This window comes from Thunnus albacares, chromosome 15, assembly GCF_914725855.1.
Source record: "Thunnus albacares chromosome 15, fThuAlb1.1, whole genome shotgun sequence".
Taxonomy (NCBI): domain Eukaryota; kingdom Metazoa; phylum Chordata; class Actinopteri; order Scombriformes; family Scombridae; genus Thunnus; species Thunnus albacares.
In genome coordinates this window covers 2927509-2999597 of record NC_058120.1, presented here as the reverse complement: position 1 = coordinate 2999597, position 72089 = coordinate 2927509, and the positions used below count along the sequence as shown (strand labels likewise).

Sequence of the window (72089 nt, the reverse complement as noted above, 5' to 3'; positions counted from 1 at the left end):
CGAAAACAATGCTGCTCCTTCATTTCCATGTCCTCTATACTGTATCATCAGCTGATGAGGATACTGACTTTTACCTGGGACTTAGCGTTAGCATTCAGTCAAAACCTTTTTTGCAGGTTTCTCATTTTCATACGAGTCAGCCAGAAAAAGTCAGCTGGAGACAGGATTTATGGCCAACTGACAGAGTTAATATTAACCTGCCAATGACTGATTCACTGACAAATAATGAAAAGCTGCTTTTGTCTTTTTCTGTCTGATACTGAATATGAGGACATTTAAAAAAAAAAACCTGCATGGTCGAACCTATATATAACTTCAAAGTCTTGTAATTTTAACATCATAGTATTGTCTTTTTCTTGTGTATACTGTGTTTTTAATAATTCTCTCAATTGATTACTTGTCAGACAGCCAATTGTCTCTTCTTTTTTTCTTATCCGGCTTTATCAATCTCATCCAGTGTACATTAACTAGTAACCACATCCCTTATTGCACTGTGCTACATAACAGAGAAACAGCACATGTCCTAATATCTTCATTGAGTATTGATTGAATCTAAATGACTTTGCTTCTGATTCTGCCCTGGAAAGGTTTCTCATTAAGTGTCCCAGCAGTGATGAATGATATGCAGGCAACAGAGGCTGGATTGAAGAGGTGGCAAGAGGGAAAGGGGAGGACGAGGGGGGGGGGTGGGGGGGGGGGGAGAGGAGAGGTGATTAGTGAGCAGCAGATTTGAGAGGACATCAGGTCTTGGCTAATGTTCGAGGAAGAATCTCATTCTATCAGAGAGTGGGGATGAGAGAGATGGGAAAATAGAGTGCAGCCCGGGTTAGAGGATGAGAGATGTGCAGAGATTTTCTATTGCTGAGGCCAGTCACTCTTTTATACTGCAACTCTTGTTCTCTCAGCAGTGAATGAGATGTGTTCTCCCCTCCCCTCCTAAACTTCACTGTCCTTCCTCCATGCTGAGCAGCTGCATGCCTTATCTTTGATTAATGCAAAAGCCCTCTTTCCATATATTTACAAAATCATGTAAAAATTGTAAAATAGTTATTTTCATAGTTGTCAAACATTTCAGGGAAAAGAAATGTCCTTTTTGTTGAGCTGAAGGTTAGATTATTTAGTAATGCTGAAAATGTAATCACCGTTGTAATGCACTGGACAACTCCGATGTGAATTCATTAGTTTTAGTTCATTTTAGGATTCAAAATTATGAGTGGAATTATAATTTAGCTGTGGATAACAATGATTTGTGTAGCAACACTGTGCTAGTTTCTCACTATATGTTAAAAGGAATAGTTGAACATTCTGGGAGTGAGCTAAAGATATAAATGTCATGTCTGTGCATCAAAAGAATAGTTCGACATTTTGGGAAATACACGTATTTGCTTCCCTGTCGAGAGTTAGATGACAAGACTGATACCACTCCCATGTCTTTATGATAAACATGAAGCTACAGCTAGCTGCCTGTTAGCTTAACTGCCTGCCAACATCATAGTGATAACAGGACTCCAGGAAGTCATTGTCAAGAAAAAGTTTGGCACATAACCCCATAAAATTGCACCTTGTCATTTTGACTCTTCAGTTTTTATACGGACTAAACAAACAATATAATGTGTTAATTAGTGAGCTTTAGAGATTATGCCAGGTGTATTTTGTTAATTTTGGACAGAGAATAGCTAGTTGGTTCCCTCTGTTTCCACTCTTTGCGCTATGCTATGCTAAGCTAAGCTAAGCTAAGCTAAGCTAAGCTAAGCTAAAATAAGCTGACTGTAGCTTCATAGTTATCATGCAGACATGAGAGTGGTATCAATCTCCTGAAACTCACGGCAAGAAAAGCAAATAAAAAATAGTCCTTTGAGCTGGAGTCAGGAATCAGTTAACCTAGCTTAGCCTAAAGAAGACACTTAGCTTTCATTCACTCAGAGTTAATAAGCAGATTTCCCAAAATATTGAACTGTAAACCACAATTTAAAAAAAAAAAAAAGTAAAAGGTGAAACCCCCCAGAAGTTGTAATGTCCTATACTCCTTATAATACAAAATTGTTGAATGGAACACATTTTATCCAGAGTGTGGCACCAGTGGAAAGGCTGTGGGGTCAGTAGATCAAAGGAGTTGATCCTCTTCAGAGCATGACTGTACTCAGTACATGTTGTGGCTTTTATCTTAGTATTTACCATATGTTAGCTGGTAGATTAGATGTAGTTTTAGTTCAGTTGAGTTCAGTAGTCATGAAGTCATAAGGGACTGTAAAATACAAATGGTTAATCTTGGGAGCAAGACTGTGCTCAATAGATTTAATAGAAATCTGTCATTGGTTTTTGACATTTCTTATGAAGTCAAACATATAAATTTTGGCCTAATGATGGTGCTAGATGAAAGGTCAGGGGGTCACTAAATCAGTATAGGAATCACAGACTGTTCTCACCAGAAAAATGACAATGTTGACTGATATGATAGTGATTTGTTCAAAAGCTTAAAACAACTAACATTTAAATTTGCCTGTCGACCAATCGACCTCTTGTGGTCAAATAATGACTGTCCTCTCAGAGGCAAAGGCAGGAATAGAGTAACATTTTCACAGAACTGCAAAACCTCTTGAGGAGGAGGTCAGATGGATGGTTGGCCATTCAACCATCACATGTGGAACTGTGGGGAACATTACATCGATTAAACCGCAAGGACACTGGACAAGAGACTGAATGAACACCAGAAATAGACATCATCAGCTATCTGTGAACACCAGACCAAGACTGCTCACAGCATCCACTGAGAAGAGGCCAAAGGTCACTGGACAGCAAAAGAAAGTTCAAGGAGGACATTTCTGTCTGACATGTCTAACATCTTTAACCCCCCATTTGATCCCTTAGATTACCTGTTATTGTGTGAACAGATGAAAGGAGACAATGAAATGTGGTTGAAAGCTCCAGAAAAACTAAACCTTGAGTTAAGGTTTTTCTAACAGTAATCAGTGTTTGAAGTAGACTGACCAAATCTTAACTGTAGAGGTTTCAGTTCAGGCCACACTAATTTAATTTCCTTTAGTAATAGTAATATTGGGTTTTTTGGAAACACTGAAATGATCTTGATGTGATTACTTCCCATCACTGAGACTGTGCTGTGCTGACATTTAATATGTATAGTTATTGCCTATGCCAATTGTGTAAGTTAATCGCGTAAACTCTGTCTCCAGTGCCATGTCAGCATTCTCTTTCATTCCACGCTACCTCCATTAATTGAATGAATGAAAATGACAAATCTCTGTGCAGAAGTCAGAGACGATGTTAGTTTTCTCCTCTGAATTTAAAATGTATCTGTGATTATTAAAACTTCTCTTTAGTTGTTTTGCTATTTAACATCGATAACTAGATACATATCAATGTTTAGTGCATTTATATGCTGTCATTCACACTAAGGCTATCCTTGTTGAAACTGTGGAGTTAATTGGTGATGCACTACTCAAACTAGTGTTACTAACATCAGGATGTGTAATTGCAGGCTAGCTATTATCATGCTTGTATACGTGTAGTTAACACTGATATATATCGTTACATATACTGTGCACAACAAGTCTTTTAAATTAAACAACCAAATAGGTTGTTTGACCATGCACTCCAGAATGACCCATAGGAGCGTTTTCAGCATGGGCATAATTTATGGTAGGGATGGTGGGGATATGGCCCTACCACTTTTCTGACTACCTCCAATTGTCCCCACCACTAATATGATATTAATTGCATATGCATTTAAATTAGATATAATTTTCATCAGCTCTACAAGGGGTTAACTCCCTCATGTTCCCACTTGATGAGAAACTGAGTTTCTATTGGTGTTTGTTCACTTTGTTCCCGCCTCCTTTACATGCAATGGACACACTGCCTACCTCTACCTGAGTAGCACATGTGCGTCGCTGAACTGCTGCGACTCTCATGCGTGCGTCCCTCCAGACGACATCAAGTTCCCTGAACAAGCCAAACACACTCTGACAAACAAACCTCCAAAACTAACTGTCAGGAGGGAAACTGACAACAAATAAGGAAAATAACAACACCAAATCTCTGTCTGGAAGCAGGTGAAACAACAGGCAGGAGCCCCGGTTTGAACCAGTATCTCAGAAAACGAATGGGAGTCGAGAAGAGAAGCTCTGTTTGTCGATGACTTTCCATGCTGGAGTCCCCCACCAGAGAAGTGTTGTGACACTTTATATTTGTGACATCTGTGACATATTCTAGAAATATAGACATTGAAACTGTAGTGAAAGATGTAATGTTGCTGGTATGATGTTAATATGACTATCAACAGATCATTTGATCATTTCACTCCTGCAATATTTCCTCCCAATTCAGCATCATGGACATCAAAAAAAAAAGAGAGACATAAGGTCTTATTTCTTGGTAAATGTAAGTAGCTATGTATGCAGTAAAAGGCTGAGTTAATTCACTTGCTTTACATCTAACAACAGACAAATCTGGTTGTCAGTGACAGTTTATTACATAGTGTTTGTCCATACAGGCATCAGAGAGAGATAGAGGCAGTATATATGTGTTGATTTAAGCTGCTGTATAGAGTAAAACTTCATTCATTGTGCTTTTACTTTTCCATCTGGTAGAAAAAAATAATAAAATGGTCATGACACAAAATTTATCAAAGCTGACTGATGTGCATATTTGTATCAACATTAATTATTTTATGAATTTAACTGATAAAACTGTTAAGTTATAGTTCTGTGACTGTATTGATAATTTCTCACCTTTTATCGTGTTCAAGAAAATATTACAGTGGAGACCGCTTATAGTGATCACGTCTGTCCAGGTCAAATTGATCACTATAAGCGGATGATTATTATAACCAATTTTGTTTTTCTTAATTTCTCATGCAGATTACCATCTAATTGACATTTGTATATTTATTACATGAATATAAAGTAATGGAATGGGCCTCATTCACTAATATGTGTGTAGAAATGTTCGTACTTTGCACACGAAACAAGTGCGTATGCAAAATTACCGTTGGATTCATTACACGTGTGCACTGTTCTTACCACCGCGTGTACGGTAGTGAATCAGAATCATTCTAAATTGACAGGTCTGTGCCCGCTATTGGTAATTAGCATACTATCACACCCCCATTTCTCTATATAAGGAAAGCTCTGTTGGGAGCGGTGCACATCATGCTTAAAACGTTACATATGCACAGTTTAAGCAGAGATTTGTGCATATGCACTGTTTGTGAATGAGGCCCAGTGTTCTTATTGATGACTGCAGGGAGGCAATAGGTATCTCTCTCCACAGTGTCAATAGGCTAAATTGTAAGAATCTCTCCCAGGCGTGCGTGTGTCGTCATTAGGCAATAAAGGAGTGTCAGCTGGCTATTAAGCCTAAAATAGGGGGACGAACAGATTAACATCAAAGCAGCTCCAGTCCAATCCCCACACACTGGGTAGTGTTAACACCAGATACTGTCTAATGAATCAGAAAATATGCAATTCTGCTACTTATCTATCAAGCCTGTCTGTCTATACGTATATGAGAGTGTGTACGCTGGGGAAAGCACATTGGATTGGGAATCGATGGGTGCTCACACAGCACTTCATCCCTGATGTGTGTGGATGCACTAGCAAGCAGACGCCTTCACTGAGCATTACAGGCAATATCCATCATGAATGCATATCTGTATCACATGTCACCCTTTCACCGTGCTTGGAGAGGGTTAGCGCCAGGACAGGAATAAAATAAATAGAATGGAAATAATACGGCCAGTCTAAGTAGATTTCATTCTCTTAAATGCAATTTGAGTTGAGAGTTTTAATGTCCAGTGTGCAACACTCCACACCAGTCATTGGCTACCTATCACTACTCTCCTGGATTTCACTCCACTCTGCATGTCCACCTCTAAAATTACTACACTGATGTAAATGAACACAAATTAAAGTGTCAACACTTCAATGTTAAGTCTATCCTGATTTGTTATCAAATGTATCTTTTTTTCACAAAATAATGTCACAATATCAACTGTGCTCGGATAAAAGCAGCTCTTCAGGAGTGCAAGCACATATTGCATCTGTAATGATACGATTCACATCATGATTCACAGTGCAGTACAGATGGAAGGCTTATATTGGTTTTGTCTTTTGGTTGCCATAGAAAGATTAGTATTTTCTATAATCTTGTGCATGTGGGGTTCCTCAGGGTTCAATTCTCGAGCCCCTGATGTTTTGTCTGTAGGTAATGCCACTTAACTACACATGGAGGCAAAACACATGCCAAACCCACTGATGCATTCGTGTTTAGTCGATGACATAGTTGCACTGTGGGTAATTTCAGCTACTTTAAAATACTGAATGATCAAATTTATGTCCACATATAACTGAGATCACACAGGAACATTTGCCAACATCATACAGGAGGTAGATGCATCAAACCAAGCCAGTCTAGTTGATCACACTTTAAGTCACCCTCTTCCTACAATTTCGCTCAAAGGAATTACTTTGCATTAATTATAATAAATAAGATACATGAATTTCACAGTGATCTGGTGATTTTTCACAGATTCCAAGTCACTGTAGAAATAAACAATATAAATATCATTGCAATTGTGACGGGGCGCCAGTGAACGCTCCGTCATGCCCTAACCGGCGTGCGTTTCTCTCTCTCTTGGCCGGAGAGAAAGCGCCGGTGCCGGAGCTAGCGCGCAGCGCTCCCACTGTTCCTGCGGAGCCATGCTCCAGTTAAAACTATTCCTTGCAGGCCCGCATTTGTGTCCCGCGGTCCTGAACTCCCACAAACTTTTCCCCACTGTCCGAACTCTTTTTTTCATGCTAGGCGTTCGAGGGTGCACACTCGGCGCTGACGCGACACACACACATAGGCACTTACCTGCTGCTGCTATTTCCGGTTGCCCCCGGGCATAGGCCAAACTGAGGCACTTCCTGAACACACCATATATAGCGCGTGGTGGCGCGCTTAAGAGGGTCAGGTGACCATGGACTATACCATCGACATTGTATGAACTGATATTTTATGATTTATTTTGGTTTGGGGGTGTTGGGCCATCGCTGTATGGAGGGCGATTAGTGCCATTTTTCCTGTATACAAAGTATATCATTGATTTTTGAATTTATGTTTGTTGTGTTGTCAAATTTGACTGTAGGAGTCTATAATTTGGTAATTGGTTTGCCGGGGGAGGGGCTAAGAATATATAAAGGGGAGCTCTGCTCATTTAGCTTGGTTTGGTTTTTGGTCGTGGCTAAGTAACAATGTGGGTGACGAGCTGCCAGCAGGAAACCTGTCGTGTAAATTTTTTTTTTTGTTATTAGGGTTTTTTTTTCCACTCCTGCACTGTAAATATTTTTGCCACTCTTGTTTGGGAGAACTTGGTGTGAATAAAAAAATCACCACGCTGAAGTTTCTCGTCGTCTGAGCCATCATTGAAAGCAAACCCGCGACAGCAATATACAGTGAATATCACTGTTAACAAAAAGGAGCATGCCAGGTATACTCTGATCTTCTCATAGATTTACTTGGCTTCTACTTTCTCTGTTTTTTTTTTTTTCTTCACAACAATCAAAGCTTGCAAAATCTAAGAATAAACAGACAAAACATTTTCTTCTCCAATGAAAAAGTCAACATTACAGTAAGTGTACATAGCAACTATCAGATGGATGGCCTTGCCCTTTTGTACAGACATCCATGGTTCCTAGAGAATGAATCCTATTGACTTTGATGATCCCCTGACTTTTCTTCTAGCCCCCATACAGCAGGTTCATTTTTTGCTCCATAGTGAAATTTCTCTACCATTACTGCATGGATTGCCATTAAATTTGGTTCTGATATTCATGTTCCCCTCAGGATGAATTTGAACTTTGGTGATCCTTTGTCTTTTTTTTATCTAGTGTCATCATCAGGTCAATATTTCAATTTGTCCAATTTGTCCAGCCTCAGCTTTACTTTGTTATTTTTAGCATGCTAATACGCTAAACTAAGATGTCGGCCATCGGAATTCAAGCTTGTAAATGGGTTAGATTTTTCCTCGTGGACATATCTAACACTCCTGACTTACATCTCTAGCATGAACGTTTTCATTTCCGCTGCATCATGTAGGTCATCTCTTGGTTGAGCTTCCCAAGCTGTGATAGGACTGTCCATATTATAGATGCTCTTGCCTTTTTCGGTGTGAGAGCTTGATGTGTCTGGTACAGTGTAATCAATTTGTGAAAGTCATCTGGCTTCAGATATCAAAACCTACAACAGAAAAAAACTATATGTAATTCAAGGCTGAACAGTTTTTCCCACTTGGAAGCTCATATTTACAGCCAGTATGACATGATGTGTATCAAATGAAAGCTGGATATGAAGAGAGAACTAAATGGTGAGCTGACCTTGCCTTGAATCATGGCTCTGTTGTGCAATTTAAAGCTCATATGTGGATGGACGGTTCGAAGCTGACAGGGTTGACTGATTTTGTTAGCTTTTTCTTAATACTCTCAGTCTGTCATCATGCAAAAACCGCAATATTGCCGATGATGATGAAAGTTGAGGTTGTTGGTGCGCTGCCAACAGTGTGATTAATGTAGCCTACCGGTCCAATATGTTGGTGATAATAGGACACACTGTGTGAGCCAGAGAGGCTGCATCCTATAACTAACCTTTTGTCCGCACCAGGATTCACATCACTGCACGCGTACACACCCACCCACCCACACACATACACACACCTCTACACTCACATACACTTGCAAACGTACACAATAGGCTGAGGCTCAGAGTGCAGGCTGATTAGATGAGCAAGCTGGACTCTACAGAGCTGTGTCAAGGTCAAGGGAAGTGGAAACAAAGAGAGCCAGACCACCAACTTTTTAACAGCTGTTGGGAAAGCCGGATTTGCTCAGAACAGTATTCCTCCTCATGACCAGCACATAGGATACTGTCAAACTCTAATGAACTGGTTTACTTTCTGAACAAAAATCAAGCAAAAGTGAGTCACATGTTACAGGAGACTAGACTGAGGGCACATGGGATTTGGGAAACATTCCTATTTCCTGATGGGTGAAGCTTGTACATACATAATGATATAATATGATGATAATCAAGCAGGGCACTGGACATGATTTGGGATACTTCTTATCAACTGAATGTGCGGAAAGCAGGTTGTCCATTGTATTGCCTTTTACCTTTTCTCCAACAACCTTTTTAAACAACCCATTCAGGGAAATGTGTTCAGTTTAACAAGTGTATCTTTAAACCTGCACGTATGAATACTTATATATTGACAGCAGCTGTGGTGTGAAAAACTCAGAGCACATATTTATTATTGGAAAGGAAAATACTTCTGGGTGGGTCCCCCAATCAGCTAATCGCAAAGCTTCAAATTCTGGATTTCAAATTTAATTCATCTCTGGGGCAACACTCTATAATCTCTGTTTTTATTGAAAGCACATCATCAAACAGTTACATAAAATAACACAAATAACATAACAGCTCAGATGACAAATCGTCGCTCAAAGACAGTGATTCGAACAACATATGGTTTCAGCGATAGCAGCGTCCATAGCAACCACCATAGCAACAACAGAAAACCTGAAAAATCTCTGTAGTAATTTACAAACTAAACATCATGTACATTCACAGAAGGAATATTATGAAAATAAAATGCAGATTTCTCGCTAGAAATGTTATCAAAATGCATGCTAACGCCGAAACCATCTTAAAATATTGCATTTTCCATTGACAATAAAAGGAAAGAAAGCCTTTTTTTTTGTACTTGCAGACAGAAACTTGACAGTCACATGATTTGGACACAGGCCAATAGAAAAGAATAGGCCAAAAAACATAGGTATCTCACAATTTTAGAGCTGTTATTGTGAAACTAATATGTTTTGCATTGTGGACCAATGTAGTTATTACACATTTTGATGTAAGACTGGGCTGTTCTGACTGGACACAAGCCGAAGACATCATGCTAGGGTGACACATTATTAAGTTAAAAAGATTTTTTACATACTTTCCAAATAATGTACTTGAATTATTAATTGATGTTGACTGATATACTTAAATGGACGATGTAAGTGTGTGTAAATACAGCTGTCGAGGTCATGCACACCACACTAGTAAAGATACATTTCTTGGGTTTTTTGGCACCCAACAGCACCCAAAATGTGTTACTTCTGTCAAAGTTTTGAAACTCAACTAAACCTCCGCTGATAGCACCCCCAGTAGAGAGCCCTCATTTTGACGATTGGGGGTTCTGTCAGGTGATATTACCAAACTATTAAATATATCTTTGATACATACAAACATGTGACACTGTTAGTTTTGCCCAAAATGTGTATTATTATTATTTTCTGGATTTGTCAATTAGAGAGAAAAAGTAAATGTTATCAAAATTATTATTCCCAGCAGAGGATTTTTAATATGTCACCCTGCATCTGGTCACTGGACCCAGTATACTTGCTTGAAAGTCTAATTTTATGTTATTAGACATGATATGATATGTGTATATGATGTGCAAATATAATTATTTTTTCCTCCTGATCTGTACATATTTATTAGACCTGACTTATCTGAATATGCCTGACTGTCACTGTGACACTGTGATGTAATACAATACAATATTGTTGCTATGCAGATTAAAGTCCATCAAGAATACTAGTGGAGTGCAAACATTTTCCTCCAACAACTTTGATGAAATGACTGTACTGTGTGCCACGATGTGGGGCTGTAACACCATCAAATGACCCTCCACTATGCAATCCATTCATCATTTCAAGCATAAATTATTCCTTTATCTTTCTGTTTTAACAGTTAATCAATGCAAGAAGATACAGGGACAGGCTGGGACAACATTTTACCACTGATTTCCCTGTGCACGCATTTTCACCTCTCCAGCAAAGCAGTGGAGAGAGGCAGTCTATCTCAGGTGAAGTGTCATTAAGGTTGGTAGCCATTTTTCATAATCCAGTGGAGCTCCAGAGATCAATACTTGTGTGTGTGTGTGGAGTAGATGTGTGTGTGTGTGTGTGTGTGTGTGTGTATGTGAAGAGGGAATGGAGGCTGCTAGTGGCCCTCTAATGCAATTTAATGCAAGCTGACCACAGTAATGACCAGGAGAAGTGGAAGCCAAATGTTCCTGGGAATCAGAGGGCTATTTTATCCGTCCACTATGAATTAAAAAAGAAAAGACACTTGATTTAGTCCACCGCCACTGCTGTTGCTTTAAAACCATTTACAACATTATACAAACTGAATCCCTCCCTTTGGGAAAGTGCATCTGTTTGGTTAAGGTACTACATGTGGTATCTCTGATCAGCAGTATGCAATTTTACAAAAAGATAATGGTAATAATTACCATTATTTTAAAGGGGTCATTACCATTAAAGTATTTTTGTTACAGTGGTGAAACATTTGTCAAACGTAGACAAGACCAGAATATGTCTTAAATTACAATGGTTTATGTGGTTTACCCATTTTCCTAATTTACTAATGCAACACTGCCTACAAACAGAAACCAGCACATGATCAATATTTTGAATTCAACACTGGCACTGAAATAGTGGGGACAACAAGACTTTTTGGTCCCCCCCTCCACTTTCAGGTGTTATGGTAATAAAGTGGTAACATCTGAAAATGCTCCAGAGCCTTTTGACGTCCCGCAACTCTGTGCTAAACGCATCATAAAAGTCACCAAATTGCCAACCTGGTTGATGTTCTGGCAGCAGTGGGAGATGGCTGCAGGTGTTTTCAGTGAGGTGGACAAGATACCGCGTCTCTACCTCACTCGGCCGATATCCAATGCCATTGAGCGGCATTTGAAGGCTTGCATCTGATGTACAATGGCAGAGAAACGGCTTAACAAACTACTTTTCTTTGCACATCCACAAAGACCTGTCTGATGACTTGGACTTAAACAAAGTGTTAAATAGCTTTTGCTTTGGGATTAATAGGTGCACTCGGTACTTTGGAAAATAAGCCTAAGGGACTGAACCTGGCTCTGCTGCATCGCTGTCTATTTGTATGTTAGTAGGCATACTGGATGGAAAGACTCCATTTTAATAGGGCATGACTTTTGATTCTCTTTCGAACCTTTTTTAAAAAATACTGACTGGTTAGTCTGTTGATTGGTTACAGTGTAACAGTTCTCACAATGAAACCTTGAAGAGAAGAGGGCATACATTTCTTATCATATTTTAGTCTTACAGAAACGGTAGGCTAGGCTGAGATTGAAAGGAAGTTCATGTGAAAAAGTTTACTAAGCCTATTATGTCATCCAAAGCTGGATGTCTGCCTACTTCAAAAATCATTCCGGTGCCACTGGAATTCAATATTGTTTGACAAAATAATCTTCAATCAGTGCCCACTTATTTATTATTTCAAGGGTCTTGAGCTGTATCCTGTAATTTTCCTCAGCAGATGGAGTTTGATCAGGTTGAAAACCCAGGAAAAAACTATAGTAGTGAGTTGGCACTGAGTTACAATTATGCATGTGTTTTTGGTCTTTTTCTACCATCTGCAATTGTCTCAGTCTGAAATATGTTGTTCCACTTCAGTTATTGCAGCAGAGCTCTCTTTCTTTTTGGTGTAATAGAGAAATACAGTTGATTATCTGTTAAATCTGATTGGTCAGAGATGACAGAGATTCAAGTACAGGTTATCCAGGTGGCATGAATTTAAAAACAAGCTAACATGTTTACTATGATACTAAGACTAAGATACAATGGTGCCTGACCATTAAGAGCTTTGTAGTTGTGGAGAAGGATTTTAAATTGTATTCTGGATTTTATAGGAAGCCAGTTCAGAGAAGCTAATATGGAAGAACTCTTTTTGTAGTTTTTGTCAGTACATATGCAGCTGCATTCTGGACCAGCGGGAGAGTCTTTAGAGACTTGTTAGGACAGCCTGATAATAAGGAATTGCAATGATCCAGCCTAGAAGTAACAAATGTGCATAATAGTTTATCTGCATCCTTTTGAGACAGAATGTGCCTGATTTTTGCGATGTTACGTAGGTAAAAACAAAGGCAGTCCTTGAAATTTGTTTTATGTGGGAGTTAAAGGACATATTCTGATCAAAGATAACTCCTACATTCCTTACGGTGCTGCTGGAAGCCAGGATAATGCCATCCAGAGTAGTTTTATCATTAGATAATGTGTATCTAAGGTGTTTAGGGCCAAGCACGACAACTGTTGAGGGCAGGAGGTGACAATTTTTCCCTCTAATAGTTAGAATTTTATCATTAAAGAAGCTCATAAAGTCGTTACAACTGAGAGCTATAGGAATACATGAATCAATAGAGTTATGACTCTTTGTCAGCCTGGCCAAAGTGCTGAAAAGAAACCTAGGGCTGTTTTTATTCTCCTCTATTAATGTTGAGTAATAGGCAGCTCTGGCATTACAGAGGTTCTTCCTATATGTTTTAAGACTATCTTGCCAGACTAAGTGAGATTCTTCTCCTTTGGTGGAACGCCAAATCCTTTCAAATTTGCACGATGTTTGCTTTAATTTGCAGGTTTGGGAGTTAAACCATGGAGCTAACCTCTTTTGTTTTATTATCTTCTTTTTTAAAAAGGGGCAATGGAGTCAACTCTCATTTGCAGTGAGCCTGCAGCACTATCAACAAGATGATCAATTTGGGACTAAAATTAGCATAAGAGTCCTCTGTTGCGTTGAGACAGGGCACTGAATTCAGTGCTGATGGAATTTCTTCCTTAAATTTATTTAGTGAATACATTTTCGTCTAATTTTTGTCTAAGAGGATTTCGTGGAAAAACTATTAAATGTTCAATTTCGATGTCAAAAATCAGAACAAGGTTGAGGGTGTGATTTAAACAGTGAGTGGGTTTATTTACACTCTGAGAGAAACCAATTGCGTCTAATAATGAGATAAACGCAGTGCTAAAACTATCATTATTGGCATCCACATGAATATTGAAATCACCTACTGTAATTACTTTATCTGTACTAAGGACTAAGTTTGATAAAAAGACAGAATTCAGGTAAGAAGTCAGAGCACGGGCCAGGAGGACGGTACACTATAACAAAAAGAACTGGCTGTAAAGTTTTCCAAGTTGGGTGAGAGATATTAGGAACAAGGCTTTTGAATGAGTTATAATCAAATTCAGATCGAGGGTTGATTATTAGGCTTGAGTTGAAAATAGCTGCAACTCCACCTCCTCAGCCAGTATCTCTAGGAATCTGAGTATTAATATGACTGGGGGGAGTGGATTCATTTATGCTAACATATTCCTCATGACACAGCCAGGTTTCAGTAAGACAAAATAAACAATATGATAATCTGAAATTAGATCATTTACTAATACAGCTTTGGATGATAGTAATCCAATATTAAAGAGTCCACATTTAATTATCCTATTTTGTTGTGCAATTGCAGAGGTGGTGTTAATTTTTATTAGATTTTTATGAATGAATCTTCTTTTATTTATTTTCGATTTAATTGATTTAACAGACACAAACAGTTTCTATGTGGTTTTGGGTGAGTAACTGCTCTAATGGAAGCTGCAGCTCTGCCTCCTGGTCTCTACTGTGGGTTGTCATGGTTTTGGTCTACTAATAAACTCAGCCATGTTTCTAGATATGAGAGCAGCTCCATCCAAAGTGGGATGTATGCCGTCTCTTCTAATCAGACCAGGTCTTCCCCAGAAGGTCTGCCAATTATCTATGAAGCCCATGTCATTTGCTGGACACCACCTTGACAGCCAGCAGTTGAATGATGACATGACATACATGTCATCACTGGTCAGATCAGGCAGCCCAGACAATTGAGAAGTCATTACAGCTGATGTGAATCACAATTTTTCCATATTTACACTTATCCTTAGCCAGCAGTTTTAAATTTGATACTATGTCGCCTGCTCTGGCCCCAGGAATATATTTGACCATGGCCACCGGTGTTGCAAACTTCATGTTTCTCACTATGGAGCTGCCAGTAATCAGAGTTGGTTTCTCAGTGGGTGTCTCACTGAGTGGGGAGAACCTGTTCGAAACGTGAGCTTGTTGGTGGTGAACCGAAGGCTTCTGCTTAGGGCTATGCTTCCTTCGGACATTCACCCAGCCACCCTTAGCTACACTAAGTCGACCCACGCTGGCTACTGGGGGACGGCTAACTTCAGTAGCTAATGATTGGTTTTCCAGCCATGCTTCCAATTCACTGTGCCTCACCTCCAACTGCTATGCTAAGTTAACTAACTTAGCACAGCAGTTATCTAAAGTAACAAACAACTGCTAGATTAGCGAGAAAAGCTAAGAGTGCTTGAGTAGAACTAGCATAAGTTTAGATGTACAGCGGGTAATTATCTACAGTAATGAGGAATATAGCAAAATAAACTAAGTTGAGAGCAGCAAAAACACCAACAGTAACACAGCTAGCAACCGGAAATGAGACAATACGCTTATTGCAGCACATCAGCAGCGAGTCAACTGTCAGCACAGAAGGGGCCTCTTATGTGTTTCTGACATAATTGCCAGATAATTTGGAATTAAATTAAACTTGATTAAGCTTACATTTAATTTGAATTTGTGTTACTGCATATGATACAGTGTGATTTTATTGACTTTTTTTCTTTTTGGGGAAATTTTACCTCACTCAGAAATGGTCACTATGTTACAACATGCATCACGTTCCTTCCTCAGTAGCCTTTAATTAGTGTGTTTCCATTGCAGCTCCTGGTTATGGAGAACCAGATTGGAACACATCTCGTTCTTTACCACCGACCAAAAGCCACACCTCGCTGCTCGGACCGTTTCACTGCAATTGTGATTTGCACAGATGGAGAGTAAATCTTCTCAGCTGAGTGACTTCTTCTGATTGCATCAACTTTTTCAGTCTTTACTGCATAAGCGGAAAAAAATCCATCATATGATGGATCTGCCTGACTGTGCTGAAATATCTGACATAACTCTTCTCAGCGGTGTTGGGCTAAAGGTGTAAGAATGCAGAAAATGAAATACATCATATCATGACTGCTGTGTTAGCAAACTATAGTATAACTATACATTTACCTCTATGGTCTATTTATAACAGGTAAACCTTACTATTGACCAGTGACAGCTGGTTTAAATATAGCCCTGGTCCCAGATAGCTGACAGTAGACTGGCAATGCCACACCAACCAACAGTCAGATGCTTTTAAACTCCATCTAGGGTTTCAAATTGATGTAATGCACCCCACCCTTTGACCACTGTTCCTGCTCTTGTTCTGTCTATCTAAATCTTGCATTAATAAAACAATAAAAGTGACAGGTGAACTTTAAAGCCATAATTCAAATGTGACCCAAGAAAAAAAAAAGGAAAAAAATTCTCCCAGTTCAACTCCCAACAGCTTTAGAAGAGCTATCACTTGTAGGATACATGCCTCTGTGTGAATATGGACATCGAAAGAGTTATTGGTTTGCTGTAATCATTCCGCCTCCACATAAAGGCAAGTCCACAAACTTGTTTGAGTTAAACAAATAAGATCTCAAATGGAACACATTCATAGGCAGACTCCACAAATAATATTTAATGATGAACGGTCAAACTGTTTGTGCATTGCAGTTACTTCATCTCACATACCAAAGAGCAGACAACGTTTTCAACAATGATCACAGAGACTGTTCTTCAACAGAATCAGTTGTATCAGCAATCATAGGTTCGCATTACATGCTGAAGTGCCCAAATCTGATTTTTTTGCCTCCAAGTGACTCAGATCAATTTTTTTCACGAAAGTGTGAAGAAACAAAATGTGATTTTCTCATATCAGATCTGGAACACTTGCATATGTGGTCCTAGATCTGATTTATATCTGATCTCTGGCTTTGCGATGGCTGCTAGAACAGTCAGGTCAGAATTCATGTGTTTTTTTAACACATCATTTCTCAGCACATATCGCCTTTCATCATCGAGTGTCCCCACCTCACAGCCTGGTAAATAATAAACATGTCACCTTCTCATTTTTATTCTCATCCTCATCATCTGTATTGTCTGCCGACTTCCACAACAAATAATCGTGGACATATATGCTAGCACAGCCATGTCATTCATGTTTATGATTTAACTGTCACACAAATTATCTTATTGTTGTTATTCTTGTACACATGCAGCTCAAAGTGTGTAAGCAGGAGGTCTGACTCTAACACAAATCACTGTTCACTTCCTGTTTCCGACTGCGAGCCAATAGTGTTTTGTTTTTTTAAGTCATTACCATGATCATCTCATAACCTTAACCTTGTGGTTATTATCGTACGATGACGAAGGTCCCCTAACTTACTGTTCTGTACTGTACAGCATGGATCAATGACACAACCAAAAACACAATGTAAGGGGAGGTTTGTGTATATTAACTGATGCAAGTTATCATAGTATTATGGGTAGTATTCTGAATAGCAGCTTGAGTCTACATCATTCTTAACTTGCTCTCTCAGGACCCTGAAGGTGGATCTCACATGAGTCCACCAGAATTTTCAACTGGAACATCACTTAACATGGCGATTCCCTCAAGACAGAGCTATGTTCCTTTAAAAACCAGTGTAGAAGCCAACTTACAACAGCTGATATCTTGTCTTTCCGAAGTCCATCCCCATTGCAGAAGAGTCTTTGCCCCCTGTCAACAAATATAAAACCTGCAGCCAGACACCTGAGCATAGTCTTCCATAGTGACCTTTCATTTGACAAGTCACAAGAGTCTTCCAAACGTGCTTCTTCCAACTGAGGAGGATCTCAAAAATCAGGTCTTTGCTTTTTTGTGCTAACCTCTGGAAGGTCATAAATGCCTTTATATCATCATGTCTGGCAAATGCAATTCTCTGTATTCAAGGTTAAGCCAAAAAAAAAAAAAACAATCTCATGCCTGCAGCTAGAACAAAACGCAGCCACTCAACTTGTAACCCATTCAAAGAGACCAGCCATGTAACTCCTGACATCTTCTTAAAATGTCTCTTTTGTTCATCTTAGCTCAAGTTTTTATGTTTCCAGTTCCACAATGTTTAATGTGTTATGTTTTTACTGTTTTATCTTCTTTTATTGTATTTTGGATATTTTATTCTATTTTATTCTCTATACCTTTAATCATTGGATTTCATTTAATCGTGGCGTTGAATTGTTTCAACTGGGTGTATGTTTGCATAGAATGAGGACCTTGGATGTTGTCTGTTGACTGGTTTTTTTTACAGTGTGTGTATATATATATATATATATTTCCAGCTTGTGACCCCTTAAAATAATATTGATTGATTTAAGGTCAGAAAAAATAAACAAATGTTTTCTCTTTTAATTGTGACCCTTCAAACTGAAAAGCTCTAATTGGTTCTGGTGCAAAACTGACATGACAATCAGCTGTTTATTTTGTCATTTTTAGCCATTATTTATGCCAGTTGTGATAATATTGTACTCACCAAAGTAATTGCTGAGATGTGGCAAAATGATGACATTAACAGAAATAAGTTCCAGAGTGCAAGGCACACCAGCAGTCAGACAGGTTGTGAACAAGCCAGCAGTTTAGTCAGATTATCTAAACTGATTTCTTTGGAGGTAAAACTGAAGCTGAATACACCTGAAATTTTTCTAATAAACAGTATGAACACATCTACAACAAAACAAGTCAAAGATGAACTAAGGTCTTGGTCTGTAAAGTGTGATGGATGTTTGCAAAGGACAGTTTGGATCATAATTTCACTGTTAAACTTTGTTTATTCTGTATAAGTTTGACTAACCTGGACCTTGACTCACCAGACGTCTTTTTAGTGATGTCACTGTGTTCTTAAATTTCAACAATTGATTTGGTGAGTAAAATGTTATTATTACTGATAGGAAGGTTGGCCATAACCACAAAAATGACACCAGATAAACTGGAACTATCTTTTAGCGCACTAACAATCCAAAAATAAAGATTTGATGGGAAGTTACAGTATTTTGCTGCTCTCTCTGCTGTCTTTTGTTCCTGCTTTGCCCTCCCCTCTGTATCTACTACAACATTTTATAGAAAGATCTAATGTCTGCTTCGCTGGCAAGAAATATGGATCTGTGGCCATGAGTAAGATTAAATACTGTTCAACGCAATTTATACAGAATAAAAAAGTCTGAGTAATTGGATCCTTTTGTCCCTGAGCCACTTTAACCAAGGAAGTGCAGTATCCTGTCACGGAACTGATCCATCATTTATACTCTTACTGTAATGTTAAAAATACATGTTTAACTCCATTTAGATGGGATGAAAAGAACAAGGGTTATCTTTATGTATTAGAAAATGTGGACTAAAGGGCTGAAATTACAACAGGGACTGCAAATACAATGCAGAACAATTCCAGTCAAATCAAACTTCATACAAATCTAGTTGATATTTCAAAAAGACTGTGAGAGCTGCATTGTAGGATGAAGCTCTATGGTCATTTAAACCTCCTGATGTCTTAACATTCTGTATAGTCCCCTTGCCCTAAGGATAAAGAATTATCCGCCCTTGCCACACCACAGCTTTATTATATTTTACACTGAGACCCAGAAACCAACCAGTGCTCCTGTACTGGAATCCTACCTGCCCTGGGTTATCACATTATGACCTTACTCTGACCTCCATGCAGGGAAACAATGCTCCTCAGCAAGAAATTATTTTATTTTGCTTCAAATGTGTGAAACTGAGTGAGGTGTAGGGGTGATGCTGGGCGTGCACACAGAAAATTTGGTTTTCTTGAGTGTAAGAACACATATTTTCTCTTTCTGTATGTGTATGTGTGTTCTTTTTTATATTTTATATGGAATTATTATTATAACAAAGGTTCAGGAACAACATCAGCAACACGTCCCTCTTTCTCACTAAATTCAATCATCTGTGCCTCACTAATTCAATCATCCATGCATACCTAAATAAGCGTGTCTAACCCCTTTCTCTCCCGTTCATCTCAGTTCTCACGCGACCTACGACATGCTTGCATCGCAAACACTTACCTCCCGCCCGTGCTCCATGATCCACGTTCCTTGGCAACATACCACCCACGACTAGATCCAGCAGTACCAACGTGATATCTCCTTCACCACTACATCCACATGGAACCCTTCTCTTCCAGACGCCGCGCTTCTGATCAGCTGGGATCCAGACGCTCCACACGCATCCGAGCAATGGCCCACTTGGACGCAGCTCTTTTCCAAGCGATTAACATCTTCAACTGGATGTTTGCTCACCTCCAGCAAGCTCTCAAGGAGACGGTCATCCCACTCCTACGAAACGATGATAAAGACAAACTTTCAAACTCTATGCAGACTGTACTTCCATCAACCCTCTTGCCGGCAGCTCAAATCCTCCCGCTCTTCCGGGTTCATTATCCGCCGCCGGGCCCCCGCACACTGATGACGTACAACGCCGCCTACTACAACAGAGCCTAGACTTTTTCAGCCCCGGCTGAAGGCCAGGCTGAACTCCAGATACAAATCCTGTTTCGCTGAACTGACAACAAAACCTGGTTCTTCCTACTCCTCTCTGCCTTCACCTCCACCACCGCTCCGGACAGCCGCTCACTTCTGGGTTCCCCGCCCAGCACCACCCGTATGCCGCACGTCGATAACGTCACAATGCAGCCAACTGCTTCAGCCCCTCTCACAGGGCCAGGTCGTATGCTCCCTCTCTGTCTGATCTGTCTCGTGTTTTTCGTCTTTTCTCTCAACCCCGTGTCCGCAGGCTGCACAATCAACCCCCGCACATACATCCCCTCATCCTTTCCTCTTCCCTTCCTTCAGCTGCAGCTACCTCTATGCTTTCAGCTCCACCCGCTCCAGCAGCTCCTTCTTTTATGTTTCTTCCCTCAGCCACCTCCGGTCCAGCCGTTACTACAGCAACAGTTGCACCAAGCCACAGTGCTCCCTGATGGACCCACTCAGTTTCCTACTGTTCTATCCCTGTTCCCCTCCCTTCTCCAACACCCAAATGTTTTTTCTGTGTCTTCAGCACCCCCCAATCCCCTCGCTCCAGCCATCGTTAACACTGTGCCCACGAGCACTTTCACTCTGGCCTCCGCCACACCACCCCTCCACGGCCTACAAAGCCAAGCTTTCCTGTTCTGCACAGCCTCCAGAGCAGGCATGAGTGGTCTTCCAGTCATCCTCGTTCATACAGCCTTCTACATTGTCGTGGACCATAATAAACTAGAAATTTAAATCCTTGGCACCAGACTCAGATTCCCACTTGAAAGCCGGTCCCTCCATTTTCAGCATTCATGCCTCCCACGGTCTTTCGTTCCCTTCATTCAACATCCTGACCCTCTCAAGCTTCACCACCTTCGCCCGTTCCATTCTCAAGATTAAATCTTCCACAATACACGTCTACGCCAGCCGAATTAACGTCTCCATAAAACTGTCCTCAGGGGCACCACACCTAGCCTTGTTTCACGCACACTCTGGCATGTTATCTTTAAGTCCAAACTACATCTTATGCCAAATGTTTGCCCCTCACTTTAGACTTCCTGGCCCACTACCAAACTCTCCGTACAGGCAACCTGTCTCCCCACATCGACAAAGTCAGTCCACATTCCCAACCGTACTCCAATGGCCAATTCTTCCGCAGTGGAGCCACTTCAGCCGCTTCCAAATAAGAAATCCCAGATCACCTGTTAAAATTAAATAAATAAAATCTCGACCGCTAGTCTTCCCAAGATTCCATACCTACCTCAGCAACATTCAAAGAGTCGGTTCTCACTTAGTCAAATGAAGTTAACTTTGGGGGACGATGAAGCAGAAAGCTCATCGAGACATGTCTCCCATCCGAGTCTCGACCCCCGGGTTCCTAGATGCTCCAGCCTCTTTGTGATTCCATTTGGTCGCCGGTCATCCCCATGCCATCGACCCCCTTCATCCCTCTCCTCGACCCCCATCCAGTCCACCATACACTATCCTCATCCAATCCTGAACCCTCTTGACAATACAAATAAATCTACTTTTTATATTGTTCAAATGGTGTGGTGTTGTTAGTGAAAGTTGCTATAAACTCTTTATTAACACTTCAATTAATCTGTAAATGATTCTTATAAAAGACAACCTTTTTACCCTAATAGTGTAAAGCATTTGTTAAAATATAAGAATAGCAGTGAAACCATTACTCTGGATAAGCCACAGACCTCATTGTCAACAGTTCTTTGGAGCTTTCTACAGATGAAAGAGTCCCAATGTGAACTGTTGACAGTGGATCATCCAGACTAACAGCTTTTGGAAATTCTGAAACACAGATGCCTAAAACCTGGACAAATACAACCAAAGTTTGAGCTTGAAAGTTAATTTTTGATCTTGGGAACAGTAGTTTGATATGGTAGATTTTTAAACATAACTCTTATTCTTAAAATTTTGAGTGGCCATTCTGACTAATGGGTCATCCTGACCTCTGTTGTAGCGATTCAGGAAACACAGACTCTGACAAAATAACATGTACTGGGACAAGCAGCATGAGCCTCCAAGAGCTCTCCAGATAAACTTCCATTTTACAGAAATCACTTCAAATGCTCCTCTCTCAGTCCATCCTAAAGTAAACACACACAGGTGGCTCTTTAGATGACCTATTTCAACTAATAGCACAAGGATCTCTTTTGTCAAAAAATAAATAAATTAGAATAAATTCAAAGGTAAAAATGGCTTGAAAAATCTTGTTTTTTTTTTTCCAAATTAAGCCAACCGATAAAAGAGGCATTTGAAAAATATAAACAATAATCAGACCATGTGTTGTTCTTGCCAACAACAGCACTGAATTACAGTTAACACTGGCACCACTGAAAGCTGCACAAAAGAACATACTAGCCTGATGACAAAGGAAAATTTTTGAATGTTTGCAAGTTAACACTTGTTGTGAATTTTGACATTTTATTCTACAAATGGGTAATTTCTCCCAAATTACAAAAAAATATATTTACTCATTAACCTCTAATGTTATCTGGCCATACAGATACGGTAGTTTGGGTTTTATTTGTCTACCTGTTATTAAGATTTCTTCTTCTACCCCAATGCAATGGAGGTGAATTGAATTTAGTTGGTGGTGCTCACAGTGTCCTGGTTATTCTGGATAATCCACACTGTAATAAATTTTCATTGCACTACTTTCCACTGAGAAATATTATGAGAACTACTAACAATATGTTCTGTGTTGTGTTTCTGCACAGAGATGTTTCAGCTAAGGTTTTTTAATGACATTTTAAATGCTGTGAGCACCACCAACTATATTCCAGTGGAGGAAGAAATCTCAGAGACAAGTATCTCAAAACCTGGACAAATAAAACCACAACTATCTGTATGGAGAGATACCACTTTCTGATTTGTTGGGGAACAACAGTTAAACAAGACATTGTCTATCAAGATTCCACAAGATTACTTCAGACAAGACAACTTGTAAAGTGCAAGATGGGAATACTTTTAACAAGAAACAAATGACAAACTTTATGATGGGCCTATCCTGCTCTCAAATTCACTGTCAGAGAGCCTCGTGTCTTTTGTGTTTAACTAGTATTTTACCAGTACAACCAAAACTAATGAGAAACATATATGAAAACCAAAAGTCAGATTATGATCTAGACAATGTTACTATATTGCTAGAGCCTGACCAATTAATCAGCTGGGACAATATATCAGCCAACATTGACTTAAATGACTTATTAAAGGTATCTGATTTAATGTTGTACAATAAGTGACAAGAAATGTCAAAGAAATATGTAAGATAGTTTGAGAGTACTGACAAGTTTATTTTTTCAACTGTAGTGCTCTGCTCACTGTGTCTCAGTCACAGTGTTTTATTTATGAGATTCTTATCAAAACAGCTTGTTTATATCATGTGTTTCTGAAAAAAACAAATATATTGGCTGGTATAACGTTATCTGATTTTAAATACTGATATTAGTATTGGCCTTAAAAATTCAGTATTGGTCTGTCAATCCGTATAGTTATTTCAAAGAAATTCAGTTTGGCTTGTTCTGTTACTGGTTCCCCCACTACTTTAAATGATTGATAGAAATCTAATCAGTTTACTTTGAGGGTGCATGAATCTTACATTGAAAGGAAGAGTTTGAGAATCACTGCACTGGTGAGAAAATATATTTTTTTGTGAATTGGGTGAAATGACCCTTAATGTGAAATAAACATGCAGTATGTTTGCTTCATGCATCTGTCCTCATGTGCTTCATATAACTGGCTCCACTCCTATGAGGCGGTGGCCCCCACATGAAATCCCTCATTAAAAATGTTGCAGATACAGCCCTGCAACCTGCGTTGACAGCTTCAGACCATATAATATAATGTATTTTATGCAATAACAGTTTTGAATCTGTGACTTGAAACACTTTACAGGTCATTTAGCACTATTTTAATTCCTCATCTAGGTATGACATTACCTAATGTGCCACAAATTTAGGTTATTGTTTGACATCACTGGCTGGAAGTTCTCATATGTATGCCCTTAGTCCCATACAATTCAGCAGTGAGGCTGCTTTCATATAGCTTGGTGTTAAGCAGGTTTTGAGTGCAATCCATTTGTGGCTTTTGAGCTTTTACCAGTCATCCCCAAAGGACTCTTCCCTCTCCAAACAGACCTCTGTTACTATCACACTGAACTCTTCTACATACTTTTAGACAGTGACAATTCTGGGACAGATCATGAGGAGTAAGTTCAATTTTAAGATATGTTTTAATTAAATGTGTAATGAGGTAAATAAATAATCAAGAGCAAGAGGTTTCATCAACAATAATTCCAATTGAATGTATATACAGTACACCTTTTGTGCAAAAACATGGATTCAAAAGACATTTTAAGCTGATAACTTCAAGGCACATATATATATACTGTTTTACCATAATATTATTTTTGCTGAAAAAAAAGGGAAATTGTTGGTTTTTAATGGGTTCAACATACAGTAGATGGTAGATGTGCTTTTTTGCTGCTTACTTTGTGACACCCACCATCAAACACAGCCAGCACAAAGAACATGACCCCTTTACAGTGGTAATGTATTAATCTCGAAAAGCAGGTGAAAACACTGCAGCCTGCCACTTTCTGTGAATGTGTAATGAGTGTGACCTTTAAATTTCCTTTTTGAAGTAGAGAGAAATTCCGTTTGCATAAAAATATGTCCTCTTCCTAGAGCAGGAATCTAATAATTTGCCTCTCTATTGAGTGTAGCTGCAATTAAAGAAATGTGCCATATTACTGTGATGACTTGATTAAAAACAGTCACACTGTTTTCACATTGAAAACTGTTGTGGACTGTATGATTTCAAGAAAAATATGCCCTCTAGTGGTGAAAGTAGCTGATTTGTGCCTGTCTCTTTTCTTCTCTCTCTCATACATGAGTTCACTAGCTGGTTTCAGTCCTCTCATGATGTACTACAGCTACAGTGTGGATCCTGTACCTGTTATGGTCACAGTATACAATGACTTCAAAATCATTCACTATTACTGAAAATCAAAGTGAGACCCAGCCTTAATACTTAGAAATAAATGAATCCTGATTGTACATGTCAACTCAAACAGCACAACTCCAGAAACCAATAACTTATAAATCCAAAGTTGTTATATAAAAGATATCGTCCAGCCAGTTGTATAAATTACATTTCTTGAAGACACAGGGGTTTCAAATAATATTAACACTGTACAGTGTCCAGTAAAGTGTGGGTAGTTGTCAGTAAAAATGCTCCTGATGCTCTCTAAAACCATCATGTGCGACAAAAGTCTGCATCTTGAACATTGTTCTTGCAGTAGACTGTGCTGTTGTTCCCCAGGGGGCAGTCCCGGAAGCCGATGCCACCATTAGGGGTGTAAATAGGCTGAATACGGAAATCTCCCTTGAGGAGCTGCTCGTTGTTGAGTGAGACTATCTGAAAGCTGGTCTCAGTCATTTCCAGGATGGAATTATCCTTTTTTGTGCCTGCTTCACAATAGTCATCTTTTCTCCGACCACGATTGTATTTCCACTTGGTGGAGGACTTGGAGCGGCTCTTCTTGTGCATATGCCAGCAGAAGATGCTGAGGAGTATGACCAGGACGACAATCACAGCCCCACCGATCAGCCCAGCCAGCAAGAAAGGTGAGCTGGGTTCTTGTTGCGTGGCCTGCTCCGGCCCTGATGGTCTTTTGTTGTTATCAGGGCTGAAAGAGGCCGGTGTGGTCATGGCCTCTGTGCACACTGTATCATCTTTGGGCCGGTAATTATTGAATGCATCTAAGGGAATGACACAGATCCGATAGGTGGACTTTGGCTCAAGGTTAGCCAGTCGGATACCCCGGTGATCCCCACCCACTATCCTCTCCCTCACTGTGTCCCCTGTCAGACTGGGCCCCATCCTGGCCCAGGTCACCTTGTAGGCAGTGACTGGAAAGGCAGCCACCCAGCTGACATGGATAGCTGAGCCATTCAAGATGGCAAATGTGACCTGAAGAGTCTCCCTTCGGGGATCCAGAGGTCGCTTAGTCCTCAACCCCCCCTCTCTGGTTGTATAGACAGGGTAGAGGGTGGGTAATGTGGGGAAAGGTTGCCTTGAGGAGGGGGAAACATACTGGGAGTCTGTAGAAGATGAAAAGGATGGGACCAGTGCAGTGTCAGCTGTTGAAGTGGACAACGGTGCTGTCGCTGTGCTCTGCGGGCACTGGACCAGCTCAGCACTCAGCTCCCTGATCACCATACCTCGGAACTTTTCAGGTTTATGGCACATGAAGCCACGCACATTGAGCGAGGCTGGCAGAGATTTAAGCCATGACACCACCCATTTGATGCTGCAGTCACACAGCCAAAGGTTGTTCCGAACAGTGAGCTGTCTGAGACTGACGAGGCCATCAAAGACCCCCTGTGTCAGCGACTGCAGCTGGTTGCTAGAAATATCCAGTCTCTCCAGCTTGTGCAATCCTGAGAATGCCCTGATAGGGATCCGGTTTATCTGATTTTCCTGAAAGTTTAACTTGACAAGCACCTCCCCTGGGAGGAATGGGGGCGGGTATGTGAGTGAGTTGCGGGCCAGGGAGAGCTCTCTCAGGATGGCCAGGTCCTGGAAGGTCCCTGGTGCAATCCCTTCATCTGTCAACAGGTTTCCATCCAACAGGAGACGCTCCAGCCGAGTGACATTCCTAAATGCTTCCTCTGCGATGACTGCGATCCGGTTCTCATCCAATCGCAACTCTTTTAGATCATCTGGAAGACCAATAGGCACACTGCTCAGGTGGTTTTTGGTGAGGAAGAGCATCTTCAGGCTCACGGCCTCACGGAAGGCCCCTTCCTCGACCCCTACAGTAGAAATGGAGTTATCATCCAAATGCAGCTCCTCCAGCCAAAGAAGCTGGGCTAGAGCTGCTCTGGAGATGGTCTGAATGTTGTTCTCTTGCAGATGGAGAACCCTTACATTTTTGGGCAGGTTGATGGGGAATTCATCCAGCTGGTTGCCATAGAGATATACAGTTTCCACAGATGCCACATGATGGAGCTCCAAAGGGAAACCAGCATTATTGATTTGGTTGTTATGGAGGTAAAGGGTCTTATAACCCTCACCAATTCCCAGAGGCACTGAGGTCAGGCTCCGCTCGTTGCAGTAAACAAAGGTGCGATCACAACGGCACTCCTCGGGACAGTTGGAAGCCCGGGAGAACTGCAGGTGAAGGCCTAACAGTATGGGTATCCACGGCCTTATGAAGGAGGCCAAGTCCTTATTCCATAGACGCCACTGTATCTCCATTTCAAAAGTATCAGGAAAAATACAGAAATCACATCAAAGAAAAAACAATAAGAAATTGGGATTCGAAAAATCCAACAGAACAGTCATTAGATTTTGGCCACATGTACAGCCTGGTGCTGAAGAAGGTCTTGAGTAATCCCTTGGTAATTAGTTGTCCTAAGCTTCCCAACATAAGAGCAATGGTCTCATTAAGCAATATGATTCCTTCACCAGCCACTGTCCATAATTAAGCTGGGAGACATTAATAAAGTTCATCACATTTTCACCCTCTCTACTCTTTTACCAGTGGGAAGAGCTTTCCTAAGCAATCGATGCTGACAGAGCCATGTACAATACACTGGAGGGTTATCATTGGATGTCCTCTTCTTGCTTCCTTTCTCTTTCACGTTAAAAACCGCTGGTCCCAGAACAATGAAGCTTCTCTCAGACTTGACCTTTGGATCCTGAAACCTGTTGCAAAAGAAGAATAATAAGAAAATCAGTCTTTGCCCCCCCTAAAACTGCATGCTTTCCACCAAAAACCAAAGGAGTTTTCTTTCCTTTCTATCCCACAAATGCAAAGTGAGGCATTGTAAATTGGGAGAGCAGAGCAGTGTGCATACAAATGACTTACAGATCTGTTACATATTCCTTAGACACACAGCTGGAAGAAAATGATATTTGAAAAGATACAGAGAGCAGAGGTGTGGTAAAATGTCAGGAAAAACAAGATTAAAAATTCCAAGTCAGTGTGCAGATTACAAACATGAGCTCTAATCTTAAATGAAAACATATACTAAGCGGATTCAAACTTTTTTTTCCCCCCCTTCCCGAGTTGATAACCACAAACGTGAACAAACTCACAAAAAGAACATTTAAAAAGATGGACAAATTCAAAGGATTAAAACATGTCAGCCAAAAGCATTTTGCAAGCAATGAGGTGTGAAGTGAGCTGGTGAAGGAGACGACTGGCTCACTGATGAGCACCATGAATCTGTTACCCAGGCAGTTCACCCCTGATGGATAGTGCCCTGCCCCACGGCACACAGGAAAAGTCATCCTCAGGGGGGGAATTATCAAGAGGTGAAAGAAGGGACATCAGATATCAGTACTTGCTACAAAGCCAAATATTTGCCCTTAATTAACGCTAAATTAGACTAATCTTTTGCATTCTTCTTCACCCTTCTTTTGATTCATTAAGTTTTGCTGCTGTGCTGGAAGAGAGGAGGAGTCCTGGATAGTGATGAACGCAACCTGTCAGCAGAGATAAGATGAGACAAATTCCTTGCACGGGGACACAACTAAGATCGATGTGGGCCTCTCGCAATGAGGAGGTGCAGAGGTGCTACTGTGTGCACAAGGTCATATGATTTAAATAAAGTGGAGCAATTTCCTTGTCCGCAGCAATGGTATTAGTTGGCACACACACAAAAGCCTCATTATTTAGCTGAATTCAGGAACACATTGATAAAATAAAACTCCCTATACCGCTGCACTTAACAATCCAATACAGTCCCTGCATAGGAAGTGATGATAATGTATTATTAGTGATTGTTATCTGGGTGGTAGTGATGATTAATAAAATGGCACCAGGCAGCAGCAGCCAATTGACAGATTGCATTGATTTGTGGCCAAGGCAGTTCAATAGTTATGTAATGTTCCTTGGGGGGCCAAACAAGGCATCAAACTGAGTCCAATTATGGTGACCTGACCTTATCAGCAGGGTCTTTGGCATCAATTCTATGATATATATATTCATGAGCCCCTATAAAAAGTTGTCTACAGACAGCCTTTGTTGTTGAGCAGCGCTGTCCCAGTTTGGAGAATAATCTGGCGGGTAGTTCATTTGGATTGCTCTGAGAGAGCGCGCCGTCTTTTTTGCTTTTACACCTAATGGAAATGAAGTGGATGATGGCATTTATTAAAGACATGAATAAAATAGAGTTTTGAGAAATGCCTAATAACTGTTAAATAAATACTTAAATTTGTAAAAATCTGTCTGTAAATGGTGATTCTGATAATTATTTTTAAAAGAGTTAAAGAAAAACCTCAGTTTTTGCAGAAGGGAATAGATGTGGAATTTTAGTGGGAAAAGAAATATAATTATATTTGATTGATAATTGACAAACCTAATTGTTTTTTCGTCTTTCTTACCTTTAGGAAAGCAGAAAGTCTTGCTGCTGCACATAAAGCCAGTCTGCTGGTCTCTCCGCAGACTGCTGCGCTCACACCGGGCACAGAGTCCGCATCCTGCCCGCTGCGTCCGCTCTCCGCTCCCGCTGCGGAGCAGGACTGGTCTCACTTGGTTTGCCGGAGGAGAACTGGGGCATTATGCTGAATGTGCCAAGTCCTGACCAAAGCAGCCAGGAAGGAAAGGAAGTTCAGGTCATCCGTGGTCTGCTCCGCATCTTCTCCACGCCTCCTCAAAACACAACCCGACAGCCCGTGACTCCTGGCCCGCCGCGCTGTTCCGGAGCTGTCGGTGAAGTTCCTCCGCAAGCTTCAGAGGAAGAGAAGGGGACATGAAGCAGAGGGGAGAGGAGAGTTAGAGGTTCCCGGGCCGACACCCGCCGCTCCACCGATAGCAACCAGGGATATGAAGTCCATAGTCTGCTGTTCTAAAGACTGCCTGGTTCCTCCTGGAGCCCCAAGACTCACTCTATCTCTGTTAACGCGCTCTCTCTCTCTCTCACTCTCTCTCTCTCTCTCTCCCTCTCTCATTTCTACTCATACACCCTCTTTCTCTCCCTCTGTCCTATCCTTACATGCTCCTTTATTTCTCTCTCTCTCTCTTCTCTCTCACTTAAGGACGTGTGTGTGAACGCTTTAACTGTATAAAACGCTACATTTATACTTTAACAAATAAAATATATATATATATATTTATTTCCCTATATGAATGAATTTAACCCATAACACAATGACATATAGACATGCATTAATAGGGAGAGTAGTTAAAAACCAATCTAAATAGTGAAAAAATAATTGCCATATGAGGGTTTATATTCCTCAAGTTCTTCTATTTTGTATTATCTTCTATTAAACTTATCACTTATATGTACAAGCTTAAATGTTGTTAGCCAACCACCCTGCCTCCGGTTTGTTGAAAGTTAATAAAATATTTGATTAAACACAAATTTGTTTAAGAATATGCACAATACAACTGAAATACTGAATGTATTAAATTGATTTTGAAACAGGGCCACTCTAAAAAACAGAGCTTCAGGATTAAGAAAAAATATCAGAGCACCATATGGGCTTTCAGTATTTGCTGTGTTGTTGTGGTTCATAACACAAATGAATCATATTACCACAAAGTAACACTCAGATCACTTTGGGCCTTCAGGTTATGGGGCTTTGTGTGATACAGTTAAATAACTTGTTTTAATGTTTATTTAACCACTCTGTTTCTCTTTTGTGTATTGTTCATATACGTTGCATAAATTGTCAGTATTTAAAAGGTTATTTTATTTGTTTAAAAGTCTGATGCTTGTAACATGTCTACTCTTTGTCTTTCCACATCTTTTACATATGCTATTGACAAATTTAAAGTAAATGCATAAAGACAGACAGACATATAATTTAAGGATATTTCCATCTCATTACTAACATATTAGAAAAATCAGCCTTTGAAGGAGGGCATGGTGAGTTAGTGGAGGAGTCATTACTAAGCAGCCCAGCATGGGGTACACATGGTATGATAATTTAACTTAAAGCCTTCAGTTCATTGTCCAGACTTCTGCATTAAGTTATGTTTTATATTATGGTTCAGCAGTGACTGAGTAAGATTTTTTTTCTGCACATAAAAATGTTGCACATAAAAGTCTTTTTGGATAAATTATATACCTCTGTTTGAATTTGAAATATCTTTTTAAACATGCAAAAGTGATTTTTTTTTTTTCTTCCAGAAATAAAGTCATAATATCTCAGTTAGTCAGGAGTTTTCCTCTGCCTGATGTCTCTATCCTGCTCTCACTGCAGTTTCTGAACTGCCCTATGTGTCACCAACTCTTGCAAAAGATGAACAGAAAAGCCACTGACGTGTCCAAACAGTGTTTGGGTTTGTGCAGACTATATATTTCCTGGGGCAAAGAGACATTTTTATGCTTTGAGGCAGTGTATTCCCTTTAATGAAGGACTTCTGTTTGGAGGCGGATTCTTTGCAGGAAATTCAGACTCAAACATCCAGCAGGGTGATGAAACGAAACTAAGAAGAGTGAACGGCTGCTACACAATGTTGTTTGAATTAAATGAATGCATTGCTTAACATCTGACCTGTCGCTGCTTTGCCCAGATGAGTTTTCTTTCTTCAGACATGTTCAAACGTCCAGACAGACACAAAAAACATGGAGACTTAAAACACAAGCTGTGTTCATAGAACCTTTGCTCTGCACTCCACACCGAGCTGAAGACTTTACATAAAGAAAACATCAGTGTACTGCAGAACACACTGCTCTTCAAATAACTGCTAACCTTCAACCATGCTCTCAGTATTACGCACACACACACACACACACACATACATACACAGTCTGTGGTTTTATTCATATCCTCTATTCACAACTCTCGGTTCAAACGCTCACTGCCAAACACCACATCTGCTGCAGCCTCTTGCCACTCCAATCTATTAAATTAAAATTCAGGCTAAATCTGTCTGAAGCTTATCAGAGTGTATGTGGAGTCCGTGGCTAGCATGACGATGTTGGTTTAGCCCCACTTGTTTGTGTTGTCACTGTAATCTGGCTGGTTGTGTGTGTAAACTCGCAGCGACCTGGACAGCTGCTCAGAGGGTTTAGTGCAGGAGTTTGGGAGAAATGGATTACCTGGATATGTGACTGATTGTAGGGATCTGTTTACAAAACAGAAAGATGACTGGGGGGAATCAACTTTGTTTAGTTTAATCACTTAAACACACAATTTGATACGACTATATCAAACTATATCAAAAATTTTTTTATAAGATGGCAATTACTAGTACTATCAACAGCGTTCGTAAGTAGCTTAGAAATCATACAATTTTGTCCAAGATCGCTGTACATATTTTGAATCTCAACTGAGAAATGCTCAGATGAGCCAACTTCTAAAGCTGCGCTAATCAATATTTTTAGTAAAAAAGTTTTTCTACTACTTTTTTGGTTCAGTCTCACTGTTCTCATTAAGTGTCTCTAACAAATCCACTGTACACTACCTGCTCAGAACCAAACAGCAGACACACAGAATTACTAGCTGCTGAACATGGTGGAGCATTTAAGATCAATAAGCCAAGTCTTTATTGATCCCCCGGGGAGATACAATGTAATATAATATATATCTATGGCTGTAATAATATAGTAATAATATACGAAATGTAATATAGCATTTTACAATGGCATAGAATAAATTGATTAATGTAGCTTTAAAGCTAAAGTCTTCTACTTTCTAATTTAAATATAAATAAGTAAATATATATCATTTGATGCATAGCGGAGTGATATTAAACATTAAAGCAAGATGCACATTTGGTTGAACTTGTCTATGTGCAGGACTGTGGGTTCCACAGAGGTGATGTTCAGTGAAGTCATCAGAAAAAAAAAAGAACATAAAAAGGGATTTAGTTTTTCTCCATCGGAAAAGGCTTTGAGACAACCTGAAGAGCATCACATACTGTAGGGAGATTACATTTACAGACATACATTTACAGATGTTCATATAATTGCATAGCCGTTAACAAAACAATCTGCAGTCAAGGCCCATTTACTCGCTTGTAGATGAGAAGATAAGAGCTTAGAATAATGGAACATTTAAACACCAATATTTCGAATGACTACGGAGAAAAACTTCATCTGAAGTCTGTGCTATTAGATGGAAAACTCTAGAACAAGTATATAAGTGGAGGATCGGGTGCTACTGGGGGGGGGGTTTGTTCTCATGACCTCAGTATTTCTAAAATCCTGGCTACAGCCTGGTCTACGTATGTGCTGCTTGTTTTTTGTTCCTGGGTAGTAAGTGCTATTTACTATTAAGTGCTATAATTGCTTATACCTAAAAAGTACAGAAAATGGCTATTATTCCCTTCAAACTTAGCTTCTGTGACCAGGACAGTGATATTTTGAAATTTATTTTCCACAGCATTTCAGGTACATTCAGTGCTGAGTAGCTGACATAGAACTTTCTAGAACTTTTCAGAATGTTCAAGAACTTTCTAGAATGTTCAAGAACATCAGTAGAACTTGTTACAACTCCAGTAATATAAGACATAAATACAGGGGCCATAAGCCCATCACTTCAGTTTAGTTCTAGCTGCCTTAGTGGATACATAAATGCATTTTTCTGACCAGGATATGCTGGACTTTGAGCGCTGCTACCAAGGTGTGTATAACAACATGATGGGACACTATATTTGGGGGCTGATTTGTGAAAGTGATTTACAGTATAATCATAAAACTCAAAAAAACCAACTCACTTCTAAATCATTTGTGTCACTTTTGTATAATTTAGGAATAAATACATGTTAATTTTGATTCATATGTTGTTTTTCTCTGATTTAGTGTTAACGAAAATGTGCAAATTCACCTCTTTTCCCACTGGAAATAGGTAAATATCAAAATATCATAGCCCAGGTCACAAAAGCAAAGTCTGAAGGGGATAGCCATTTCCTTTAGGCAGAAGTTATTAAAAAATAACACTTATTACAAAGGAACTAAAATTGTGTTTCATGGTGAAATCACTGTCAGTGCTCTAGATAACAGCTTGCTACCTGCCAATAAAGCCAGTTGCACAACAACTGTTCTCCACCACTTTGAACCTCACACACTTTAAAATGAACAGCAGAATGTGAGTAGTGGATAAACTTTTCACCCTTTTCAAAGTTTGATTCAAATAACTGGCAAACTCATTAACATGTGAAAGCAGTTTATCAGTTGTTACCCTAACATGATTTGTCTCCAACAAACATGAAATAACATTGAAGTCAGTGTAAACTACTTGAGCTGCAGCTATCAGCCATATTGTTGCGATAGATGATTATCCAAAAACAAATCAACCATCCAAGCCAAAAGCTGGCTAATTGATTTCTGGGTCCAGGTAGCCTAGTGAGACACAGTAGGAGCAATGTTCTGATTACAGCATCTAGTCAACAACAACCCCGCTGCTGCACTGACTGACAGACACAAAAATGAGAACCCTGATGCTACAAAATGCCCAAATGCTCATAACACTTTTCTACAAGTGTGTGTTATTGATTTCCTGCTAAGAGATGTGATGACCAAAATACCAGACCTCCACTGCAAAACACACAGACCCGATGCCTGAGCAGGGATCTATGATCTCTGTTCATCAAACAATGACTACAAGTTTTCTTTTCTATGGTGTAATATGCAGCATGTTTTACTACTACCCTATTCATTAATTCAATTATATATGTTTATAACTTGTCTGACTGCCTGTGTTTCTTGATCTGTCATGTCATTGTGTTCCCAGATCTAAGCATCTAACTCGGTGAGTACAGTGTTGTCACAACAGATAGAAATGATGGACAAAACTATGAAAATAAGACTCCTGTTGTACTTTCCCTTCATTAGATTAGTCAGTTGAGATACATTTGTTTTTGATAATCCAATCATCATGGTTACATGCTTCTGAAATGTGTCGATTTGCTGTTTGTCATTTTGCTGTAAATTAAATACCTTTTGCCTGCGGTGTTTTAGAGCTAAATGCTAATGGCAGCAATAACATTGTTAACATACTGCTGTTCAGCAGATATAGCTTTTGCAGGTATTGTAAGTATCGGACAATGTAAAATGTATATTGACTTGATGGTGGCGCTGGTGGAAAAGTCAGCAGATCACCAAGTTATTATACAGTAATTCATTCTAAGAGGTACATGTAGATATTTCAGACTGGACCAAAGTGATGATCTGAACACTGCCAACCCTTGCGGTGCTACAAATAATCAATAAATAATGACATTTTTAATTAGCTACAGCCATACCATCATGAGCATGCCAACCTGATGACTGTTCAATTTTTTGGGTCATTAGGATGTATTCATTGCATCACATTTATTTATTTATTGCAGGTAGGGTTACTCATCCCTACATACATCTTTGGCACACAATCAGCCAGATGCAGGACCAACCCACAGTATTAAGATAGTAGTAGTACACAGGATTTAACCATTAGTCCTTGACAGAGAGTATTCACTTTGTCAAATTAAAACACCTCTCAAGGCTTTGACTCTCTTCTTGACCCCTCTGAGTGTAGCTTTGATAAAACATACCACTCTGACCCTTAGATGCACACAAAGAAGCCTTTGGCTATTTTTGCTGCCTGTTCTGAATGGTGATTCCTATAACCTGACTGCTTTGTTGAAGCCCCAGGTGAGGATATGCCTGTAATAGCTAATTTCCCGGAAACACAGCGTCAACCTGATACATTTTTCATCCACTACATACTCATAATTTGTCTATCATGTATTGTTGTAGACATCCATCGGATCCTGCATCGCGCCTCGACCTCTGAGCACACAGCGCCGTTGCTTTGCCTCTGCATCTTTTACTATTAATAAAGGAGCAGATCGCAGACAGACAGACAGCACCGGAGACGACAACAAAGAGGTTTTTGTCAGGACTTGGGGGGGGGGGGGGGGTGACAGGCGGTTCAATCAGTGTCGGGTTTCTTTAATGAGGATAAGGCTCAGTCAGGGGTGGATTATCAAGCAAGGAAAAAAAAGCCCTCAATCTTCCATCTGTTTGGATAATGTTTTCAGGGTGGAGAACGACAGAAAAAGTTCAAGATGACGCCTAGAGAAAACCATTTCCACATTTTCTGTTATCACTGGCTGAATTTAAAAGTATTTAATTAGCATGTTTGAGACACTGACCCAGCGATCAACAGTTAATAAGCCTACAAAAAGAAAATGTTTGGAGTAAAAATAAATAAATAAATAAATATCTTAAGAGTAAAATTTAATCAAGCCGCTCTTGAATCCAAAGGAATGTCCTTGAGGTATCTGTGTAATTTGACTGGGGATGCCTTGAATACTTTAATGAGATACTTCTGTATGTATTTGCATAAATTTGTGAAGTTTTCATTTTGTCATCATGGTCTGTTTTGTTGACAAAATAGACTTACTGAATTTATTTTCTGTTCCCGTTTCAGACTGCAAAATCCCTGAAAAAATCAGTTAAATTAAAAGGGTTGACTATGAAGGAAGTGATTGGATGTACTGTGCGTGTGTTTGCATGCGCTTAAAACATGAAAAATTGACGATTTCTAGTATTAAAGGTTCTATATGTATATTTCAGAAATTCCGTCTCAATAGTGACACCAGTGGCTGTTAAGTGAACTGCAGTCAGCATCCTGTTGCTAATGCTCGTGTGTGTGCTCGCACTCCATCAGTGTGAGTGAGCAGCGGCATGAGACTGTTGCAGGTGATGTCTTTTTCCTCATTTAGGGGAGGGCTGAGACATAAGTATAACTTTTCTGTATTTCCCTCTTTGCACAGAGATGCATTTATTTAGAGTAACCATAATTGATGGTGAGCAACATACACATCTTCTACCAATACCAAACATTTTTAAAAAATTTGGATAAATGACTCAGATGCAATCAGACCAGAAATTGTTGTTGTACATTGTTACTTTTGTCCCTCTCTGTCTGGATGAAAGAAATACGGGTGCAGGACAAAAGTTATGGTTGAATAAATCAACCACAAATCAAGTAAGTACTCAATATTTCTGGCATATAATTCTCATTCATGCTTCAGTTAGTCCTCCAGGCAAATGACCATGTTCCCTTCAAATCATGTGGAAATTGGTCGGGAGCAGAGCTAGACTCTCAGCATAGCAGTAGTATTTTTGAGGGGCCCTTCTGAAAAAGTCATTTTAAAATTCATTTCATTTAAAATAGCTGATATATCCTATCCATTCCTATCCATAAACACTAATTGTTACTTATTAAGAAAAGCAAGCCTACTTTATGTCTAAGTAAACATACAGTGAAGCCACTTTGTCTTTGTCAATGTTAATATCCTACTTAACACACAGCAAAGTGAGGTTGGATAGTCTGACCTCATCCATGCACAAACGCGAAAAGCTCTTAATGAGCCTCAGACGGCTGAAACTTCAAGTTTCATTCACCACAAACATAAGAACATAACTAATATGTCATATTTTGGCTAAAGTTTTTAGTGAAGTGAGTCATAAACTTTGAATTGCTGCTTCTGCAGGCTTCACTTCCTGCAGAGTCAATGAGCTGAAATACAAACAGGGCCACACTGTCATTGCAACTCAGGTTGTAGTCGGAGGGGGGATTACATCCATAGTGATAAAAACTACCATAGAGAAGGAAAAAGTTAAAAGAGTTAAAGCTCTACTATTCCTGCTACGCGCTATGTCCCCAGGGGGGCCCCTACTGAACGTGAGCCCTGGGGCGGTCGCCCCCTCTGCCCTTTGCAGCTGCTCTGCTTATGAAATTAGTCCAGTGTGTCAAACTCACCTGCATAATCACCATTCTCTTTTTGAATAACATTGGGTTGGAATTTGTTGGAGTTTTTCTACTGTAACTCTGGCAAAACTGAGGATCGGCTGATTTTCAGATGCGGACTCAGTGGTGGGGGGTACCTAAGGTGGACTTCCGTGATACAAGAGAAAAAGTCAGTGTTGCAACCATGCCCCCGATACTTTCATCCCTCCTCTATACTTCTCATAATAACATAAAAAGATCTCTAACATTGTGTTTTGCACCGTGCTTCAGCAAAGCATCTCTCACTCCCTGTCAGTCAGCCCCCAGCCCCGCTGTACATGCACACGCTCGCTCACACACAAACACACACACACAGAGCGAACACACAGACAATCCTGCTGTGCTGTGGCCGCTGGCTGGTAGTGATGCGCAGGTCAGGGTTTTTTAATACTCACACTCACCTGACCCACTACGGGCGCCAATCCGCACTGCCCAACCTGCAAACAGCCAACTTTGTTTACCGACCGTGTTAACTAAACAGTGGAAGGCTCAGCCAGCTGTGGCCGGGGAGCAACGTGCTGCGGTTTTGTTGTGAAATGTGTGGTGGTTGATAGAGACAGCTAACTGTCTCAACCCCCCAAAAAACAAAGGTTCTGTAGCCAGAAATGGTGATAGCCGGCATGGTTCGACAGCTAGCCAACCTGGTGGGTAACAGAGCTTGAGAGCTAATATCTGCACTAGTGTTCTAGTTGGATAGCACCGTTTTTGTTATGGTTGGTGTCAGTTGTGTTTTGATGTGGGAGAGAGGCAAGGCACTCGAGAGTGTGCAAAAATGTCATGTTTTGGATTTTCGTGGAAAAAAATGGCTCAAGTCCTTCACATAGAAATCAGTCCACAGGCTGTTACAGGCAGCCGTGAAAGTCGAGGAAGGTCTCATTTTTTAAGTTACGTTGCAATCTGTTCACACATTAGCCATAAAAAACAATTAATACATGTAAATTGCTTCATAATTCTACATATAGAACCTTTCAGTCAAAATACTTTTAGAGAAGTTGTACTTTTGAGAATAAAGTTATATTACAAGTATAAATCAATCATCAAGCAGAAATCTATCATGGGCAGAAATTATGGGGGGGACAGAGAGGTCTAGACCCCCATCCTGGGAAAAAGAGAGTTGTCCCCTCTAGACTGTTCAATAAAATCATTGTCACTTAAAAAAAAAAAGAAGTCCCTCCTGATTGAAATATCATTGTAAACATGACTATATTATTTAAAATAATATAATAATATGCACTGAAAGCACTTGTGCTAATTATAGATGCGTAACAATGTGTTTTTAAGTTTTAAAAGATTGTGTCCCCCCCCTCATATGTCTCACAGTGATTTGGTCCACTGCCTACCATTCCTGAACCCCCACACACATTAGCGCTCTGCTTTTATTACTACCTTTATGTTATGTTATACTGTTATGTCTTTTTTCTCCAAATATTACTCAGTCATAATTTGCTCCATGGTTTTTTTCTTTCTTTAAGAATATATACACCCTCTCCCACTTTATCTCTGTAGGTTATATTTTCCTCCTTCCACCGGCTGAAACTGAAATCTTTAATGACACTATTACTCCTCACCTCTCGTCTCACTCCTCTGTGAATCTTTTTTTTTTTATTTGAAATCAAATTGCATCAGCACATCATTCCTTTACATTTCAGCCGCTAGTCCTTTTAAGATCCTGTCTTCAGCAACTCCTGGGCTGATATTGTTTTCATCATTTTTCCATCCTCAGCAGGCATCAAAGGGGCTTCCCTGCCAAGATCTTAGACGCTTACTGAAGGTCACTCTCAGTCAAAGCTCCCATTTACACTCAATGGCTTTTTATTCTCTTATTTATTTATTTTCTGGTGGGAAATCAGCTCTTTGATCAGTTTGCAGCCTTTAACATCAGTCTCACCTCTGTGCATGCACTATTTATTCATGCAGTCACCTCACAACACTGTTAGTTGACAGTTTAGCATAATGTGGAAATAATTAGCATATGCGTCAAAGAGCACCATGCAGGCTTAGTGGACAAAATGAGGTGAGACTACAGGGTTGCTATTCAACTTTTGTCACAACAGGAAGTTGAGTCGTTTGACCATTTGGGGGAAAAGATGTTTTACTTTAAAACCTGTGAAAACCTGATCAACAGGGCCAGTCAGACTTATTGGGGCCCAAAAACAAATCTCATTTAACCCCCCCAAGCCCCCAATCTCAAAATTCTGTTACATGTCACATGACTGCACTGACATAACATACAGTACTGTGTCTCATGAGCTACACAGTATGATCACATGAGAGAGTATAGGTGCTTTCACACAAACTGTTTGGTTCAGTTCAAATGAACTCTTATGTGTCTTCTTGTTTGGTTCTATGTATACATACTATACTCTCTCTCTCTCTCTCTCTCTCTCTCTACATATATATATATGTATATATATATTTAAAAAAAAAATCCCCCTAACTCCCCTCCCATGGGTTTGGTGGTGGTGGTGTGTCTTCCTCAAGCTCGGGTCCTCTACCAGAGGCCTGGGAGTTTGAGGGTTTTGCACAGTATCTTAGCTGTTAGGACTGGGCTCTTCTGGACAGACACTTCAGATGTTGTCCCTGGAATCTGTAACATTGTAACATTGGATTGCTTCATCGATCACCAAGTGAAAACAGTCCCCAACAATTGCACTATTTACACCTATTTGAATAATGTTTGCTAAAACTACAGTGTCCAGCCAAAATGAAACTATATCTTCGTGAGGTGTTTTTAAAGATTATTGTCGGAACCAACTGGCTTTGGGGCTGAGAGTCACAGACAGAGTAGGGGAGTCAGAAAGTACTGAGAAACAGACTAACTTTTCTTATCGTTGGTTTGGGTCTTTTATGGGATTTGTTTAAAAAAATATATAACAAAAATATAAAACATTGACAACCGTATCCTTTAACCCTCCTATGTCCCCCCAGCTTTCATATTTTTGTATGCCATATGTGTAATTAGTTTAACTGATGACCACTGCCTAAAAAAACTTAATTCTATTGTTTTGGAGACAGCAGCACTGATACCTGTTGCAGGATGAGCCAATTTACTCATAGCTTTGGGCTTAGCCCAGGGTGCACAGCAGCAGACAAAACTCCCTCACCCCAATCTAAGTGTCATATTGTCTGTCACTGATGTCAACAAGCCAGTGACCATCTGAACTTGGAAAACCATGATGGATGGCTTTCGGAGGGTAAAATTGGCCACAGGGGGCCATGCCTTTGAGGGTGGTTCTCTCTCCAGCTGCCTTTTCCTGCACTTCCCAGCCTCAGAAGTCTTTCACAAAAACCAACTTGTGCCCAGCCTGGTATGACTTCCTGTTATTTTAAAGTTTGACCAGTTTTCCATCTGACAAATAACTACAAAACTCTCTGAGAAAAAGCAGGCATGACATTTCCCACAGATTTATCTCGCAATTGCTTTGCTTTCCACAATTTTAAAAATCTGGCAGCAGACTTTTCATATCAGCTGTACGGGGCCGAGCATTGCTATTCACAGCACATTGGTATACTCAGAGCAATTTGAATTTGGAAGCTGGATGCTCCTCTTATGCAACTAAAAGTACACTGTCATGACAGACTATTTTATTGTGAGAGACATTCTCACCACATTTTCTTCTCTATGTTACATGCTGTCACCTCAATCTGCAATGTGGATTACAGCGGAGGTATCTCAAGAGGCTTCTGCACTTGAACCTGACTGCTGCTTCTCAGCCAGCAGAGTGGATGGGAAAACTAAACAGTTCACTAGGATTGAAATGAATTGTATACGTGTTCCCGGTGGACACAATTTAAAGAAAAAAATCCTGCATCCAACCCTACAAGAATGTTGATGTTGCACGATTCTGCTACACTCAGGATCATGTTCACAATTTATTTTTTACATCTGCTGCCAGCATTTTTTCCAGTTCTCACTTTCTACAATATGTGTGCATTAAAAACTGATTAAAGGAATACTTCCATTTTGGTAAATATACTTAGTAGCCTTCCTGTGGGGAGTCAGATAAAAAGATCCACTCTCATATACTGTATGTATATGTATGTTAAATTTATGGCAATACATTTATGGTCTGTATACCAGGCTAACTTAGTATACAGACAGGAAATAGGGGGAAACAGCTAGCCTAGCTCTATCCAAAGGTAACAAAGTCCGCATACCAGCACCCCTAAAGCTCAGAGATTAAAACAATACATCTTACTTATTCAATCCAAAAAAAAAAAAAAAACCTAAGAGTAAAAGTCAAAATGTGGTTCCATGGGGGGATCTGTGCCAGATTATTTCTTGCCTGGGAGCAGTAACTTCCTGCATCCAACCACCTCTCTGATCGTCCTCCAAAAACTCTGTGTCTTTTGCATGCTTTTGTAGTTCTGACACAGTTCATCTTTCTGACAGCTAACTAAAACTAAAAGAAAGTTGAGAGCTTGAGAGAGAAATTAAAACTTCCTGCTTTCTTACCTCCACACACACCTAGACAATCAGTGTGTTAAGTGCATGTGATTGTCAGATTGTCAGTTTTTGAAAGTTACATAAGTTCCAACATCTCTTGTCAAGGCCTTCAGGAGTTTATTAAGTTAAAGTTAATTACTTTCAACCAATTAAAGCCACCTGGAAATGACTGCCAATTTAAAATCCCAAATCAAGAAACAAAGATGACAAAATTTGTTTATTTCTGATGGAACTCAGCTAATCAAAGCTGTGGATGAGAAAAACAGCTGAAAATTAATCATTGAGGGAAATGAGGCCCAATAACTTATTAAAACAGAGGTTATGAAAACAGGACCTGTTCTGCATATTATATTAACTCAGGGGGACTTTTCCAAGAAGTAGGATTATTGAGTTATCTGGGCAACTTTGCTTAAGTTAAACCTGGAACAGGCCTTTTTTTTTTTACCAAATCAGACCATGTTCAAGATGTGACAGCTTTCCAAAGTTATCTACATATCTCATTAAAACCTGCTGCTCAAAACTGGTGGACAACTCTGGATGTACAATACGAGGAATGGAACTCAAAAATGATATGATAAAGTTGATCACCTGTCCTTGAAATTACCATTAACTAATCTTGCTAATATACTGTAAAGCTTATCGAATGTGGCTTACGACTGACAAACTGTGACACAATCTAATGCACCATCCATCACCAAATATTGTAACATGAGTATGAAGTAAGACACACTGCATTTTGAATTCTGATTGTCAAGTTTAGTCAAGTCAGTTTTATTTATATAGCCCAGTATCTCAAATCACAAATTCCCTTTAATAGGGAAAAATGGTTAAGAAACACTTAAAATTGCATTTTTTAATCATTTGTTTGTTTGTTTTTTGGAAAAACTGAACCAAAACAATAAAGTTGCAGTTAGATAGCTAAAAATGAGCTGAACTCACTATGACGCTCCATAAAGCTGAAGGAAGCTCATAGACTGTAAAAAATATGGACGTAGCTACCGTGACGTCACCCACTGGTTTCTGAAGAGTGGTTCTGAAGCTCTACTTCCTTTCCTTGGCAGAGGAATCACTCATCTATAGCTTTATCATGAGCAGGAAGAGGCAGAATTAGGTGACCTTTAAACAGATTGACTTCTTAACTTCTTGACTTGTAAGACCTGGATAATCCAGTTGAATAAATACAAGATTTCAGCTTGTGAAGCTAGTGTCAGAGGCTGTGTGAGGAAAGCGGAAGGGGGTAAATTAACTGGATACTTTTATAATGCTTAATGACAGTACGTGATGATAATGAGGACAGATGAAAAGAGTAGAAGAAACATGACAGATTCTCTATTGTTACTGAGGATAAGTGATGACAGGATGATGAGTGGAGAGGAAAGAAAGACAGGAAGGGAATGAGAGAGAGGAGGCCACCAGATAGCGATCTGCTGGGCTGGAGGATCTGGCCAGAAGAAAGCCTGAGGGCAGGAGCCTGGACTAGCTTGATCTAACATTCAACAGAGCCTCAGAGTTTGGCCACAACCCATCCCTCACTGCAGGAGCAGAATAGCAGGAAAAGGAAGCACTGGAAGAAAGTAAAACCAGAGGCATGGACAGATGGAATACTGAGACTCTGAGGGAAATGATCACCAGCAAGCAGGAAGAAGAAGAGAGCAGAAAAGCTACAGTGGTCCCAAAAGTGCATTATTTTACTCTACTGTAATCATAGTCCGCCTTTCTGCTCACTCCCGGTGCCAGAGGAAAGTAACTGGCCCCACCCACTGAGTACCATCACAACTCAACTAGCGTCCTGTTCAACCTTCACAAACATCAGCCATGCTTAATTTGCATACAATAAAACATCAACCATCACTCATGACTGCAGTTTAATTTTTTTTTATTTTATGACTGTTTATGACTGCACCAAATACAAGTATAAGCCCATAGTGACACCAAAAGGTACAGGCCAGTTCACTGCAGGCCATCTCTCTCACACATAATGCACCTTTAAAATGTCTTCTAAGTCTCTAAAAATGTCACTTTCCAATGACATCAATGTTAAGTCAAGCATGATTCTGTTAATTCAACATTCTAATTTAATGTTTTGATCTTAGGTGTTTCGGTTTAACTAGTGACCCTGTCAACTGGCAAATTCCAGCTGAATGTGTCATGGTTGCTCATAGTGACAGCAGCTGGCTCCTAAAAGCCTTATCAATTTACTGTAATCAATACATACTCATCTGTGTTTATTAGCTATGCTAATACAAAAAGCTCAACTGCAAAACAAACAAACAAACAATAGAAAAACAATAGAGAGATGATAAAAAGATTAAAAGACAATACAAAGATGCTCGAAAGACAACATTAAATAAAAGCAAGTCTGTAAAAATGGGTTTTAAAGTGATTTAAAAGAAGTCACTGATTCTGCGAGCCTTATCTCCTCAGGCAGGTTGTTCCAAAGCCGAGGGGCCCTGATGGCAAAAACACGGTCACCTTTAGATTTAAGCCTTGACTTTGGAACAGCCAGAAGGACCCCACCTGAGGATTTAAGGCTGTGGGCTGGCTCATACGGGGTCAACATATCTGTTATGTAGCTTGGGGCCAGACCCAGATGTGCTTTAAAAGTGATCAGCAAAATCTTAAAATCAATTCTAAAACAAACAGGGAGCCAATGGGGAGAAGCCAGGATTGGGGTGATGTGATGTTGTCTGTTAAAACCAGTTAGAAGCCCAGCGGCTGCGTTCTGGACTAGTTGGAGGCGAGAGAGGGATTTTGTGTTATGCCGGAAAGGAGGGAGTTACAGTAATCTAGTCTGGAGAAAATGAAAGCGTGGATGATTTTTTCAAGATCAGAGTGGGAGAGCATTGGCTTTATTCTAGAAATGATTCTTATTTGGAGGAAGCAGGACTGGACAACTTTTTTAATGTGTGGTTTAAAACTTAAAACTTAAATCTGAATCAAACAGTACTCCTAGATTTCTGGCAGTTGGCTTCATGTAGGTGGATAGGGGACCAAGACTGATGGGGTTATTTGGATTAGGGGGACTGAACAGTATAATTTCTGTTTTTGAGTTGTTGAGTTGAAGGAAATTTTGTGCCATCCAACAGTTGATATCGTTGAGACAATCTACAGCAGCAGCTAGGCTTCTTGGGTCACCGGGTCTCAGGGGAAGGTATATCTGTGTGTCGTCTGCATAGCAATGAAAAGAAATGTTGTGTTATTGAATGATTTGGCCAAGTGGAAGCATGTGGACCTAAAATCAAACCTTGTGGTACACCACTGGTAATGTGGGCTATGGAAGAAGCGAAGTTACCAATAGTGACCGAGAAAGTTCTCTCTAAAAAGTAAGAATAAAACCAAGTGCAGTGTCCTTGATGCCCACCCAGGTCTTAAGACAGTCAACTTAAATAGTGTGGTCTAATGTGTCAAAAGCTGCACTCACATCTAAAGGAATTAAAATTGCGCTCTTCCCCCTGTCAGCTGCTAAAAGGAGGTCATGAGTTACCTTGAGGAGGGCAGTTTCTGTGTGATGTAAAGCTCTAAAACCTGACTGTAATTTCTCTGGCACATAAAACCTAAAAGTTGGGTTGAAACAACCTTTTCTAAAACTTTACTTAAAAACAGAAGTTTAGAAATTGGTCTAAAATTATTAAAAACAGAGGGATCAAGGTTAGGTTTCTTTAAAAGAGGTTGCACTACAGCATATTTAAAAATAGAAGGAGAAAGTCCATTCTCTAGGGAACTGTTGATAATCAATAAAATACTGGGGCCAACTATGTCAATTACTTCTTTGAGAAATTTCGTGGGGATAGCATCAAGGCTGCACGTGGTGGGCTTCATGTGGGCAATGATATCAGATAAAAATGACAGTGACATATGTTTAAATTTACTAAAATAACAATGAATGTCCCTGCTGGTATGTAAAACATGTGCTGGGGGGGGATTTGTTGCCTTATATCCATGACTTTTTTACTAAAAAAATTTAAAAACTTCTCACACGTGTCTTTTGACGCATCAATAAAATGACAAGGGGAGGGGGTGGTGACTGTGTCTATTAATTTAAATAATAGCTTCTTTAACTGCCTTTTGATAATCAGTCATTGTGTCTTTCCAGATCTCATAAAATACATGTAAACCTGTTTTTTCCATTTGCGTTCCTTTCTCTTACAGTCTCTTTTTAATTCTTTGGTGGATTCATTTAGCCAGGCTTGCGGTTCTCTATTTGACTTTTTATCCTTGTAAGGGGCAACAGAGTCCAGGACAGATTGACAAGTGTGATTAAAAAGAGAAACCAGCTCCTCTGTATTAAAATGAGGATTAAAGGCAGTTAAAAAAGCAGTAGTAAAAAGCTCAGAAAACTCGCTAGCAGACATAGAATTAAAAACACAGTGGCGGAGGGGTATACTGTGATTAAAAGGTACTTGGGTTAAAACCACATTGAATAAAACTGCTTTGTGATCAGACACACAGATATCCTTAATCTCAAAATTGCCGGGGCTGAGACCGCTGTATAGAATTAAGTCAAGAATGTGACCCTTGGAGTGTGTGGGTTCTTGTATTCTTGCCTGAGTGAGGTTAAAAGATTCTACAGTGTCCATAAAATCAGTAACAAACATCTGCGAAGGGCAGCAGATATGAATGTTACCTAAAATGAGAATTTTGTGATACTTTGACATGAAATAAACACAGCCAGTATTCAATGGGTTTGACCAGCCTACCGTCTGTTTAACCTGTGACCATCACTGTGGATACCGCAATGAGATTCAGTGTTTCCTTTCAAGCAAGCTATTTAAACAGACTGATTTCAGAAAAATAAGTGAAGAAATGTGAAAGCTTCTTGTTGGCAACACCATTTAATTTACGTAATGTAATACAAAAAGGACCAGATGAATACTGTGTTGAACATACAATAAATTAAGACTTTTAGGAGAACACCTACATGTTCTGTTTGTGTTTTCGGCAGCTACCGTCACCTCGACAACCACAACACATTCAGCTGAAAGTCACCAGTTAACAGGTCACTGGTAAAACTGAAACACCAGCATGCTAACTTCAACTAGCTGCTTTCAAACTTCCTGCTCTGGCATCGCACGTCCACAAACAGCCACTGGGCGGTTAAAAACTCTGAATAACAGTCTGTCACAAACTGAAGCTCAGAAGGTTAAGCAGGCTTTTTAGAGACAGAAAGAGATATTTTTTAAAAAGTGAAACTAAAAGTGAAAAGGCAACAACTGTTGCTGACAACTAAACAAACACCACACTTCCAGTTTCCGCTCGAGGAAACTATAAAAGAAGGAAGGGTCATTACATCACTGTGTAGCGCTTGGGCGCACATTGGTGCCACACATGAAAGCTCTCGGCACAGTTAGCGAAACAGCTAGCATGGCTCTATAAAAAAAGAAAAAAAATGGTCATCACTTCTAAAACTCACATATTAACACCTTGTATCTTGTTTGTTTCATTCATAGAAAAATAAGAGCAGCAATTTGTGGTTTTAGGGGAAGTTACATGTTGAACATATTTCTTAGTGAACAATAGCGGAGACTGTCTTGACATCACCGTGAAATTGCCAGGTTTGGTATCATCATACCAAAACCTTTACTTACTGACTGTACCTTAGCATGTAAAAAGTCATTATGTATTTGAATGCACAGTGGAACTAGACAATTAACTGATTTCTAGATAATTAGTAAAATCCTGAAGTTCAGTTAAATTGATGTAAAAATACAAACAGAATATCATCTGGCAATCAGGATTGTGCAATATCACAGAAGTTTACAGTATCTCTTCAGATCCCTCCCTTCAGATTTATTTCCTAGGTTAAGAGAGTTGATAAAAAAACGTTTACTCCTAACCCTAACCCAAAAATGCATCACTGAGAATTTTTGTTAGGTGTGATCTCTTACTCTGAGATGCTTGATAAATACGGTCGCTGATTCCTCACTGATTTCCTACCTGAAAACCAATCAGCCAACTTGCTACCAAGCCAACCAAGCCAAAGGTAACACTACCAGCAAGTGATCCTGAGATGTCTGGGGTGTGGTGGGCAAGGGTGTTTCTATGTAACTAGGATCATTTTCCCTAACTTTAACCAAGGTTGCCTAACCTTCACCATACCTTAGGTACAATGTATTTGCCATGCTAAAAACACTGGCAGACTAAACCACCACAGCATCTGTGTTGACTGTGAATGACATTGGTGGGCCAGATACATCACTTGTAACCACAAAACAAAATAATCTTGCATTCTGAACAAACATTGGCTAACATAAGCACAATGTCAGGCTAAATGAATGAAGTGCAACAAAATGATGTCTATTCATCAAGCTACAAAAACGTAATCATTAAACATAATTCTGGATTTTGCAGAATTGTCCATCATCAACATTAATTTGGTTGAATTAATCAGAGAGACACTGCAAGAAATCCACTAGGCTGATCAGTGTTTCCACAGCCAGCATGGTGATGCAACTTCTGCCTCTAGTGATCTGAAAAGGAGCACACTGATGGAAAACTCTGTAAATAACAGTGTTTTTCAACCCAGTAGAGGTTTGGGGATGTGTACCTTCAGGTGTCTAAGAGTGGATTGGGTATGTGTGTTTGTGTGTCTGTATCCTGCATATGAATGTGCTGGCTGAGAGCCAAGATTCTCCCATGGTAGATGGGGGAAATGATATAGGATTGGAGAGAGAGAGAGAGAGAGTAAAAAATCTCTGAACCATTTTTAATATTCATGTGTGTGTGTTTGTGTGTGTGTCTGCGTGTGTGTTTATCTGTGTGTGATGTTGAAACCTATTTATTGGAGGTAATAATTTCAGTTCCTGACAGCTGCACAAAACATTTGTATTGCTAAATACTGTAAGAACATTACCTAACTTAGCAATGCAGCACTTATATTAGAAATAAGACAGGATCATCATGGTTTGGATTTTCTTGCTGGCACATTGATATTATTCCTAATGCAAACAATAAAGCATGGTTGTCACCAAACAGTAATACTGTTTCTTCTTCAAGCTTTAATTTGGTCCACTTCTTTAGAATCCCTGTGAGATGCCATAAAAAACATTTTTGATGAAAAGTTTTTCGACACATCATTTACAAATTAAGCAATCAGTAAAAAGAACTATAGTTGTGGTCCTGCAGAGCATTCTCAGCTTTCCTTAGAGCATCAATAAACTATGCTGCATTTCCACCAGATTAATTTGTTCAAAACAGCTAAGATATGAGAGGACAGAATTTAGATTCTGGACAACTAGTGTATTTCTGTCAATATCTAGGAGAAATCGAGGAGGTTGAGCTGGTTCAGCTAAAAGGCTCCTGCAGCCAGGCTATGCTTTGCATGCTGGGTTACGGATAGGCAAAATTAACAGTCGCTAACAGCTAATTGGAGAGTTAATTGAAGTCCAACCTGAACTTGCAACAAAGTATGCTGCTTTATTGATATGTGTGCAAACAGTACCTTCTTCCTGTGTTTATGTTCTTCCTCCCACCCCAGAAACATTTAACCAATGAGCAGAGTGAGTGTTTGCAAGTGGCTTTTAGTGATGCATTTTGATTTGTCTGATGTTTTTCTGTGTGGAAAGTTTACCAACTCATGCACTGATTTAGACCAGAGTAAACCATCAGGGTCACCTTTGGGCTAAGATAAGCTTTTATTAAAGGTAAAGTGATCTTCCCCCCATCTACAGTATTAGGCCTCTAGTTTGAAAAGTGTGTTATTTTTTAGCTTCAAACTGGTTTAATCCCCATTTGGAGCATTGATCTTTTCAGGAAATGTCATGTTAATCTTGTGTGCAGTGTTGTCATTTTGGCCAAATGGTGGCTGACTAGAGAAAAGCTCAAGGGGTCACTATCACAATCATTAGGGTTCATCCTCTGGGGACTATGGATATCCATACGTGATTGATGGCAATGTGAACAGAGATTTCTTGTTCAGGAACAAATTGTTCCTTTTCTTGGGGCTCTTTTCTTCCACTCTCCAACTCATCAGCAGCTCTCACTGTCTGGCTGTCTTCTTCACACCTCGGCCTCACACAGGCTCCATGGCTTCTACAGTAAGTAGGCCAGTGACTGATGCTAATACAAGCTATATTAATGAGGTAGGATCACTTTCTGCTCCAATTATTTACTAGTGGGTTGGACCCAGCGAGATAATTCTTCGTCGGGTGGCGCCGGGCCGAGTAATGAGATTAATGGAGGCTCTGCTCCCTCCGATGAATCACATATGGTTTGTATCAGGTAGTTCTGCTGTGACGAGCTGACTGGGGAGGAGTTTGGACTGCCTGAAATGTTGTTTCACACTCACTGGAGTGAACTTTGCATTTGAAGGTTGAAACTGAACATGTATTAACTATGAATGTAGACCATTTCATCTTTGTCAAGTCAAGTCTGTTTTGTTTTTAAATCCCCATATAAATAATTTACTCTCAGACTGGAGCAATAACAGCAGGGCTAAAACTGTGTGATACTCCCATGTAGGGGGACAAAGAATGCCTCTAAAGATGGGGTAAGAAAAAAAAAACATTAAAGCTACAATATGTAAGTATTTTTCTTCTAGTTTTTAGTTGAAATATGGTCCAAAGCAGATCTTAATATGCAGAGATGTTGCCAAAGGCCTCTGTGACCCAGGCTCATTGACAAACCTGGCGGCAGTGCAGAGGGTTAAGAAAAATAAAATATTGTGATGAAAACATTGATTCTGATACAATAATTCAGTAAAATGATTCAGTCTGTAACTTTGCCATTTCATGAGAAATATGCCTGAGTTATGTTGCGGAACACAGCACTCTGCACAAATGTAGCCAAGCCAATTCATATCAATTTGCTTGTATAAACATGCTAACTTTGTGACATTGAAATGCTTCTATGAAGTTTAACATGTAGATATAACACATTATACAGAGCTAACTTGGTCATAAAATGGGAAATAGTGCACTCATCAAACAAGCTAGCTAATTGTTTTGCTAAAAGAACTTGCTGCGTGCTGGGTCTGAGCCGACTGAGTGGTGTGACTGACCAGTACATTACAGTATATTCTGTTCATATCCAGGCATATATTTTCATGTTAATGTATTTCTTTGGCTTCTTTGGCTTTGCCATTTAATGAGAGATTTGCCCAAGACAATAAACAGAAATGCGCCTCCCCTCCATCATTCCCCCACCCAACCCAACCCAACCCAACCCAATACAACGTAAAATAAGTAGTTAGTTTCAGTGGTGTCTGAGCTCAGTTACATCAAGTTACATAAGCCAACTGAAAGTGAGTACACCTGAAATATCAGTAATATTTCCTCATCATACAGGAAGTCTGCACACACATAACTACGGTAAGTACAGTAGGTCAAAGTAAAAGCAGGAAATGGATCTGCAAACTGTGAGGAATGTTAACAACATATTTAACAGGTAATTGTTTTACTGTTCATCTTTGTTCTCTCTTTGTTCTCTCTTTTCTCTCTTTGGCTAACCTTGTGATTTGTTTCCAGCTTGTCTAATTGTCTGACTGCTTGAAGTGTTGGATTCTTTTTAGGTTTTGGCAATTAACTTGGCAAAACCCACTAAAATAAGACCCAAGTTCCAATAAAGAGCAATTAGCTTTTAGCAGCTGTCGAGGGTTCCTTCAGCAAAACATTCACAACTGGCTTTCACTGGCCACTAAAAAATAATAAATGACTCCCTTTCTTGTCAGCTTCAAGTCTGAATGTGTTGAGACTGCATGGGTGTGAAAGAGGAAGTTGCTGGTTCATCTAACAACTTGTATCCAGCCAGAAGGAGAGAAATGAAAAGTATACATGCCCTCTGTGTGTGTGAGTGTGTGTGTGTGTGTGTGTGTGTGTGATCAGCAGTTTATGGACTGTGCTGTAGTGGAAGTGTTGAGTAATTCACGGCTGGTTCATCACATGACAGAGTAGATTAATTGACACGGTGCTGGGAAGCTGTGGAGCCAGCACCTGTCCCGTCACAGCAATACATCAGCATTAGGAAATCAGCCCTTCTGTGATCATTATTTATCTGGCCAGACTAAATGCCCCTGTGGCCCTCAGAATACAGCATGACGTTCAGAAGAGAGGAGAGCATTAAACATGAGTTTAAAAGGCCTACCCTGAGACTACCACACCTACTGCTTAAACAGGGCAAATTATTCTTATGTTTGCCAGGAGGGACAGCTTCTCCATGTAATGATGTGAGCAAGAGGCTGTTGTATATTCATTAAGTTGGAATGCTGCTTGAAGTAACTGCTGTATTAAGCAATCCAACATTCTGGGGAGAAAAAAAGAAAAAGCTTGTTTACACATGGATTATAAATGTATACCTTTAGAAAGTGAAAACAGGAAAAGAAAAATGACAGCAGTCATTTGCTCAATTGCCTAAAAATGTATTAAAATAAGTTTAACTCAAAAGCAACACATATTTGCTGTGTGAGTTATGACTGCTGTCTGTCAGCAATGAAGGTGGAACTAGTAAGACATTGGTATACAACCACAAAACATCTTAGAGGTGGATGGATGGGTCAACAAAGTGTGTAACTTTGACTTTGGAGTAGGGCTGTAGTCAACTAAAGAAAGTCTTGGTCAACTGAAATCATACATAATCTTCAACTAATTGATTAGTCGCGAGGGGGGGGCTGCTGCTGAACTCAGCAGCCACACATTTCTCCGTTCTCTATTTTCCTGTTTAGCGTCTTCAGGTTAGGCTAACCCATTGTTGCTAACTTTGGAGCTAACCCGCTTTACTTTTCCAGCAGTTGGGGAAACAAAAGACGTGACTTTTGTCAGTCTTGAGAAGCTGCTGCATTTATTAAGTGAATACACCCACAGTTTTGAATACACTCACAGATAATTTGTTAGTCTGTCCCTCCCGCCACAGGAAATAATGGATTAATCCTGGAAGGCTATTGATATAGCACTTTTCTCCTTATAAAGTAGTACAGAGATTATTTGACCAATGAGAATTTGGTCGGACCAGGAGACTACAGCCCTACTTTGGAGACCACTGTTCATTTCCCATTGCCTACTGTCAGTGCTGGTTTATTTTAACATCAACCAAGTAGTTCTTCTATAAACAATGAGTATGAAGGTTTCATGACGTCTACCAAGTAGAGTTTTAAACTCAAACCATGGTCATTAGTGCAGCCAGGTAGCCTACTGGTTAACCTACTGGTTCTGCTGTTCCAATCTTGTTTTGGACCTTTGTTGCATGTCTCTACCCTTGGTTCCTGCCATTTCTCTACTGTCACTAATAAAAGCATAAAAGTAGCTAATAAGCAAGAGTGAAAGTCTACAGTACAAACCATGTGGCAACATCTGGGGCTGAAAAATTAAGCCAATGGGGAAGTGCCAGAAACTGCAGTTCCCCAGATGGCCATTTGAGGCAGGCTCCAAAAGCGAATCAAACCCCATTTTGGTCTCCATAGCTAATTTCCCCTTTCATGACAACTGTACAGGGGTTGAATTGTTATATAACTCACCCATTTAAATTTTAGTACGGCTTAAAGCTAAGTAAAATTAAGCAATTTATGCAAAATTAGCTTTGAGTGACAGGTGTCAATGTTGGTTAGGTAACATAACCATGGGGTAACCACAGATTCACAGAGTATAGGCACATATAGGCCATTTTTACAATATATTTCATAATGATGTGGTGACATCATCATCAAAGCTTATAATGAAAGACTGTGTGTGATAGGGGTTGCTCTAGAGTGGGGCCATATTTTCATTGCTCTGCAGTTTTATGAACTATGATATCCTAGTAGGCCTTAATTGGAGTTTGTCCTTCTCTCACAAGCACAAGTGCACTCGCTGTCTGTCTCTTTAGTATGAATGGATTATGGAGCTGGCCTTTACTGGCTCAGGTGTCCAGGGGCCCATGGGGTAAGGGGGCCCCTAAACCTGAGCCTTTGTTTAAACTGATTGATATTTACATTTCTTGTAGGAAAGTCAACGAGCTCATACAAAAGTTGGGAACTCCAGATCACAGTCCAGTGATATTGAGTGTCTTGCCAATACAAAGCCTGGTCTGACATTTACTTTCATCACACCTTTGCTTATAATTTTTAATGCATTATACAGCTAAAACAGTGAAGTTCATTCGCAGTCTTAAACCAACAGCACTACTTAACAGTCATGGTTAACCAACAAAATGTCACTGAAAAAAACATACAACAACCATAAGCTGTGTGGGCGTCTGCACTACATACACAGGGGCCTTTATGTGTCTATGCCCAGGGGCCCGACACCTCATAATCCATCTGTGCTCCTCCGTTCAACTTCCGTTCCTTTCAAATGGAGTGCAAAAAATTCTGAAAAAGGTAGACATACTCCTAATAGTTCAATATAAATTATCATAGTGATTGAAATTAATGCAAAAAACATGAGCAATGTGCAGGATTCAGTATCAGTATCAGTAGCACCCCTGACTTCAATTGCCATGTCCCTATATGGAAACTAAATTTATGCTTTCTTTTGAAATATATTCATGTCTCAGTTGAAGAGGACAATATGAAAACAATCACAGACACTCAGTCTGACAGCAGCTTTGAGCACTCTGTCACAGTATATTACAGTAGGTCTTCGGCACAGCAGTAATTCACAATAAAGCTCTGCAGTCAGATGATAGCAGGGCTCAGCTGACATTAGTGAGATATGAACCGTCAGAGTCGACATACGCACAGGCGTGCCATCCATCAAGATGCACCAGCCCTTCACATCAAATCCAAACCTTACATATTATATTACTCATAAGTCTAAAAATACATTTGCTACTGTATCATGTGGTGCCGCCATTCATTGTGGCATGGTTCAGTGCAGTTGGGTTTATCCATGGAGAGCTGATATAAGTATGCCTTCACACATTCACACAGAAAACTTCCCAGAATTACTACAGTATTCTACAGTGTCTGGAAGCAGTAGGGACTTCGGCCAAATGAAAAGCTTTGCAGTAGGCATTGAGGAAGTGCAGTTATAAAAATAGGAACTGTATTTAAGTATTTTAAGAATTTATTTGTATTTTCGCTTTCTTAGAATAGACTACATTTATGGATAGGCTATATATATTACATATGTACATACATATATAGCCATTAGTTTTGGTCTTATTACTTTATTATGCTTTTATTTAAGCATAACATACTTTTACTTCTGCTGTTTAAGTATACATGATACCAGTATACCAATATCAGGTACATGAATGTACAATAATTAACATTCATGCCTTAAGGCAAGAACAGTAAGTTAATTAATGCAACAACTAATGTATTTTAATCATATGAGGAGGGATTTACATTATTCCACAGGTTTCTATGAAGAAGACATGAATATCATTAATAACTCAGAAATCATGATGATTTAAACCCCATAAACAGGATCTACGTCCTTCAAAACCTCTAATCTCCTCCAAACATCATTACATCATCACATCATTACAACATCATTAATACAAATTTAGGTGGCGCTACTACGACAAAACCAGGAAGTGTAATTTAAAGTATGAATTCAGAGTTACTTTTTATACCACTGGGAAATCACTTATTTCATTTCACCAGTTACATCCTCACAATAACTCCACTGGGATTACATGTGTGCACGTGTACCAGCAGGTATGCTGTATATGTGCACAAACATCTACACACACATAAAACACCTGAACACACACACAAACACACACTATTCCAAATTGCAGAGACACTCCTTGCAGGGTCATGGTTTGGCTGTAGTCCACTGCCACTGATAGAGCGCATAAAAGAAAGACTTGTTTTAATGAATGGCCTCTGTGTCTGCACACGGAGCGAGGGAAACATGCAGCTCGGACTTCTCCACAGTCGGGCCTGAGTTGGGGGCTTTTGTGGGAGTAAGGGAGGCGGGGGGCACTGCTCCCAGAGCTGGCAGACTCCTATTGTTATTATTATTCTCCCTGCAGGAATCTGCAGTCCTTAAACAAGCCCAGGTATTGTATTTTGAGAAACTAGAGCAGAGGAGAGAGTGATGTATGTATGGATGAGGAGAGTGTGTGTGTGTGTGTAGGGGTGAGGAGGTTGGGGGTAAAAATAACAGTGAGGTATTTCCCATCAAAGGCCCCGCTGGCAGCAGAGGGAAGTAATGCTGCCCTCTGTGCGCCATGTCCATCTTTCAGCAGCATCCACTAATGAAGTGTTTTTACATGACAGCGAGCTGTTATAAACAGCTGCCATGTCAGAGAACACGTCCTGTCCATGTTTTCATCCTTCCTTTCTTCATTTCATAGGGTTTCATAGATACCTGCTTCTCGGGGAAAAGAAAATAAACGCTAAAAGTCTTTTGAGAAATAGTTCATTTTGGGAAACAGTAGCATAGTGGTTGTAGTAGAATGAACTCCTCCTAAAACCCAGTTAAACTAGAGTGAATTTTGGCACCTGATTCAATTTAGTCTTTTGACAAAAATGTAGATTAGATTTAGTCAAATCTGAGTCATTTGATTTCTGTTAATGTTAACAGAAACTAAACATATTTTAGCTTGTTTTTGTCATATATTTTTCATGTTTATGTCTTCTAAACATTTTGATGCCTCTGTCATCTTTGTTGTGTACAGTTACCATGGTTTCAGGTGTTGTTTAGGTGTTTACCTGTTAACACACACAGTGTCGATGTGACCGCTCTGCAGTAATACAACAGACTGACTCTCCTCAGTAAACTCTGTCTGTTTGAACAGAGTGTTCCTGCTCACCTAGCATTACTACAGCTAGCTGTGCTCTCCACTGCACCAGACTGGACTCTTTCAGATTTATTGTTTAAGGGGCCAATTTTACCAATTAACCAATTTTACACATCAGCAAGTGTTTCCAGGTGTTATGTGTGGAAAAAGTATCTTTTGGAGCTGTGTGCAATCTGATAAATTGCCTCAGCATCAGTTGGGTCTGAAGACTACAAGTTTAAAATGTAAAAAAATCTGGGGATATGGAGTTAGAAAGAAGTGAGGTTAGCAGACCTCTGTAGCTCCTCATCTCTGCTGGAGGCTAGCAGCTCCAGGCTACATTAGCAGCTACTAGCATAACACACCATTATCTCTGACTCTACCTGTGATGAGGGGTCAGGGGTTTGTCTGAGTTAACTGCTGTGTTTCAACCTCGCCATCGGAAAAATCTCTTAAACTGTATCTCTTAAGTCTTTAGGCCCAAACACACTGAAAGCATCTCACGTACACGTATTATAAATGGCCAAACACACACCAAAAGCAATATGAGGCGCGTCAGACTGCCCCGACGCTCCTACTGCAACCTTGTTTCAATTTTGGAGCGTCAAATGAGGACCCGGCGACCAAAGCTGGGTTTTTTTGCAGCTGAAAGAGAGTGATAGCACGAGTGAGCAAGCGAGAGAGAGAGATGGAGTGAAGTGAGGGAGCGGTAGTGAGAACAAAGCTGGTGAATGAGAGAAATAAAACATTACTTTCTGATTGTTTCACAGCGAGTTACGTTCTAAAGCACAAATAAATAACCATCAAACACTCAACAGGTGATTCACTGTGAAGACAGAACCTCTTAGTTTTATTTTCCTCCACTGCGTTTCTCCTTTTCATTCATTTCATTCATTTTCAATTTCATTACAAAGAACAAGTAGACAAATCTGTGTTGTTCTGTGGTGATGGCATTTCAAATCTGATGCCTGCAGTGCGCCATAGGAGCATCATATGACGCATGTCAAATGAGGCGCATCAATTATCAATTTGCTGTTTGTTTGTAAAGGAGATTGTTTGTAGTGTGAAGATCACCTTGTTAGGAATTTCAGTTTTCTCATCGCAACATAAAAGGTGGTCACCAGTAAAGCCTTTCTGTTCTTACACATGTTATTTTAAACCAGTAAATTATTTTTGGGGGGAACAGAATGTCATCTGGATTATTTATTATTAGTTTTCCAAGATTTACTCTGGGGAAGTGATACCTGGAATTTAGGGAAGCCCCTGGAAAAATGGGTTTGAATATTTTAAGTGTCATAAACATTGTGTGTGTTCACATTATTACAGTAGAGAGAGCATTATTCACCCTATTAAATGATTTAGTCTAAACAAAATAAACGTATTTGCCTGTTTTTAGCTATACAGGAGCTTAAAGGACAGGTTCACAATTTTTTTAAGTCTGTCTTAAAACAACAGTCAGGAGCCCATATTAACATTGAAACATGTTTTTCTTGCTGTAATCATCCCTCCTGTTCATACTGACCATTAGAAGATCCCTTCATAATGACCTTACAACGTAAGTGATGGAGGACAAAATCCACAGTCCTCCTTCTGTAAAAAATGTATTTAAAAGTTTGTCTGAAGCTAATATGAAGCTTCAGCATCCAAATGAGTCAAATCAAGAAGATAGCTTTCAACCTTACAGTCTTTTAAGTACCAAAGTCTCTTTTTGTTACTATACCTCCACTGTAACTCAACAGGGAAACACTGTCCTGAAACACAAAGAGGGAATTTGATGCTAAAAAGACTGTAAATGTGTCAGATATAGATACAGATATCTACTTGATATGACTAACTCAGACTGCTGAAGCTTCACATCAACTTTTAAATGTATTTTTGAACAAAATGATTGTGTGGACATACGGTGGATTTTGGCCTCCATCACTTACACTGAAAGCACATTTGAAGGGGATGTTTTAATATCCAGTATGAACAGGAGGAATGATTACAGTGAGGAAAACCTCTTTCACTGTTCATATGGACAACTGACTGCTGGTTTAAGACAGACTTAAAATCAAAAAAAAAAAAAAAAAAGTGAACCTGTCCTTCAACAACATTGACTTTCAAGAATCTTGAGAGACTTTGGTTCCTTCTTGCATTTTCACTGCATTTTAACATTCAGGATATTTTGGAAATATGTCATTAAAGAAATACAGATGGTCCAACTGCATAATTTTGTCTGCTTTTTGGCAGGAGAGTGAAGCAAACAGCTCAACAGTGAAAGAAGTGGGACTGATGCTCTCATTGATTTTCACATTTATATGAACATGAGATACACGTTTATATGCTGACAGAGAATCCAGGGCACTGTGGACGGCACAGGCTGGTCTAAAAGGCATCCAGAGCATCAAACCGCTCGGTAGGTTTTTCAGCTTGTTCTACTGAACACACTGAATCACATTGTGATAGAGGTTCTAGTGAAAAGAAGCAAATTGAGCGGCATTAGGGGAAGTGTCGGGCCCTGGGATTTCTGAAATTTGACTGCTTTTTATTTAATCTGCGGTTTGCAAATTCCCACGAAAGTGCAATACTAAATACCTGAAGTACTTCAGATCTTTTCCTAACAAGTGCTTTGAGTTACCTAAAAGCAACCACATATACAGTTATGTATCATACTTTAGTACAGGAGATAAAAATATTTACAAAGTACTTGAAAAGACACTGAGTGAGTCATTCAAACATCTTTCTGATTGGGAGAAAGTGACTTGTTTAATCTGAACTGTGATACAACTGAAGCCATTCTCTCTTTTACACATCACATAGGCCTATATTTTTATTCCAGTTTAACTCTTCGGTACTTAATGTCAATTAATAGTTTATACTAATAAACCCATTTATGTCTTATTACTCTTTGATATTTCCTATTAAAATTTCCTGCCTGACCCACCACACAGGAACAAATCAATTTTAACCTAAAACGAAAAGCAAAAAGATCTTTGAACCATAAAATTCTTCAATTCAACAATCACTGACCCTGCTCTCCAGATAGTTGCTCTTCATGTTGGATGTGTATGTATGGTTTCTAATTCCATCAGGATTTTCCAGTGCACGCTTGTCGGTGCTTGGTACAGTACAGCGCTGCCTGCCTCCCACACTGAGTGCTCTTATCACAGAAAGCCCTGTGGACCCAACAGCTGTCAACACCTGCACCTCCGTATCTGCACTCTGTTCAGGATCGTCTAAACACAGCCAGGAGAAGTGGCTCCCTCACCCACGAGATGTACGCTGCCTTTCTCCCTTGGTTCAGTGTGATCTAACGCTGCAGCAGGTGGGGTTTGATGTAAAGTTCAGACATCTTCTGAACTTAAAATCACAAACAGATAAGAGACTCACATCCTATCTAATGAAGAACGGGTGGATTCACCTTATTAGCCCAAATTAAATTCTTGCTCTCTTTAAATGCTTGTAAGAAATGTTTGCATGTAAAAGGTGGTCAAAAGGTCAATCAAAGAGGGTTGTTAGGACGGTTGATCAGCACTGATAACTCCAGCTTAAATTTCTGGCTTTCTTAGCTCATGTTGTGCTTGTAATTTTGGAAATAACTACTTAAGTATGAAGGAATGCACTATGTAAATAGAAATTTCTGTTGGATCTCTGGGCTAGTTGCTACTGTACTATCCTATACTACACTACTATATTACTGTGATATCATGGCTTTTGGCCATGATGGCGTTCAAAGAAAAGTTAGATTATCACCAACATCTGCAGGTTTAACTGTTGTGAGACAATTAATGTTTTCATGCTAATTTTTTCTATAGATGCCAAGATATTACAGTCCAACATTGCATCCCTACAGCCACACCACTAACCTGTCTAAACATGATGGAGAGTACTATAGAGAATACTTAAGTCAGTACTACATCTTTGGCAGACTACAGAATCATTCCTGTTTTTTTCTTTAATTTGTTGTTTTTTTAACCTTTCTTTCCAGTAAGAAAGGTTACGACTTTGTAACCCTAGTTCTATTAGTTCAGGCAGAGCCCCCTACTGGACTTGATGGGTAATACTCTCCTCCAATCACACACACACAATTGCCCACTGGAATCTGTACGTAGCCGGCCAATCAGGACATACCTAGCGATTACGTATATCTCAAACAGTATGAAAGTCAGCGTCTTGCTGCGGCTCTCATCCTGAAAACCACTTCAGCGGGTGGAGTAGGAGCAGCAGGCTCCATAGGTAGAGGGCTCCACCTGTGCTTATAGAACTAGGGTTACAATATCATAACCTTTGTTCTCACACAGGCTCCGCCCTCTACTGGACTCTATGGGTGCAGTAGGTGGAGCACAATGAATGTTTGCCCTACAGCAACATGTCATCAGACTGCCTCATATGCACGTCCCCCAGATACTCCACCTGTTGGAGAGGCTGGGAGCACTCTTCTTCCAGTTGATGATGAAGCCTAACTGAGTTAGATGCAGCACCAACTTGGCTGTGTGGAGAATAGCCCATTCTCTGGACTTAGCCATGACAATGAGGTCATCTACGTAAAAGAAGACCTTCATGCTCTGGTCAAACAGTGGTTGCAGCACTGTGTCCATACACTTGCTGAATGTGCAGGGAGCCAGGGAGTAGCCAAGCGGTAGCTGTTGCACTCATAAGCGATCCCTTGAAAGGTGAAATGCAGGAACTTCCTGTGTTTCTGCGCCATCGCATCTCTCAGGCCGATGGTGGTGAACCAGTCGCCTGGTTGAACCAGTTCCAGCAATGTCCTGATGGTTAGCATTCGGCACATCTTCCAGGAGATAGACTGGTTCAGAATGAGGAGATCCAAAATCAGTCTTAAATCTCCTGTCTTCTTGGAAGGGTGCTTTTCATTATGCTAACGTATCTCCTCGCTTCCCTCACTCACGTCTCTTACTCGCGTCTTAGCTCCCCCAGCAAGGATGTGAGAGAGAGATGGGAGGGAGGGGCAGGAGGACGGAGGAATTTTATTCATCAAACGGGATGTCCTCACTCACTGCAGCGTTATTTTGAGGAGACGACAAGTACTCATGATGCACAGCAACTCAACTGTTAAATATGAAGAAGTCAGTTATTAATATGTAGAAATTATTAAGTAACATTTTAAACTCTTAAGTCTAAACTTAAAATTGATGTACAATAATTAACACTTTAAACTGTTACTTAATTTCTACATAGTAATAGCTGGAAGGAAAACACCTGATAACTGCTCCAATGTTTTATTATTTGATTATAGATCTATAGCAGCTTTTGGTTGTCACAAAATAAGACCGATGCAAAGGAGCAGTAATAAAAACAGCAGCAGCCTGCAGAATACGTTTAAATAAAATGTTGCTTAGTTTGTGACAGTCTGATGTCCTTTTCAGGCTCAGGATGATTTTATAGGAGACACATAGCTGTGCATTTCATATTTTCCTGAAGGAGCTGAGATGTACTTGAAATGGAAAAGAAGAAAAGAAGCCTTTTGACTTATTAAGAAAAAACAACAGTGTTTGTTGTGTTTGATTCATGATTCAGTAATTTTTATTTTAAGAATAAATATCATCAGCTGCTGTTGGTGCTTTCAGTCCTGCTCCACAGGTAATTTTCCTGATCAGCTGTATTACGACAACAGCCCGACTGTTTACTGTCCTGTCAGATCAGCTGACCAACCAGTAAACACACTGGATCAAAGGGGTGTTGCCATCTGGTAAAAAACTTCCGTGTAGGATACACCTGTGTTTCCTCACTCTAAGCTCCTCCAGGAGCCTCCTCTCTCCTCGCTCCTCGTCTCCTCCAGGTGCATTTAAGGAATTGGAAAATCCTCCATGATGGCAAAGGGAAATCAGTGTCCAGGTCCCCCTCTGTCTGTTGTGAGAGGGATCGAGACAGCTTGTTTCAGTAACAGGTCCTGGATCTCCTCGGAGAGAGAATCTATCTCCTCCTGGGATGATAGCTTGACCTCCTTGATGCCCAAGAATGGAGGAAGTAACATGACAGAACTGGAAAGAATAACCCAGTCTCAGTGTTTTATCCATCCACTCCGATAACGCGCAGCTGTGATGCCATACCTCATAAAGCTGTGTCAGAGGGTGGGCAGCCAGCTGGGGGCAACAGCTAGAAAGCTATGATACTCCAATTTGGACCTCTCCACCACCAAACCTTAAATAAATGGAAGATTGGCCATGGGAGGCTGATGTCGAAAGGGCACCATCGGCCAACTCAACACAGCGTTTGATGTTGTGTCAGTGCGTCCACTCCCCTTTGTATTTCCCACAGAAATAACTGAGGGCTGCAAGGGCCTCTTCCGGGGCATGGGGCACACCTGGGCGACCTGTCTCTCTGTGGCCCTGCACTCTCAGGAAGGAAATCAGTCCTGTGCCTTGTGACTTCATTTTCAGCAGCTCATCCAGGACACCCCCTTCCAGGACACCTCCAGCGGCTCCTTCCAGGAGAGGAGGTGAAACAAAGGCAGGTTGAGCCGGGCTGTAAAAGCCTTCACGTAGCCAGCTGACTGGTGTGGTTGGGCTAGGCGGAGGCAATGAAAGCCCTACATGCTCCGCCGCCATGGCCATAACCTTAGGGAGATCATGGCAGACTTAAGTCGGCGGTGGATTTCCGAAGGTAAGCGATGTTGCAGACACAGAGGAGAGGTTGTTGTCATCATCCATTAGCGAAGCCACTGGGACAGACTCAGCCAAGGTGTCCGGCGGCAGGGGACTCATCCTTGACATGGAGATCAATCTTGAGCTCTGGGTCGCTCTCATTGAAGTCGAAGAAAGTCCTCGGCAGTTCACACAGGGTGGTGGCTGCATTATGCTGCTCTCTGCGTGGTCCTGTCTGAGGTACTCAAAGCAGAAGAGATGCCTGTCAGTGGCAGCGATGAGACCAGGGCAGGACAGGCAGGAATGACTCCATCCATGGAGACATAAGATCAGTGAGCAGAATTCGCTAATGCTTAAGTGAGAAGGATGAGAACTGAGGCACCACTGAAAGCATCACTTCTTGGTTCGGTGACTGTAAAGCATCCAAACAATATCATCTGAACAGGATAGTGAAGAAAGTTAGCGAGATCATTGGTGCCCCACTCCCCTTCCTGCTGGAGATTTACCATCAATGCTTTGCCTTCAACATCATCAAGGATCCACACCACTCTTTTCATAGTCTGTTTTCCCTCCTGCTGTCTGGGAAGAGGTAGAGGAACATCTGTGTCAAATCCGGCATAATGCTAAATAGCGTTTACCTGCAAGCAGTCAGGATCATTAACACTACACCCCCCACCAACATACCCAAGCCCCCCACCTACCCTCTAACCCCCTCATCAGTGCTGGTCACTCGTTGACACACACCAGCTGTCAACATCAAACTGAGACATGCACTTTCTCTCCAAATGCACTTTAATGCACTGTGCTGTTGACTGTTCATTCTTCTTTGTTTTTCTCTTTGGGGTTTACATGTTTTTATTATTTTTTAAGGGATTTTTATATCTTTATTGTCATTTTCTTGTGTATTTGCATACACAAAAAAACGAAATGCTGTTCTTTCCAGCCCACAGCAGAAAGGATAAACTAAATCTTGAATACTTCTCAGACAAACTTCACTCTTTTATCTCTACAACTGGTAAGGGTAAAACAACAACTAAATCATCAATATGATGTTTTTTTTTTCAGTTTCTAGGAGCCACTGGCCGAGCTTTACACACTTTGTCTTAGTAAAGTATTCCAGATTTTGGCACCTGCTTATTATAAATTTGAAATTTTTAGTTTTTAACATGGTAAACTAGTAGTTAGAGAGGTGTATTATCATGAAAGCATGTGATCTTCCTTTCACCCTGAAGGCATAAACTCTACGCTCTTCAACATGTATGCTAAGCAGATGCCCACTGCCCACAAGACTAATCTTGCACTTGTTGAAGTGACTTGAAAGAAAGCATGAAATGAAAATGATTCACATAATAGAGTGTGTTGGTTATTTTCTGAGTCTGAAGTCCCCGCTGCCCAGGAAATTCTTAAAAATAATTTATTGTTGGCCCACACTTGGTTTTGCTCTGGCCCCGAGATTGACGACCACATTAGCCACTCTAAAGCAAACAACATGGGAAAAAAAATACCCACATACTCCGCCTGCAGCTCCAGAAATACATTACAGTACTCTGACTTCCACATTCATTGTGCATGCAGACTCTGTTTTAGAGTGTCCCTGGTCTTTGGTAAAAGACAGATTACGGAGTAAGACTAGCTGCTGGATTCCTCACTGCAGTCAACTCCAACTCACTGAGTCTATAGACTGTTGGGAACCTTGTGGCAAAGACTCAGCTTTCATCAGTATGCTGTGAGTCGCCACTAACAGAATGCTTTCATCATAATGCTGAGAATGAGATATGGGGTTGGGGAGAGGAACTGTGTATTGTAAATGCCTGTTTTCCAGAATGGAAGGAACACCGTGATCCAAAGAGGAAGCAGAACATTTGAGGAATAACAATACAGTATATGTTACACTATAGACACTGATAATAACCATCATTAATAAATGTTGAATTGATAGTTAATTAAACTTTACTTAATAGTTATTTTACTGTTTACAAACAATGAAATGATAATTAATAATATTTACTAATCATTAGTAATGCTATAATTAGTTATTTTATTATTAGTTTGTGTAATCTAAAATAATAAGTTTATACATTTTTTATTGTATCATAACTGATATGAAACAATAACAATTACATTCTGATTATGTTAGTAATATGTTTATTAACAGTTTATTGTTGCAGACATTATAACATTTTATAAACTATATTAAATATTTATTAATGATTACCAAATTTGTAAACCTTTAAGAAATTGTTTGTAAAACATTTATAAACATTACATAGCTAGATGGACCAGTGGGTTGTAACATTTTGTTAACGGTTAATAATTGGCTTGTAAACCGTCCATAAACATTATTTGAATGGCTATTATGAAGTTGCAACTGATGATTATAATTATTTGTTAAATGATTAATAAATACTTTGTAAAGCATCTATAAACGTCATTTAGATAGATAGTTAATAATTTGTCAATGGTTAATAATTGGTTTGTAAACCTTCTATAAATATTATCTGGGTGATTATTGTAAAGTTACAACTGATGTTTATAATAATTTGTAAATGGTTAATAAATACTGTGCAGTGGATCTATAAACATTTGAATGGCCATTATAAATGGCACCCCACAGTCATGCTAACATAATAACGCACTAAACGCACATCACAAATTTTACAAACTAAATACTAAAAACACTATATAATACAATATAAAAAACACACACATGCATTCATCTCCTGTTGATTGCAACATGTCCTCATTCAGGTGATACAACTCTGCATTAACTGAAATTACGTTACAGACATACCCACTACCCACTTGCTAACGTGGGCTAGTATGCCAATGCGCTAATCACAATTAACACTGCACATTTCACAAACTGCATCAAACTGGTACAGTGTTAAAAATACACACACATGCATTTACCTTCTGCAAATTGCACTAAATCATATATCAGGTGAACTCTCCATTATTCGAGGTAATTCTGCTGAATAGCTGCATCTGCTTTCCCTCCATGCCTGTAACATTAGTGTTTGGCTACCTCTGCACAAAAGGCTAAAACTCGGATTTAAACACTATATAAGAGAGTCTATCATGTCTTAGTAAAATATAATTCCTGGGACCTCTGGTTCTGTGGAGCAGGGTGAGTCATTAGGAACTTTTGATATAAGCGTGAGTTGAATTATAATCATCAGTTGCCATCTAAATAATGTTTATAGACCTTATACAAACCAATTATTAACCATTACCAAAATGTTACAAATATCTGGTGATTTCTTAAAGGTTTACAAATCATTTGATAATCATTAATAAACACTTAATTTATTTTATAAAATGTCAAATCAAATAAAACACACATCAAATATTGTGGCTGTCTTGCACTGCTTCCATCCAAATGCAGTGCAAAATTTAACCAGAAAATCCAGAGACTCCAAAGAAAAACATATCAGAGACAAATTATCATTCCAAGTAGAGTATTTTTTTACATATCTTAAACCAGGTAGGGACCTTTAGGCATCTAAGCATAACAGTCCTGGCCCTGTAGGGCTTCTGTGAAATACACTCAGATCAGTGAACTAGGCTATTGTTGTTCTTTTCACTAACTGAAAATGGAGGGAAATAGCGACAATCCTTTTTTTTTTTTTTTATTACCAGTGGCAGACCTACAAGCAAAACACCTTAAACTTTTATCAGACTGTGCAGTATTGAGTGAGGCAAAACAGTCTATTCTGCCTGCTTTACATACTGTAACTCACATTTCTCAAGGTTATGTAGCCAGTAAAGTTTGGTTAATGGGAGAGGCCTTCTTACAATGACACCTATACATCATACTGCTGGTGCACAGCGGTTTACACACAGACACACACACACACACACACACACACACACACACACACACACACACACACACACACAAACACACCACCTACACAAAGCCACACACTCCCAGCTGTCATTAACAGGAGCACTTTCCTTCAGTGTTAAAAGGCAGGTTGGTCTATTTCCCTGCAGGCTTCCTGTGTACTCTCCAGACTTTTACTGAACCTGGACACAACTGACAGCAGCTTGTAACTTGGAATTTGTAGCTTCCAGGCCAGAGGCCAACTCCCCCACTGCCTGGAACAAAAACATGCAACCTTAGACTATAGTGGTGTACTTAAAGCTACACTAAAAGGTTTAAAGTCCATTACTAATGGAAAACTGGAGAAACTTGACAAAATAATGTCAAAAAGTTTGAGTTAGAGTTTCAGCTCATTCTGCCATGCTGAGAGTACTGATAATGACCCTGGTTCCGCTGGGACCTGTCAGAGACAGGTAACAGGCTCCACTTCCACACAGGTTTCAAAATATGGACCGTTAGGGTTTCTTTAAATTCCATAGTCAAAGCTGCTCTTTATTAGGCCTACAGCAGCAACAACACTTCAGCTTTGCTCTGATGAAACGGCTTCTGTATTGGTCATTACACTCTCATCAGTGAATGTTGCTGAAACACAGCATTTGAGTTTCAAGGTGAGCTGAGAGGACATTTGGACATACAGTATATTTGTCAGTATGCAGCCACTGCAATGAAATTCAAGATTGTATCTCAAAGTGAGAATGATGCAATTAATATATGTATTAGATATCATATATCAGACTTTGTCAGGGAGTCCTGGACTTAATTCCATTGTTGTTCCTGGTGTTTACAATTTTATTCACTTTTTTTGGATGCAGCTATTCTAAGTTTTGCATCACTGCTTTAGTTCTCATGCCAATTCTAATGCCAAAACATGGTATTTTTAGCCACACTAGCAGCATGGCTATACAGACGGTAATGTTGGTTGGTCAGTCAGTCAATCCACTTTGGTTCAGACTGAAATATCTCAACAGCTATAGGATGATTTTAACTATAGTTAGAATCTTGTACATCATCCATTCATGGTCCGCAGAAGATGGATCCTAATGACTTTGATCTCCTGACTTTTCATCCAGCTCCACCATCAGGTAAATCAGTTTAATAAAATCTCACAAGTGTCTTAACATGTTGACCTTTTTACATCATCCTCACACAACTGAACAATATAACACTGCCACACACATCTCTTTACACAACATGATAAACCCTTTTAATGTAGTCACCCAAAAGGCTTTTATTCACCCTCTCAACTACACCCTCCGGCCTCATTTACCTCACCGCGACTGCTAAAAAGATCCAAGGTGAATTTTGGACCTCAACTTTTGTCTGTCAAATGGTTTTCTTTACAACAAGCGTTACAGCAGGAAAAGGGCTGTAAAGAAAATGGCACGACTATTGAGCATCTGTTTTATGAGGACAGCAGCTCATTATGCAGTCAGCCCCTGGACTGATCCTGGTACTGACCTCCAACATGCACAGTGCAGTGAAGGAGAGCTTATAGGCACAGTTCAGAGGTGGAATTTCTATTTCATTGCTGAGCTCAGAAAAGAAATATTGATCTTGATTATGAAACATTTATTTTGGCCAACTCAACCTGTGAGAACGGTTAGGCTTTTACTATTGACATGGATGTTAATAGTGAGGTAAATGCAGCCAGACTCTCATTTAAATGCCTTGTGGTGTTGTAGAAGCCTATAGTGATTTTAAAGTTCATTGATGGTAAAGTTCAAATTCAAGTTTGATGAGCACAATTAATCTTTCCGTCAGAGTACAGTAATCAGTTATCGTGTTCATTAATAAAAGCTTAAATGCTTTGTTTTTTGATCCAATAATTGTTTGTTATATACAAGCATATATTTAATACACATTTATTTTCCGTTACACGAACGACATTATAGTCTAAAATTCAGCTGGCATGTTACATAACGTCACATTTACGCCATCTAGCAGCCATAGTAGGACCAACCAGATGACCTCCAGAATGACCCATAGAACTGTAATATGCTGCTTTCCAAAACTGTTACCAATCACTGTTAAAAAATGATGGTTTATAACGTGACAATGCTGTGGTTAAGGTCTGGTTAGGTTTAGGCATAAAAATCACTTGGTAAGGTTTAGGGAAAGATCATGGTTTGGGTAAAAATGATCACTTGAAACGTGGTTCATACTTCCTCAAAGTTACAAAATTTGTCGCCATAGCAACAGCAAACACCACAACATTATGTTTTTTTTAAAAAAAAAAAATTCTGACCAGCAGTTGGAAGCATGACATTTGTGGTTGGAAATGGGAAACAAACAGTGGTCTCCTGCAGCAAAGTCCACTATCTAGTAGGGGTGTGCCCGAATACAAATACATTATTCGGCAAAGCACAAATAGTGGGTTTTTTTTTTTTACGAATATTTGTTTCATACAAATATATTTTAAAAATATTTGTTAGTTAGAGGTCTGTCTGCAAATAAGTGAAGAGTAAAGTTTAAGCTCAGTAGTCAGCACAGTCGTCTATGATCTGGGAGACTCCAGTTTGAGACCCAGTTTGGGGACCTCCTTTGTAAGGTAGTTTATTCATAAACACTTATTTTAACACTTTAATTTTCTAAAATTAAAAGCGTAATAAAAGCAAAAACAGGATTTGTTAGCCTCTTTCCACTTTTATTGGAATACAAAAACAAATACAAATAATTTTGCTGCCTCAACAAATACAAATACAAATACTAGACTCTCTGCACATCCCTGCTATCTAGCCATCCACCCAACCCGTCTCCTAACAAGACAAAAATCATCTTATCAAGTCATATTGACGGGTCATGATTACTATGGCCACTTGATGGCGTAAACGTAACTACAGGTCATTTTTGCCAGCCTGAATTTTAGACCTATACTGTCGTTTTTTCTTGTGAGGACAGGCTGCTCTTGTAAATTTCATCTGTGCTTCATTTACGCCTGCTCTTCAGAGGCAGAGAATTTTCCCTGCAAAACTGACAGACACTAATTGCGTGATTTCAGTAAATCCAGCACAATACACAATCTGTTGTGTGATCCTCCCTTAAATGCATATGTAAAGAAGGAGAGAGACGCACACTGCAGACACTGTGACAGACATCTGTTTGACAAATACAGCACACGTGTTTTGGGGCAGAATGTGTCACATCTGCACCTGAAAAACAGATGCAAAAGCCGCAGAACATCTGTCCTGTAGACTCTGTTCTTACGTAGGCGTGCTGTACTTGAACACTCAGCAGCTTGATGTAGTTTAAGATAGAAGTGAATAGCAGTCAAAACATGCTGGTAAACCTTTATTGCAGCTTTCTGGAAGAAGACCGGAGAATACTAAATCAAACCATAAAGCACAGGACAGGCTGCTCTCACACACGCCTACATTTTGTATCTATAGCTACGCAGTGTATGCATGGTGAATTTACCAAATAAGAGTGCACACGTATGTTAAATCCCATTCTCTCACACTCTCTCTCTCATACACACACACACACTCAGCATCTAGTGTTTCAGTAGATTGGCTGGTCACTGCCCTCTGCTCTGATTTATTGTGGCAAATTGAAAGATTCCAAGAAATGAGTCAGTTTGTGTTGGCAAGAGCCTCCAGGTCAGTGCCCACACCACCCCCACCCCCACCCCCCAACACACACATAGACACACTTCCTCATATTAACTCGAGTAGCCGGTATAAGCCTTCCTAAGCAAATATACCTCTAAAACAATCTCCATTAAAGCAGGAGATGGCGACCATAAGTCAGGAGGCTACGGCCCTCGCTAACAGATCTGCTCCAACGCTCTGACAGCAGCACTGACTGATGAGCTGTCATCAATCAAACACCAGATTTGTCCTCTTTGACATGTCGTAATCTGACCCTCACTGCAGAGACGGGTCATCACTGGAGTCCTCTGTGTGTGTGTCTGTAGGGAAAGTCTTCATCATGTAGCTTGTTTTTAGACTAAAACTTAACAGCTGAAATGAGACCTGATTAGATAGGGTTGTTTTATTTTTGAATCTATTGGACAGAAAAAAATCACTTTAATGATGCCAAATACATATTTAGCTCTTTCTTTCTTTTTTTTTTGAAGTACCACTTTCTAACAATGCAGCCTTTATAAAAAGATTATTAGCTGAGCTAAATGGCTTTTGATGGTTTATCAGTCTTTGTAGATGAGAGGCAGTGGAAATGTGTAGAATATCCCTGCGAACGGTATTTATCCTTTCTGTTTGGTAATACTAAATAATAATAATAATAATAAATGTCTCATATTGTTTTTTATGTATAGTTTCTTATTAGATAATGCTACTTCCTAAGTAAAATACACTGACATTTTCTGAGAGCAAAATTATGAAAACAGAACCAAATATAAGACTCAAAATGGTTTAAAATTCTTATCTGGAAT

General features: G+C 39.8%; 1 protein-coding gene across 1 annotated transcript; it reads right to left on the bottom strand.

Annotated features, from left to right (window-relative positions):
• Positions 1-24992: 24992 nt before the first annotated feature.
• On the bottom strand, positions 24993-30367 carry si:dkey-87k14.1 (leucine-rich repeat transmembrane protein FLRT2). Its single transcript, XM_044376090.1, has 2 exons — positions 29791-30367; positions 24993-28107 (listed from the first exon to the last, which is right to left on the bottom strand). Exon 2 carries the CDS (start codon positions 27655-27657, stop codon positions 25651-25653), a length of 2007 nt encoding a protein of 668 aa, XP_044232025.1. The 5' UTR covers positions 27658-28107; positions 29791-30367; the 3' UTR covers positions 24993-25650.
• Between the last annotated feature and the right edge of the window lie 41722 nt (positions 30368-72089).

What these genes read in the sequence shown, in the direction of transcription:
- si:dkey-87k14.1 (XM_044376090.1), bottom strand. Translation starts at nt 27,657, where the DNA reads ATGGAGATACAGTGGCGTCTATGGAATAAGGACTTGGCCTCCTTCATA.